At 42.3% G+C, this 71,906-nt stretch overlaps 3 protein-coding genes across 4 annotated transcripts in view; 1 reads left to right on the plus strand and 2 right to left on the minus strand.

Annotated features, from left to right (window-relative positions):
• The window catches only part of ASMT (acetylserotonin O-methyltransferase), a 10,317-nt gene extending 1,141 nt beyond the window's left edge, over nucleotides 1–9,176 (minus strand). The window contains exons 1-8 of the mRNA XM_053387302.1: nucleotides 8,634–9,176; nucleotides 7,244–7,418; nucleotides 6,201–6,330; nucleotides 4,049–4,117; nucleotides 3,446–3,564; nucleotides 2,541–2,681; nucleotides 1,634–1,756; nucleotides 1–40 (exon numbers count right to left, since the gene is read on the minus strand). The exon at nucleotides 1–40 is cut by the window's left edge and continues 1,141 nt beyond it. Coding sequence (XP_053243277.1) covers nucleotides 1–40; nucleotides 1,634–1,756; nucleotides 2,541–2,681; nucleotides 3,446–3,564; nucleotides 4,049–4,117; nucleotides 6,201–6,330; nucleotides 7,244–7,418; nucleotides 8,634–8,705 — 869 coding nt within the window. The 5' untranslated portion in view covers nucleotides 8,706–9,176. The remainder of the gene's footprint in view (nucleotides 41–1,633; nucleotides 1,757–2,540; nucleotides 2,682–3,445; nucleotides 3,565–4,048; nucleotides 4,118–6,200; nucleotides 6,331–7,243; nucleotides 7,419–8,633) is intronic.
• Nucleotides 9,177–14,473: 5,297 nt separating this feature from the next.
• AKAP17A (A-kinase anchoring protein 17A) lies at nucleotides 14,474–25,897 on the minus strand. Of its 2 annotated transcripts, none has more exons than XM_053387299.1 (5): nucleotides 25,789–25,897; nucleotides 23,109–24,274; nucleotides 20,838–20,986; nucleotides 17,942–18,182; nucleotides 14,474–16,356 (listed from the first exon to the last, which is right to left on the minus strand). In XM_053387299.1, the coding sequence occupies exons 2-5, from the start codon at nucleotides 23,868–23,870 to the stop codon at nucleotides 15,460–15,462; spliced, it is 2,049 nt and encodes a 682-aa protein (XP_053243274.1). In that variant the 5' UTR covers nucleotides 23,871–24,274; nucleotides 25,789–25,897; the 3' UTR covers nucleotides 14,474–15,459. The 2 variants fall into 2 exon arrangements, with proteins under 2 accessions (XP_053243274.1, XP_053243276.1); XM_053387301.1 differs by having other exon boundaries at nucleotides 25,693–25,792.
• Nucleotides 25,898–33,606: 7,709 nt separating this feature from the next.
• Nucleotides 33,607–39,876, plus strand: LOC128412378 (P2Y purinoceptor 8-like). The gene is made up of 2 exons (XM_053385265.1): nucleotides 33,607–33,789; nucleotides 38,749–39,876. Exon 2 carries the CDS (start codon nucleotides 38,790–38,792, stop codon nucleotides 39,843–39,845), a length of 1,056 nt encoding a protein of 351 aa, XP_053241240.1. The 5' UTR covers nucleotides 33,607–33,789; nucleotides 38,749–38,789; the 3' UTR covers nucleotides 39,846–39,876.
• The last annotated feature ends 32,030 nt before the right edge of the window (nucleotides 39,877–71,906 follow it).

Here is a 71,906-nt window from a genome sequence, read left to right on the forward strand (position 1 = left end):
TCTTCATTCAGAAGTGTTTCGACTAGTAAAACGCCACCACCTGGTTGGGGAAAACAAGATTCATTTTGACACATTGCCTGGCCTCATCTTAATCCTATAAGGGGTCTATAACCTCAGCCTAAGATTTCAAGAAAAAGAGAGCACCCAGGAATGAAGATGGAGCTACGTGAAACAGAACAACAAGGATTTAAGCGAAGTATGGATCTCTATACTCTTCCTATAAACCAGAGCTAGCTAATGTGGTGCCCTCCAGATACTACTGGACTACAACTCCCATTATCCCTGACATTGACGCTGATGGGAGCTGGAGTCCAAAGCCTCTTGAGGGTGCCAGGCTGGCTATCCCTACTATAAACTGAGCATCTTCCATTAAAGTAACATGATGTATTGTTGCTGCCATTATAAAATAACCAAAGACTTTTCAAGACGTTATGGAAAGGCTAAATTGATTGATAAAAGGAATGACAATGCCAGGCTCATCATGTCATACATGTGACCATTGTGAATTCTATAATATGATTTGTAGTTGTGCTGTTTAGCTTTTTTTTAGTTGTTTTGCTAATAGTGCTTTATATAATTGTTTTACTGATATGTTAATTATTCTTTATGATTTACGTTGCATTTGTGACGTTCTGTTATTGTTATTTATTGTTTGCAAGCTGCTTTGTAATTCATTTGAATGAAAAGCAACACAGAAATATAATCAATCAATCAATGTGTAGAAAGAGAGATGCCAGGATATTCAGCCTGCTATCACAATGCCACTGCCCCCCATGCCCATTTAGTCCTTCCATAACTTCTGAAAGGGGAATACAACTACAACTGCCACTAACATTTCAGCTACTTTATTTCTAATGCCAAGGACAGCTACGTAGACAAACTTAGGAGTTTGTGCATGCTTGGTGGGATTTTTGAATATTTCCTCCCCCTTTTGAAACCCTTCTGAGCTTCAAAAATAGTCAGGTGGCAAGAGGAATGCCTGCTTTGAGAGTGGAAAAAAGCTTATCTGTGCACATGGGAGTAGCTGCTTGATGTTTTGAATCTCAGCTTTCTTTTAAAAAAATAGCACAAATAGAAAGGATCAGTAACAGTTGTAGAAAAACTCAAGAATGAAAGAGACAGCTGCACAAATAGATATCGTTCCCAATGTGTTTTCAAGAAACTTCTTATCGAGGGTTATCTTTAGAGCTTCTTAATAAAATCTGTTTGGGGAACATTTGCTGCTGCAGCTCACCCCTTGATAAAAAGTTTCCTTGAAGTATGTTGAGAACCAAAAACTTCCAACAACTTCCACCCACCTGCACAGAGATACTTCCTGTTTCTCTTCTCTCTCTCTCTCCCCTCCAGCCTCAAACAGCTTGTAGCCCTCCAGTACAGATTGAAGGGCTACAGGGAGAGGAGAGGAAGGAGAAGCCTTATTGCATGAGTGATATCTGCTTGCCTAGCCTGCCACCAATTCCACCAACCCTCCTTCTGTGGTTGCAAGAATGCTAAGTGACAAGCTGACGTCACAATTAATGGAAAGCACTGAGCACATTAAACAGTCCCAGAGAGATAAAGGCACTTGGTTTTTTGAAGTGACGAATGCAATGTATAGCCAGGCTCTTGTACATTATTATATACGTGTGCGTACCAGTTTTGCAAGCCTTCTGCACCTTTTTGAGAAGCTGCACACATTTCTCATCTGCCCAGTCATGGAGGATCCTTGCTAAAATATACAGGTCAGCTTCTGGAACTGGGTCTGCAAAAAAATCTCCTGTATCAGGCAGAAAACAAACATTAATTTCTGATTAACTGAGAATCCAGCATGTCAAGAAAACATGGAATGGGTCCAAAGTAGCTGAGATCAGAAGAAGATTCGCTGGTGTTTATTTTCATGCTTGAGCCAGCATTAAAGTTCTCTAGGGGGACGGGTTTTGTAACTGTTGATATGCACCATGTTAATAAAAGCATCTAAACTACATGTTTTCTATTTGTTGGACACAAGGCATGTGTGAAAGAAGGAACAGTAAGTTCAAGCAATACAGGCACTTTCTGTATTGGGTTCCAGGTGAAGATGGTCTATCCTGTAATTAATTCGGAGAATAGAGGTTCTAATATTATCATTTAACCTATTTCATTCTTAAACACCGTGGGTGGTATACAATCATCTTCATTAATTTCAATGGGTCTTCTCTGATTAAAAAGTAGCTGAATATCACCCAGAGTCTGGGATTTTAAGAAACATTCATGCAAGCAGCCAAAACATTTTTCTGGAAGAGCCAACTCTAAAAACCATCCAGTGACTTATCTGTTAGGCAGTGAGAGCCTTTGCAGTCACACACACACATATATAAGCTCTAGCTCCAGGTTGCACTTGTATGGCCCTTCTGAAATGTCCAACAAATAAAATATTTCAAATGTTGGGGGGGAATAGCCTTAGGAAAAAAGGCACAGTATTAAATTATGGGGCTACTTTCTACAGAGAGGGGAAAGGAATTTACAGTAAAGAGCAATGCTCTCCTCCTCTTCCCAGTTTTCTCAGAAACCACCATCTTTACCTTCATGAAAAGTGATCCGCCGTTCCTCAGAGGACACAAAATGCTTCTTTGCTGTTTGTACTACTTTAGGCAGGTCGAAAATTGTGACTGAACAATTTGGATATAGTGAAACACATTCCTGGGCTAAAGCACCAGCACCTCCTTTTTGAAGAAAAAGGTTAAAAAAAAACCAGTAATGAGTTCAGAGGAGGAGGCGGAGGCGGAGAAAAATAACTAATGAACTAACCAACCAACCAACCCATATTAGCACAGCACTATTTTTTTTCTCACATCCTTTTTTGAGTATGGATGGGCCTGCCTCTGGGTTTCTTACCATTTCTGGCAGGGAATGATGCCTGCTTCATCTGAAGTGGCATAAGTTTTGACTGTCTTGGCCTGGACAGGACCACACCCCAAGCTAAGGTCCCTTGGTATGCACCCGGCATGAAATGAGGTGACATTCCACAAACCTCTTTGATGGCACAAGGGGTGCTGGGACTTGAAATCAACTCTGCCACTACTAACAGGAGCCAAGATACCCAAGGAAATATTTGGTTCCTCTACAGAGAAGGCCCTCACGAGCCCCACTGAGTGCTGCAAACTGCATTTCCAAATCCTATAGGTATCACTGAGGCCAACATGGTTATGTACTAGAACATGCCAACCACTATAGTAAGGTCAGGTTTGGACAGCTGCCCAGTAAACACACTGGTACTGCTGAGTACTGGATTGCCTCAAGCTGCCATATGAGTAACTGCTTGCAACTCTTAAAATTCATGCCAGTCCATAAAATAGACCCAGTGTTTTTTTAATGCCTTCATTAAACCGGGCAGTTGTATTAAAGTGCAAGTTTTTCCATGCAAGATTTTAACATTTCTGTGTGTGTGTCAAAGGAAAACTACTGAAACTTATTAAATGGCACTTACCTCCAAGATCGTAAATGACAGGGAACAGAGAAAGATCAAATGCAGCTATCACATCTCTGCCACATATGCTCCAAATTGCATTCAATCCATACATGAATTTTATCATTTCTTCCTCTGATCTAGAGATTTGAAATTGCACCAGCAATAAGCTCATTGCAAATGTCCACAATGATTTACTGCTATGTAAAAGACATGGACAGCTTTTCTGCCATCCTAATTAAAAGAATTGCATATTCTTTAACACACCCATGAGATCTTTGTGCAGACGGCCCCATTCATTTCTGTGGAAGGGCAGCTCTGCAAACGGACACATAGATCTGCTGTTTCTATTGCACAAGCAAGGCATTCTTGCAGAAGAACTTGTGTATTATTGTGCCCAGAAAATCTCTTAAGAAATCAAGAATTGGACCATGACACGCTGGCCTCAGTTAACCATATACTATTAACCTCCAAAACAGATTACTGCTGTGTGCTCCCCCCCCCCCCAGTTTAATGACCTTCACACTAACCATCATTGCTATCAAAAACAGCGTGCACACAGAGGCATTTGATCAGGGGCAATCTATTGTGTTTTAGATTAAACCATTATAGTGGAAGCCTTACCTGTAAAGTGCTTCAAAGACATCTTTTGATGAAATGCCAAACGCTCTCTCATATTGGTTTTTCCCCTCCCTTAAATTAAGTAGGGGAAAATCTTGATAAATTCAACAGCTAACTTTAAAATGTCATTTATATTACGTAATACTGCCATACTCAAGAAGAGTCCTGAACAAATGCTTAAGAATGTTTGCATGATGTTGCTTATAGAGTTCACTTTTCCACAGGAGCAGTGATCCTGAAGTAAGCTAGCTTTAAAAAAAAAAAAAAATCATCAAAACATTCCGTAACCTCCCATCCTTCCTGGAAACCTAAGAGACAGAAGTATGCTTATATATGCCTACATTCCTAGCTGCATCAAGAACCATAAATGCAATTTAGCGATGCCAGAAATGACCTCTTCTGGAATACAAATTTGCCCAGCTTATCATTCTTAACAACACTGCAAATCAAGCTGCTCACCCCCTAGGTCTTCTGTGATTTGGAATGTAAAACAAGATTCTGCACACACACACCCCACACACACCCCAACTATTCAGTGGCCTTGACAACCAAAGCCAGATAAGCTTTGTAGGCACATGCATGAAGAAGAAGAAGAAGAAGAAGAAGAAGAAGAAGAAGAGGAGGAGGAGGAGGAGGAGGAGGGGGAGGAAGAGGAGGAGGAGGAGGAGGAGTTTGGATTTGATATCCCGCTTTATCAGTACCCAAAGGAGTCTCAAAGTGCCTAACATTCTCCTTTCCCTCCCTCCCCCACAACAAACACTCTGAGGTGAGTGAGGCTGAGAGACTTCAGAGAAGTGTGACTAGCCCAAGGTCACCCAGCAGCTGCATGTGGAGGAACAGAGACACGAACCCAGTTCCCCAGATTACGAGTCTACCGCTCTTAACCACTACACCACACTGTGCCCAATGAAACTCTCACAGCTGTCTCTGAACTGTGTGAGCCAGACAACCTAACCAAGCAGCCTTTTGCTTGGCACGTATAATCTGCTTTGGGTCAATTACTTTGATTTGTTCCTTGCGAAGGTTTCATGTAACTGATGTTTCTCACCCAGCTCTAAAACCCTTTCTTTCCCCACTGAATGTATTTACACGGTTGTTGCTGTTGTTTTGGCTGGGAAAGGTGGAGGTAAATTTCAAGGCAGCTTTCCTCTCAAGCAGACATAAGATAAGGTGCCTATCTGCAGAGCACCACCAGTGAACATGTGCCAAGAGAGATCTCTTAGAAAACAGATGTGTGTGTTTTTCCAAACACATGCCGAGGAAGCTTGTAATTGCCAAGTGCATTCTTAATTGAGCCAAAGGGAATTGTTCCATCACTGGTGCACATGGGTGATACAGGATGCTTCTCTGCCAGAGCTACGCTTGATAGTTGTTTTGAATTGAAGGGAAATATGGATTTAGTTCCGCCTTCTACTCCTTCTGAAACAACTGACAGGTGTTAAGAGGGTCTCCAAAATGTCTTGAGCTAAAGTGCCTTCCCATTTTTAATATTTATTGCTTTCTCTGGATTATGGCAAATGACCAGAACTTGAAGATAATGGAAATTTGTTGGGAAGCTTCTACTTGGAAACTGGCTAAATGGGCCATTTTAAATTTGCATTAATTTCAGCTGAACTTGGAAAATCCTCTTCCACAGCTCCCAACCATCTGTGATAAAGAACTTAGTATTACTAACAACAGCTACTTCAAAGAAGTCAGTAGAACCATATGGTGGTCCTCATTCGCTGAAAAATCCACCCCAATTTCCTTTGTTTTCTTCTGGCACAGACAATAGAATCAACTGGTATCTCAACACCTTCGTGCCAGTTCCTCATTGCTAAGTATCCTCCTGAGAATTCTCTCAGTAAATAGCACTGTTATGACAAAGCATTCCCTAGCTGGTTTCCACACACCTGCAAAAAATGAATCTTCTTAAGCGTTAACAATAACACAATGCTACCACTTGGTGTGTGGTATAAAAAATAAAGTAATAGTGTAACAATAGTAACTCTATATCAGTCCTGTTTGAACTATTAGCACTTCAGCATTCAACAGTAAACAGTAGTTTTCCTGAAAAAGATCAATGCAAAGGGAATAATGCAGTGGTTCACTGCAAGTTTTTACAAAGGTTTCATTTTTCAATTATCAACATAAACTTCCTCATCGTTCACCTTACCTCACAGCATCTGTCAAGTAGTGCCAGCACAAATAGATGGTTTTGGAATAGTACATCAAGTTATGATACTGAGACTTCAGACTTGATTTTGTGAGGTAGAGATTTGATATTTCCGTGTTTCCATAAAATGCTGAAGAGGAAAGAAGGCAAAGTCAGTATTTAGCACAGTGGTGATGATATCTGTGGCACCATCATCTTAAGAACAAGAATCATGCATCTGCACAATTTATCTGTCCAGCTTAAAGCAGTTTTTGATGCAATCCTCTTAGAAATCTACACTGACTCTGCTTGCCATTTGCCAAAAAAATAAGTCAAATTTGGGGATTTAACAGCATCCTTGTGCAGCTCAAGGTGAAACTGCCTGGAAGCAGAGAGAGATTAGATGCCCTCTTGTGTATGCGCAACACATACATTCACCCCTGAATGTTTCACAAAAGTCTTTCTGTTTTGCAGGTGGGAAACAGACAATCATTTAAGAGAGAGCTGGAAGTGGTTTGAGAGTCACCTTCCATGGTGCATTCATGCATATATATATATATATATATATACTCTCTCGCATGTAGCAAACACAGCTTGCAGATTATCAAAACAATATAGAAATAGGCAAAACCTATTTACCAAAGCTGAAAGACAGCTGAGCAGGTGAACCAGAACCAGCAATCTCTATTTCAGATTACCTTCAACGTTATTAAGAAATGTTTGTTGCCCACTGGCAAGCAGAAGGCTCCAGGCTCAATCTCTGGCGTCTCCAGACAGAGAAAGACTCTGCCTGAAACCCTCAAAAGCCAACACCAGTCAGGATAGGCCATCCCTTCCCAAACTGGGGCTCAGTAGGTGATTTGGACAACCTTGACCATTGGCCATTCTGACTCAGGTTGATGGGTGTTAAGGTCCTAAACATTTGGGATACCCAGGTTGGGGGCATCTGGTGTAGGCAGCTGGTTCCTTCCTATATTCTTAAAAAATGTTATGGTCCGTTTCTAGGCACATAATGTGCAGCTACAGGGGTAGCTGGTCGTGTTAGATTCCTCTGACACGGTTACCTCCTTCCTTTCTCACTTCTGCTCTCAGCAGCTTTAAACCCACACAGGCATCTAGCAACCTCTCCATTCCCTGGAAGCTGCTGCCCAGCTGCTCTGCAATGGCCTTCGAGGTCAAGAAATCTTCTGACTCTTTCAGCAGATCAAATACTCCCAGCTCACAGGCAGCAAACATCACCTAAAACCAAAGGAACGGGCAGGGATGAAAGAAGCAAAGAGAGAAAGCACAGCAGCAGCTAACAGTGCGGTGACTTCTCAGAAGTAAGTCTTATGGAATTCAATGAGGCTTGCTCCCAGGTAAGCAGGGTTGGTTGGGATGGCAGCCTACAGTCGAATGGCAGAAATAATTTTAAACTGACCTCTGCTATGCATTGTTGAGTTTCATCATTTATTAAACTAAGCATACATAGTCTGAATACATATTTTTGTTGTGGGACTTTTATTGTTGCCATACACAATAATAAAAACGGTATGTTGAAGCCACAGCTACAAGAAGATGTCCTGATTGTTTTTATCCTGGCAACAGACTCCTTTTATGCTTGCTTCAATATCTTGCTTTACCACAAATTTTGAAGGGATAATTTCCCCCTTGGGGCTAATTTAAAGTTATTTATTGATGATTTTCTAGCATCTTTGAAAACTTTACTTGTTCCCAGCTTCCTTGTGGGTTTACAAAACCTTTGCATTTTTCTATTGATTGGAATTGCATATCGCCTACAGAAGAGAATCTCTTTTCCCCCTCTCTTTTAAAAAAGGTTCATATTAAGAGTTTTCCTATTTCACACCTGTGAAGAATCTCAGTTGTATATCAAAATGGAACTATGTTGACACCTCTTGCTCTCTTTCCACAGCGAAATACTGTTGTTAAGAAACAAGGCTAGCTTCTTCCTGGAGGGCACAAGCTGTAAGCACTAAAGCAATTGAGCTCTTTCTACAAACGGGCACTGAAAAGCTGGGAAAACTCTATGTGAGATTTACTTTAAGTGACATCTTTGCTTAGTACTGGATTTTTCCAAATTTGATATGCAGAGAAAAGTCAAAACATGCTTTGCTTTTAACCTAAACATGTATGGACTTTAGATTACCAAGAAATGATTGCAGGTTTGGAAATTTTAGTTTATAAGGAGCCCTGGTTCAACGGAGATGATTCAAATGGTGGGGTTTAAGATTACGTATTTACTTTGATACTGGTTTAAATTTCATTCATTGCATTCATCCCAGCACATTTAGTTAACACCTGTTGTTGCAAGCTGTTGAACACAAAATTAAAACAGATAAATTAAAAGATTCACCTCTATAGATGCTCTAGGTTCTGCACACATCCACAATAAGAAGAAAAAAGTATCACTTTCTGGTTTAAATTTTCTTGAGGCATATCATTTGTGAGCCTTACCTTTGATATTAAAAATCCATTCTGGTACTGAATTAAGAGACGAGGATATTCGAGGTCCTCTGCGGAGCTCATTTTTGTTCACTGCACTGTGAGAAATCCTCTTTCCTTCTTCATTTAAATAAGCCTCTTTAGCCTGTAGGCACAGATGATTCTGGGTAGTCCACTTTAACTGTACTAATACCACTCCAGACATATTTAGTCTTATTACCACAAATGTGCTGACGCAAGCTCTCCCTTCCAGGGGATGCTGTAGTCAGTGTTGTGGGTTCATTTGCTCGAATTAAAAACTCCACTAGCCAAAAGAAGGGTCTGAACTATTGTTAAATATATTAAAATGTGACCACCGAATAGCTTCAAGTGTGCAAGACCAGTTGACTGTGCGAAAGAGGCATTTTGCATTCTTTTTATTTATAGCTTTTATATATACCAGGCATGTCCAACTCCCAAGAGACTGTGATCTACTCCCAGTATAAAAAAGCTGGCAGTGATCTACCCATTATCATTGGAGGGAGGAGGAGCGTGTGTGGGGTGGGTGGATTGTCCAGAGTTCTTCAGCTTTTATTTGTTAACTTTTGGTAAACTTTATTTAATCCCATGATCAATACCAGGATCCCAGGATCTACCAGGATCAGCAGGGGATCTATCGGAAGACCATGATCTACTGGTTGGACATGCCTGATATATACCAACGACTCAGTGTGGTGTACAGTAATTTGGTAACAAAGGGTTACAGCGAAACAAGTCATTCTGTTAGCACATGGACTTCCATGTTTGGAAGAGAACTTCTCAGATCTGTTCTGGAGGGTTGGGGGGAAACCCAGAACAGATTTTGGGGACACACAAGGAGAGAGAAAGGTGATGGGAACTTCCACTGTGCAAGTGTAAGCCTTTGCACTAAGATCAGAGGTGTACCTAGACCATAGCTGTCAACTTTTTCCTTTTTTAAGGGAAATTCCCTTATTCCAAATAGGATTCCTTGCAAGAAAAGGGAAAAGTTGACAGCTATGACCTAGACTCCCTTGCACCCTTGGCAAGAAGCTGTATTGGTGTCTCTGAAGTTGCATGAGACCATGGACAAGAAACTCAAAACATTTGCTTTTGTCTCCTTTCGCACTCTGCCAGTGACTTCCTCCATGGCTATTGGGTTCTCCTCTATGTCCCAAATCTGTCTGCCTCCCTGCCTCCTCTTGCTGCTTTGCCTTCTACCTCCATCCTTCCTTTTTCCTCTTCCTGAAACTCTGGCCTGTTCTGCCTTCCTTCCCAAGCCCCACTGGAGACTTGACTCACACTGCTAACAGGAGTGGTGGCTGACTGGGGAGGGGGCCCCCATGCCAGCAATCAGATTCCTCCGCTGAGGCAGTCTGTGCACCTCACCCAGTAACCCTGAGCAGCAGAGGAGCGGCCCAGGGAATACACAGACAGATGGGTGGGTTCCTAGCCTCTCCAAGCCAGAGTAGAGAGATCTGATTTTTGCATCCTCCTGGGCTTGGGCCCTTGGCAGGGGCCAATCGAATCAGCTCCTAGGTATGACGCTCCAAGCTAAAATGGAACAAGACCTTGTCAGCAGTGGCCCCAGTAAAGGATTTTTATTCCAATTAAAGTCAAGATGGAGACGCGGGTGGTGCTGTGGTCTAAACCACAGAGCCTAGGGCTTGCCGATCAGAAGGTCGGCGGTTTGAATCCCCGCGACGGGGTGAGCTCCCGTTGCTCGGTCCCTGCTCCTGCCAACCTAGTAGTTCGAAAGCACGTGAAAGTGCAAGTAGACAAATAGGTACCGCTCCAGGAGGAAAGTAAACGGTGTTTCCATGCGCTGCCCTGGTTCGCCAGGAGCAGCTTAGTCATGCTGGCCACATGACCCAGAAGCTGTCTGCGGACAAACGCCGGCTCCCTCGGCCTATAGAGCGAGATGAGTGCGCAACCCCAGAGTCGTCCGCGACTGGACCTAATGGTCAAGGGTACCTTTACCTTTTTTAAGTCAAGATGATAGGACAAATACTAAAATAGATACCTGTGGGGTTGTCTGAAGTGAGTAGAAAGGGCTGAGGAAAAGGAATAGTGAATATTTTGCTTCTCCAGTTTCTGGAAAGTCATCAGTAGAGGCCTCAGACTAACCAGCCTGATCCCTCAAAATAATCTGATTAGCCTACTGAGATATGGCTAAGAGAATAAGCCTTGAATCTGCACCTCTGGTGTGAATTCATTAGATTACCTTAGACAAGCCAATCTCTTTCAGCCTCAGCATCCTCCCCTTGAATCTGAAGTACCATCTTATGCCAGGGATAGCCAGTGTGGTGGCCTCCAGATGAACTCCACTTCCCAACATCATCCAGACCTTCACCGTTCCTCAGCATTGTTTTCTATGCATGTGAAGCACTTTGAACATCAAAAGTGCTGTACAAACATTATTGTTGCATGATTATTCCACACAGAAGATGTGTGCTGTAGAGGGAAGTAAGAGGCACATGGGGCTTGTCAACCTGGGAAGGTAGCCCATCTAGAAGAAGGAAAACCTCTTTAAGAAATTTTAAACGTCTGCTGCCTTGCAGGATATCTTTGGGGGAATAAAAGGCTCAGGACCCTACACAAATCCAAAGTGGAGTCCCTAAGACAGTTGGATGACAACTTGTGCACCTCCTTCCAGCAACTCCTGCAGCCAAGCTGGTGCTAAATGTATCACTGTGTTTTCTTTGGACCACACCAGCAAGTCTGAGAAGAGCATCTTCTTGTCTGGGCAGCTCAGGACCTCTATACCATGCTGCCCAGGCTTGTGCCCTGAGGTGGTCACTTTGGTATTGCTAATGCAGCGTTTTACTTCACCCCTGAAGGCACACTCCATTGTCTCTTGAGACAGATGGGTGCCAACAAGAGAGTGAGGTTGCTATGCATATAATTAAATCCAGATGCAAACAACACTTTCCTGCTATGGCTCAAATGGCATCTGTCTCTTTAGGAGGCCCAAGATAATCAGCTGAAAAGATTTACTAGAGTAGTGCATCTGAAAGAGGATTGAAGGTTCCAGTAACTAAACTGATTGAACACATTGCAAAGGTTGCACAAGCTGCTTTTTGTCCTTGATTATTACCATCTAAGCTCTCATTAGAATATGAAGAAGATAAAACTAGAGTTTGGTTTCATTTGCCAAGAATATTTTAAGGTGCTCAAACCTAATGCCCGAAGTGCTTGTTATAAAAATATTTTCCCTTTTTGTGGATACCTCTGGTTTTCCCATCTCAAAATGGATATGGTTGAGTGAGAAAATACTCAAGGATTGGAGCATCTTCCCAATTAGGAAGATGGAAGCAGCCAGTAAGCAAAATTTGTGCTTCACTTGTGACAAAGGGTAATCCAGTCCTCACATATTTATAGCCAGATTAATGACAAAAAACACAGGCTTCTGAGGAATGCGGCACATGTTCTCTTTTAATGCTAATTAATTAAAATGTGGTTTTTTAAAATTAAAAGATAGGAAAGCATCTCTTCTCGGGAAACTGAACTGTGCAATAATAATGTGTGCTGCTGCATAGTACAATCACAAAATGTGCACAGAGCTAGAAACAGGCCAACATTTTCTGCAATGTCGCATTTAGACTACTTACCACATTTGCATACTACCTTGATTCTAAGTTCTATGTATTAATGTGAACTCTGTCCCATTTCTTTCTCACAACTATTGTGTAAGGTACAGTGAGCCTGCAACTTATGCACATTCAACTTATGTGAATTCAGCTTTACACTTGGCCAAAAAAATTAAAAGGGTGAGGGAAGGAATCTGGTGTCTGTGGGGGAAAAGAGACTTTGGCAATCCCACCCGCCCTTCCACCCAATGCATGATTTTGGCTTCAGGAATGATCCCTGGAACTTAACCACATGCAAGTTGCAGGCTTACTGTACATCAAGTTCAGAGAGAAAGTGTGCTGAGCTTCAAAGCTGCATGTGGATTTGAACCCTAGTTTCTTTGATGCAAGTCCAACTATCCCATGTTCTTCTGATGCATGTGTCAAACTACAAACATTAAAATTAGTGGGCTGAGGGACTAAAGCATATTTTATTAGCGAGCTACTGTTTTGGATGTTCTAATTCACTCTGATTTTCTTAAAAACGGCCTTGTTCTCTAGCTCCATTTCATCAATCTACAGTACATCTGTATGCCAGACATGGCTCTAATCTGCATCTGGTTATGCAACATTGTGCACATTACTGTGTGAAGTGGATGGAGTGGGTTTTAGCTTGTAAACATGCTCATTTCGTTCTAAGAGAAAATTCTCGCCTGAATTAGGTAACACTCAACATTAGAACTGCTGAAAAAACCACCAGTGTCACAAAAAAAAAGCAAAAAAAAATGCAATGTGCGAAAGCAACTATGTTCATGGTGATACCTTTTAAGAACCTGGCCCAATTAGACTGAGGGCAAGAAGTTCACGGCTAAATTTGTGTTAACAGGAGTATCTCTTTTAAAGCCATCAGAGATGGCAAAGGGGAAAAAAGGCTAAGTGAGGGTGAATTCATTCAAGACTACTTAGGTCAAAAGAAAGCCACAGCAGTTATGTGGTGGCTACTCTCAAAAAACATTTTTTAAAAAAACCCTGTAATTTGAGATGTTGCTTTTAAGTTCATAGCACAGAAGCCAGAAAGTATGTAGAGCACTGTCAGCAGTGCTTGATCTTATTTTGGATATGCAGGTGCACAGATGTTCTCAAATGCAAGCATGGCTAGAAAATTTGACTGAAGCATTAGGATACCTATTATCCACCATCAAGGGGCACACATGGAACTGTGGAGTATTTCCTGTGCAAGTGCAAACTTGACCAGACTCCAGAAGACTCTGAGGTGGCTTCTGGGCAGATAGGAAGACTTGCCTAGCCTGCTCTTACCACTGCAGCCCATGTGCCCCTAAACAACTACTCACGAGGGTCAGGGGATCTTGCTGTACAACAGCTAACATGGTTGCAAAAAGGAAACTATGGCAAAGTGCTATGTATAGGATGAACAGCTTCACACAGAAACAGGTCATTTGAGGTCCTGTCCCCCAAGCTTTCAAATTTGTGAAATTCTGGATGCAAAAAAAGAAAACGTGAGCAAATAATATCTGAAATCCTTTGACCCCACAGTTTAGGTCAGATCATGCTTCAATGTAGATAAAGGGTAAAGGGAACCCTGACCATTAGGTCCAGTCGTGACCGACTCTGAGGTTGCGCGCTCATCTCGCTCTATAGGCCGAGGGAGCCGGCGTTTGTCCGCAGACAGCTTCTGGGTCATGTGGCCAGCATGACTAAGCTGCTTCAGTGAACCAGAGCAGCACACGGAAACGCCGTTTACCTTCCCGCCAGAGTGGTACCTATTTATCTACTTGCACATGACGTGCTTTCGAACTGCTAGCTTGGCAGGAGCAGGGACCGAGCAACGGGAGCTCACCCCGTCGTGGGGATTCAAACCGCCGACCTTCTGATCGGCAAGTCCTGGGCTCTGTGGTTTAACCCACAGCGCCACCCATTTCCCTTAATGTAGATACAGCTACATTAAACTGAAATGCCACGAAAAGTATTAAATATTATATACAATAAGATCAAGGCATCGTTGGAAATACAGAAACAAAAAGGAGATTTCTAGTATTATGCCAAAGGTCAAATGTGACCTCAGGGAAAAAGTTTTTGTGCAGGAAATAAAACAAAAATCTTCATCAATGTGAAAGAACAGTGGGAACGTTCCTGCTTCTGGGAAGAGCAAAACAGCAGATAAAAATGAAATTATCTTGTAAAAGAGAAGAAGCTTTAAAATAGAACCACTTTATGTTAAGGATTCTGCATAATCAGTTATTAAAACAAAAGACAAACCAATTCATATTTAACGGTGTATATATCTTTTAATGTACCGAAATAAGAAACAGTAATTTGGGTTCACTGGCAATGGCTTCTGTGGTTTTACCATTAGATGGTAAAAAAGCTGGTTTTGCACTGCAACGTTAATATTTTGGGGAAATTCCCAAGCTTCATTTTCAGAAGCAAAGATATTATTTAAAAAGTTACTTAAGAGAAAGTACAACTCTGAACCTGAACGTAGCACATAAAAATAATTTAGCAGGAAGGCCCCTCTTTCAAAATAGACACCTGTGAAATTGCATGTAGAAGAATATTTCAACCAATGGTTTGAACAAAGAAAAGGTCAAATGTGAATACTAAAACTACAGCAGCCTGTGTATCTGCTTTCCAAAGGCTCCAAAACCCTGGCATATTTCCTTCAAAATGGAACAAAATCTGTAAAGTAGCAAACGCAATGTCTATTTGGGCCCTGTAACAATCTATCAAGTTTGCAATTGTCATAATAGCAAAGAAGGCATCACAGCAGTGTATAAAAAATATGGTTGCATCTAGCACCAATTAAGATAGCAAAAAATCCTGGATGTAATTACTTATTTCCTGTGAATCAAGTAGGTCAACGTGTCAAGTTTACATTTCCTTTCAGAAACATACACATGCCAGTCTCTAAACAAAAGATTGCTGCGGCTGCAATCATTAGAAATGAAAAAGGACCCAATAATTTTGAAAATGAAGTGAAATGCTGAATGCCTGATTAGGCTGGTTATCACAGAAAAAGCGTGAGCAAGAATGATCAGAATTTATAGCACTGTAGAAAGCCAACACATTGCTGACAGATAAAAGAAGCCCCAAAATATTTATGAAAAGCGCACCTATATGTCTTGGACTCCATAAACTAAATTCAAGTAAAAAAAAGAAGTCCCAATCAGTTTTCTTTTCCTCCCTGGACCGAATAACGAGAGCTCCACTACAGTCCTTTCTGAGATAGCCCTTACAAAAGGCCAAGTCCTTCATTACCTACTCCAAGTGCTTCTTTGGTTGCTCAAAGATCTCTTCCGGTGCTTTTGTTTCTTGCTTGCGCTCTTGTGGCCATGACTGCGCCCTCTTTTATCTTCCTTCCTGTCTCTGCTTAAGGATCGCCTGTGCCGTGCATATTCCCGACTTAAGCTCCTCAGGCCAGGACTGCTCCCTTTCGCAGAGTATTTCTTATGGAGGCGCCTTTCTTTCCTACATTTTTCATCATCACTACTCAAGTCTCTTCTGTGCCTGCTTTTTTCAGTCTTATCCTTGCTATGATGGTTGCCCATGTCTCTGCACGAGCGAGTCTTCCCCTTGCTCGGCTCCCTATTGCATTTGCCTTGCTCAGACAGCAAGTCTTTCTTGCAGGTGTTCTGCTCACGGTCTGGGGTGGTCTTGTGTTGCTGATTTGTAGGAATGCATGAAAGGACACCTGAACTACTTTCATTGGAAACGGTGTCCCTGTTACTGACATTAATCTTAGCGTCTTTGATGAGAACATCCTCATGCAGGCTTCCATTTAAGTACTTTGGCTGATTGCTCACACTTTCATTAGCCTTTATGCTGCTAGGACAGAGCTGCATCGGTTTGGCTAAAGGGGACTGCATGGAAGTAGATGCAACACAATGGGGAACACCCACCAGCGCTTTCAAAGGCATAGGCTGCAGTGCATTAGCTTCACTCTTCTTCAGATGGGTTTCTTCTACCTTCTTATTCATGAGGTTGCTCAACAGTTTCTCCCTCAACTCTCTTTCTTTTCTCTGCAGTCCAAGAGCTCTCTCTTTTTCTTCCTCTACCCGTCGGAGTTCAGCTTCTTGCAGCCTCCTCCTTTCTTCCAAGTGCTGAAGGTGGATTTTTTCCTTGTTGTGCTCCTGTTCCATAAGCTTTATTGCCTAAAAGGATAGAGAGAAGAGATTTCCCTTAGTTCTATATCAAATACACTCATTCCATGGCAGGGTCAATGTTGCACAACTTCAGAGAACTGTTAGAAGGGAAACTATTCCCCAAAAAGGGAACTACACAGACCACAAGTAGGCAGGCTGCATCCCACAGAGACCTTCCCTACAGCCCAACTCAATACGCCCCATCAGCCCAACAAACAGATATATGCAGGGAACACAATTTACATAGGTAGAAAGGGCTCCCTCCACCAATAGGCTTTACCGCCTATTGCAATAGTGCTTTCCTCAGCCTGCCTGTCTGATGGGCTGGGGGAGCATGCTGCCCAAGCCAATGAACTGGAGAAGGGGGAGGCATGTGATAGGACCTCTGCCTATCATGTCCCTCCCCTCTCCTGCTGCTCAGCTGACTGGCACTGGGAGGAGCTGAGAATTCATAGACAATTGGTGTGTGTACCCATTGGGCTTGCTGAAAGAAAGGTTTATGAGCTTGCATGTGAGTGTGTGTGCTCTCCACCCACCAAATGCAACTCTCAGGGCCAAAAAGAATTGCCCATCTCAACACTCACCAACACACTAAAGGACAGAACCGTAGCAGATTTCCTGCTTCTCATTCTTAAATTGCTAATGCAATCCAGCAGCCTTTCTGAAATAGGTTCAAAGCAGATCAGTTCCTAGGAAAGAAGTCTGAACAACCCAACAAAGAAGCTCAAAAGGACCAAAAAATAAACTCTACTTTATACTGATCAACTTTTGCAACAAATAATTTTGCACTGTTGTCAACTTGATGACATGAAGACTTTAAGATTTAAGAAAGGCTTGAGATTAAGGAAAGTCGGAACTTTATTTTAGTTTTTTTTTTTATTCTCCTTGAATGGATTGCTAGATTTTCCTAGGTTTTCAAGTCTCTGTAAATTACTATTCAGGTCCTAAATAAATTTATAAGCAGAGTGATCTCATGAAACTGACAAATTGTTATTTGTGCCACAGCAGCAAAATCAGTGTCCTAAACCTGGCAAATGAGCACAAGCTATACATGAAAAGGTCCTTGATACAAACACATAACAACCTTAACTCCTCAAATGCAACAACTGCATTCTTGTGAACTCAGAAAGGCCTTTGATGTGGCAAGCTTCATGACTATCCCAATGCTGGTCATGATCCCTTACTGGAGAAACTCAGGTAACGGCACGGGATAAAGGGAGACCCTTGATGCCCAACTCCCAGGTCCTATGCATGCTTCCTGGATACAGGTTTTTGTCCCTTTTGCACAGATTGCATGACACACTGGTTCAGCTTTATGATGTCGGAAAACACAGTAGCCTATTTGTCCTTCAAACAGGAAGACAGAGTTGGTTTGTTAGCCTAGCCAAAACACAATGCTAACAGCAAAGTGCTATGAACATGATTTAAAATGGAGTAACTGAAGAGGCATCATTATAAAACAGAGAGAAGAAATCCATTTGTGTTTGTGTGTGTGTAATTTATCAAATCCTCATTTATAAGCCGCTGGGGGGGGGGGGTTATAATGCTTTCCCATGCACACATGTCCAAACCTTAAAAACAAACAACCAGTTACCTTCGCTCTGCTCAGCAGTTCAGCAATTAATCGAATAGACTGAAGGTTTCTCTGAGCTAAGAGAAGCTTCCTCTCCTCAAGCTTTATTTTCTCTTGTAGTTTCTTTTGCTCCTCAGCTTGTATTTTTTCAAGCCGCTTTTTGTTTCTACGAATTTCACGATCCTTTTGTTTCTGCTCTCTTTTGCGCAATTTCTCTTCTCTCTTTCTCTCTCTCTCCAATTCCTCAAGTTCTTTCTGTTTCCTAAGGATAAAGATTGCAGTTAGTCGCAATAGGTTCAATTTTAAAGGATTTTAAAGAATTCTTCAAACAAACAAACAAAACTATTACCAACAGCTTCAAATTCATTTGGAGGTTAAACCTCACCAATTTCAAAGAAACGAAGCCATATTGAGCACAAAGCAACATTTCTGAATATTTTCCCAAGCCACAACAAGAAGGTAAAACAGAACTGATACTATTTTAATCATTTTATGGATAAGAACGTGGTATCAAGAACACCATAAATCACATCCTTATTTGTTAAGTCTAATACACATTAACAGAATTGGCCATTACAACACCTGTTTTCATCAGGAAGGTGGTAATGCAAGGTGTGAGAAGAACTGCTCACATTCTGAGGATAGATGCCATGCCTTCTATCTGGCATAAAGCTAGCTCTGCATCATTAAGTTTGGGTGTAATTTATGCAGCTAAAGCCATCAAACTGCAAGAGCTGTGCTATTAACATCTGTAGTGATGAAATGCTTTGAGAGATTGGTTCTTCAACATCTTAGGACACGTTTTCCACCAGATTTTGATGAACACCAGTTCGCTTATAGGAGAAATAGGTCAACAGATGATGCCATAGCCACAGCTTTTCACCTTGCAGCGAGTCATCTTAAGAGACTGGAGAATTATGTCAGAATGCTGTTTATTGATTACAGCTCGGCTTTTAATACCATGCTTCCAGACATTCTTATTAAAAAGCTGGGGGACCTGGACCTTTCTTCTACCATCTGTGATTGGACAAAAGACTTTCTGAGGGATCGCACACAAATAGAGGATTGGGCCTGTTACATCTACCTCTCTGAAGCTCAGCACTGGCACCCCACAGGGATGCGTGCTGAGTCCTTACCTGTACTTGTTGTATACATGACTGTATCTCATCCAATCCATCTACTGTAATTATTAAGTTTGCAGATGATACCACCATAATGGGTCTAATTACAGGTGGAGATGAATCAGCATATAGGGAGGTTCAAAAAGTCTCGACATGGTGCCTAGAGAACAACTTGCACCTAAATATCAGTAAGACAAAGGAGATGGTGTTGGACTTTCAGAGGAAGAGAGGGGAACTAGCCCAATTGTATATCGGGGTGGGGGGGCTGTGTGGAGATAGTCTCTTCCTTTAAATTCCTGGGAGTCTACCTTAGTGAAGACCTCACTTGGAAAATCAATACAACCCAGGTGGTTAGGAAGGGCCAGCAGAGACTCTATTTCCTCAGGGTCTTGCGAAAGAAAAAAGTCAAACAAAAACTGATGATCTCCTTCTACCGGGCCACAGTAGAAAGTGTCCTTTCATACTGTATTACAGTGTGGTACGCTGGTTTGACAGCCATGGACAGGAAGTCCCTACAGCGGGTGGCGAATACAGCACATGACATTATGGGCTGTCCCCTGAGTTTGCTAGATGACATCGCAGGAGATTGCTGCCTCAGGAGAGTGAGGAAAATTCTTAGGGATGACTCAGACCCTGGCCAGCACCTCTTTAATCTCCTACCTTCAGGCAGGAGACACAGAAGTATAGTCAGCCGCACAAACAGGTTAAAAACAGTTTTTATCCGTGGGCTGTTGGGCTGCTGAATGGAAAAAAATAGTGGTGCAATTGACTTCCAATAAGCACACAGAGTGCGAACAAGACTGAGTGTATGTGGGGGGGGGGGACTCGTTTAATTTCAATGAACACAGGTGGTGTAGTGACAATAAAGGTTTATTATTATTATTATTTATTTATTCTTACTGCAATAGAACACTGCTAAGAGTATCAAAGAGCTACTGAAAGCTATTTGATGCTATCCATGTTCAAAACAGAACCAATGAAATCAGTAGACTTTATTTCAATGGGCGTCCTCTGAGTATGACTAAATGGTATCACCCATGGTCTAGAATTATGGAATTAAACATGTTTGGTGGCATATTAATTATCTCCACCCACAACGCAACAAAATATACCAGCCTTATTCGTAAATATGCTCAGTAACACTTTGATAAATAAGATGCTCAAGAGAAATGTACAGAGTAACCATTCACAAGAGTGCAGTGTCAATGGAACTGCTCTGAAGTAATTTCATCAAAGACTGCAGCTTGGTGTTCTATCAGAAGCTTTAAACAGATTGTACTAGGCCAGGTGTAGCCAACATGGTCACTCCAGATTTTGTGAAGCTATAAACCCTTGTCATCCCAAACTACTAGCCATGCTGGCTGGAGCCGAAGGGAGTTCTAGCCCAACAACATCTTCAGATTAACACGTTGGCTACTCCAGATTAGACCTACAGGAGCTTAACTAAAGACACATATTAACAGGATCAAGTGTGTTGAGCTTAATTAGCTGAAAGTGGAAAATGCCTTGTTCAGAAACTGTTATTTTCTTAGATTGATTTTACTGTCAGAAGCAACAGTCTATTGTTGCGCTTTCTAGATGAATAGTAGCATTTTCCAAAAGTTTGTATCAAACACCCCAATTTATGGCTTCTTAATGTAAACATTTACATAAAGCAAAATATAAATGGTTTACAATATTCAAAACATCTCTTGAGTAATAAACAGCCCAAAATATAAGACCAAAAATGACTATGTTACATTTTACAAGTACAAAAACGTTAACAGAGTTTGTTATTTCTTAGGAAGGAAGCGTACCTTTCCTCCTCTTTTTGTCTTTCCTCTGCTTCTTTTTCTTTACGTTTTTGTTCTTCTCTCTGTTTTTCAAGCTCTTGGAGCTTCTGCCTTTCAAGCTGACGTTTCTTAATTGAAGCATCACTCAGGTGTTTTGTTGAATCAAATGAAACCTTTTACAGACACAGAACAAAAAGTATTCACATTAAAGTACACAGACAGATTTTTAAGTGTTCCATTTGATTTCATTCTGCATTTTAGAATGGAACACTTGTGGTTACCAGTTACAGAAGCTTGAAAACTAAGCATCAGGTCTGTCCACACTTGTAGACACTCTAACTTAATGTACGGTTAAGGATATTCATTCTTAACCTTTAACAGTCCTGAACGACAGTGGTTCTCATATTTTGCCGCAGTGTGCCTCCTTAAGTAATTATCAAAAAAGCCTTGCAAGATTTTTGAACTGTAAATGACAAGCTTCCTAGTGTTTACTTGTCCTTTACTCAGTAGAAAGAACAAGCAAAAGGGACGCCCAGAGGACATTAATGACTAGGTGGTATGTAAATACAATTCCAATTAATCCACCCATAAAATGGGAACACTGAAAGATTCCAATGTTGAATGCATCATTATCAAAATGCTCACATAGGACTTTTTATTACAGTTGCAATGGACTGCATTCAAAAGGAACACAAACGTTACATGCCTGAAACCATATTGCAATGCAGATAAAAGCGAATTCCCAGTAATTGAGGGGCTGATCCAACTATTTTCCTAGATGCCCACTCATACCGTTAAGACCACTAACTTACCCACATGCCTTTCTAGTTAAACTGAGTATCTGCTGACTAGATAAATATTGTTACTTCTAAATGCAAACTCTAATTTCACATAGAGCTCACTCTATTCTTTAACAGAACATATTAAACAGGAAATTATATACTATTAAAAAAAATCAACTGGAAAGATAAACATGAATAATGCCAGAACAATTGCTCTTCTTTTCAGGGTTATGATTACATGAATGGCAAAAAATTCATGATTACATGAATTGGCAAAATAACTTTCATTTTAAATTGGGAATTGCATGATATAGTGTATGAACCAACCATCAGTCTCTCACAAGACAACTTTAGCATATTTTCTTATGTCACTCCTACTCTCTATTCCCATATGCAGCAGAGCCCTATTTGGGTGTTCAATTCCCCAAAGCAATAAGGGAGACTGGAGACACAGCAGTTGGTCCAGCCCCCATCATGTCCCCATACCAGGCTCCATGCCCTGCTAATTCCCTGGATGGTGATATGTGCAGTGGGGAGCTTGCTTTACTCATGAGATCCACGTGCAATTTAGAATCATGTAGAGTTTCAATCCCATAGGGAACCTCTATGAATGCAGCAAGCTCCCTGCTATAGATATATCCATCCCTATGTTGAGACGGGGAACAAGGGTACCCACAGGTGAGCACTAGAAGGTGAACACTAGAATATAATGGAGAAGCAGCTAGGCAACTTGTCCACTCTCTCTAGTGTGTGAAACAGCATGCTTCGATAGGGCCTAGGAAAAGGGCACAAACTTCAAAAAAGCACAGAATGAAGCACAGGAAGCAACGCAAAAGGCAATTCAGAAGGCTGCCACAAAGTACTCAGGTTTAGAAAAAGACTGGATATTCTTTTAATGTACCGCTATTTTTTGAGATCATATGACTTAAAATAGACTATGAGTGAGATCAAATGTAGGGTAAGCGGGCATCCACACAGGAAACAGGGCTTTCCTTGCTATCCTCCCACTACTGGAGCAGATATTTTTTAGGGGGGCAGGAATGCTGCTGAAGGAGAAATAAGAAATCCAGAAGCACTTTTGTGCAAGTGGATTTCTGCTGCACAAAGAAAAGATGCACTGGCAGCTGCTCTATATATTTAGTCTTTCAGACGTCTGCTACATCATTACAATTCATAAACTGTATGCCTGTATCTTGTTAAGAACTAGTGATAGCACATTCCCCCAATTAATACTTCACAGTTACTATAATTTGTGACATTTTCTTTGCGAGTTGCTTCTTCTGTCATATTCAAAGTTACATTCCCCACACCATTTAGTTGGGCAATGCTTTGGGTACCATTTGTGGAAAGGTGGCATACAAATGTTTAAAATAAATGCCTCTAAAGGTTCACTATGGGGTGCATGCACCTAAAACTGGTAACTTAAGCAGCAGCTCATCAAAATATAAACGAAAAGAACATGCAATGTTTCTTTGAAGAATTTTCTACTAGGAACAGCTCAAAAGTATCTCACCTTTAAGTTACAAGCCACTGCTTTGCCATCTTCACCTTTGTACATCAGCTTCATCCCTCGTAAAGCATTCATAGCCTTGATGAAGCCTGCATATTCCTCATACTGAACATAAGCTTCAAAATTCAAATGGCCTCCAAAACTGAACGTATGAAAGTTTCTGCCAGTCATTTCTTCCCTATACGGGTCCAACATGGGTATGTCCACATTCCGTATTTCCCCAAATTTACTAAACACTTTAATAAGAACTTCTTCACTTGGTTTTTCTGAGCCAGAGTCTTTCAGCGCAAACCATTTACAGGGCAAGCCCTCCAGATGAATAGTGTCTGGCCTTTCCCCTGGCAGAGTTTCATTCATATCTTTTGCATCACGAAAAAAGGAGTCCCAGTCATGTCGAGTAGGAAAGTCAATTTTGTATTCTGCAGCACGGACTTTTAAAATGTCTGAAAAGCCACTAAGTTTTATAGTTTTGCCATCCAGGCATGCAAGGAAGGATTTAACCAGACTCTTATTTTCTACCTCTCCTTCAAAGCGAATGAAATCCATGGTGCTTTTAGATATCCGCAAGGTTGAGAACTGATGTGTTTGCACCATTCCTTTCAGCCTTTCCATCACTTCCCAGTTTGAAATAGACTTCCCAGGCTGCTTTAACTGAGGAAGTGCCACACTGATAGTCATTTTTGTAATGGGCTTAAGGTATAGCCCATAAGGAGCACAAAGCTCCACTGCTTCTGATGTGTCATGAACTATTGTAGCAGCTGCCATAGCTACAAAAAAGACAATAAGCAAACAAGGGATAGTAGGCTTATCTGTGATTTAGACACTGTCAGAAAGTGGTTCCTTTCTTAGAATAAATGATCATTTTAACAGTTTCCTGAAAGCAGCATTCAAAGGCTTAAGAACTAGTCCTCTGTTAAAATTTATCAAAACAATATATATATAGAGTCCACAACAAAATATTATGCTCTTTCTTAATCACACTGCACTTCTGTGCTCCAACTACAAGCAGAGAAACTGCAAAGCTGTGTGATGGGTACTAAGAAGGAGTGTTTAAGAAGGAGAAACTGAACATGCGGAGAAATAGCTGTAGTCTTTTGCTTCAAATTCATTGCATGTTGTTTGATGCATCACAACTGAGATGAATTCGAGTGGATACAGAAACCAGAAATCTGTGTGAAATTGAAACAAATGAATTAAGAGTCTTACTTTCCATCCTATTAAACCAAACACGGTATTATTTTTAGATAATGAAGAACTGAAGAGGAGCAAAAACCTCAAAGCCAAAATTACTATAAAATGATTTCTGGAAAGATATTAAGTATAGCACGTACATTGTATATTTGCTATACAGAGCAAAATTTACAAACTATTGTTACACAGTGAGAATACATCCAGCAGACAAGCACTGCAATCCTAACCCTGTCTATTCAGAGGTAAATCCTACTGAATTAAATGGGGCTTACTCTCAGGTAAATGGGGTTAGGACTACAGCCTAAGTTGATAATATTTTCATTTTCATTAGCATTACATGCATGAAACATAAAAAGTTTCAGCAAGCCTAACTCAGAAATTAACTACAACAGTTAAGATAAAAAGAGAATTTACTAAATTGTCATCCAAGTTAATAATATTTTACTATTTGTAAAATTCATTCTGTGAATGAATATATTCTACTTTCAATCACTATAGCAATTAATTTAACACCATAAAATTAAATTATGCAACTAAATAATATGATTGCATGCTGGTCAATGGGGAAAGCAGGAGAACGTAAGGAGTCCTGCTGGCTCAGGCCAAAAAGCCTATCTAACTCAGCATTTTGTTTCTGACAAAAGCCAGCCAGATTGTCTCTGGGGAGCATGAAGGTGACAGCCACCTCCAGTTTGCTTCCAGTATTCAGTGCACACTCCCTAAAACACAAGGAAGAAGAAATTGGGCAATGAATCGGTTAGGCCCCACTTTTCAGGCTGGTGCTAAAGAAGGGTTCCAGGTCCAAAAAAAAAAAAAAAAAGACTGACCGCACAATATGCAACACAGGGAGTGTGTGTTGTACTAAGGCCAACGAGAGAGACCTGGGTTCACATCCACCCCCACCTGGCCCTGGACTAGAAAATGGCTCTAGCCTGCCTCAGTGCTGCTGTGAGAATGAAACCAGAGGAAGGCTTATTGATGCAAACCTCCAAAATGTATTTTCTATGGTTAAGTTTTTACCTCTATCTTCAGTACATTTTATTTTATTGCTATGGCTAGTGGCTGATGCAAATAAAGATTCTTCCGATTCTGACTCCAGAGGACGGGCAGGGGAAGCCTAGTGCCCTGAGCCCCTGGAAAGGAGGGCGCAGGTGAAAGGAGCCACCAGGAGCCTGGTGAAAGAAAGAAAGAAAGAAAGAAAGAAAGAAAGAAAGAAAGAAAGAAAGACGACGTCGTGCTGGGGCTGCAGGCTTAGAAAAAGGAACTGTTGGAGAGAAAAAGGGGGGCGATGAGCACAGAATAGAGAACTTGAGCAGAGGACATTCGCTTTTTTCGCAGGTGGGCTAAGGGCCACAACGGGCCCGAAGGCAGGCTGGCGTCTCCCGCAGACACGCACCCAGGAAACGTGTCGGTCCTGACACACGCATAACAGCACACGCGCACTGTGGGCGACTGGCTATAGGCGGAGCTGTGGGCAAGAGGAGGTACCTACCGCGCGCCCGGTCCTTGGCACATCTGGCCTCCGCCAAACTGAGGAGGAAGGACCAGCCCAGCGCCGCCGACGCCCGTCTTCTTCCTCCTCCTCTCCAGGGTAACCCGCGGTCGCCTCTCTCGCCCTCTCGTCCAGCCTACCGCGCACGCGCGCACCGCACCGGCCTTCCCACAGTGCCCAGCGCCACCAAAACAAAAGCACTTCCGCTTCCTCCGAGATAAACGAGGGCGGGCCGGACGCCCGCTATAGAGTGAAGGGAATGCCCTTATAAGGGCTTGGTGCACACAGAGAGACGGCGAGCGCGGAATGTAGAGGGACACGCGTGATGCGCACTTCAGGTTTCAAGACGCCGAGGGAAAAGTTTTATGAGTTGCTCGCGGATCGGCGGGACGCGCGGCTCCTCCTGCATGCATGCGGCGGCGGCCGCGGAATAAATTTGGGTAGCTAGAGCTTCAACTGTAATGTGATGCGTGTTTTGTCTTGGGATTAATAAAAAAAAATGATCAGTCTCAGGTCTCATTTTACAGAGTCATAGAATTGGAAGAGGGTCGGAGGGTCATCTAGTCCAACCCCCTGCAATGCAAGAATCTCAGCATCCAATTTGAAAGCAGCCCGGAGCCTGCTTGGCTTTCTTAGCATTCATACCGTTCTCTAAATTTGAAGTATCGTGGCAATGGATTTCGTTTGCTTTAGAATTTGCACCGTTGGGACTATTACTATTTTTAAGCCGTTCATACAAAGCAAGACCGCAATTAATAGGAATACGGGTGCCTCTTTTTGCTGCTAGTAGCCTGCGACTTGTTGATTCTGAGAGCGGGCTCACGCTGGTGTCTAAGCACGGCTGCGATATATAAAGAAATGTAAGTTAAAAAAACAACAACACGACTCCTTAGATTCAAATATCGTATTCTAGTCTGTGGGAATTTGTCACTTCCAAGGAAAGGTGCAAGAATGACTTTTCCAAAGTTAGACCAATTATTCCTCCTGATGAGACAAAGATACGTTACAAAGATTCTTAAAATACTGTATATAAATCTATGGAACTAAGATCATAGAGTTTAAAAAGAATTGGGCTTCCCAACCGTAGAAAAATCACTGTCTTCCTGGAGTTACATCGTTAAAGGTGGGCTGCCATCTAGTGGTTCAGTGCGAATTTTCAACGTATGTCAAGCGAAGGAAAAGACGTTGAGACTATTTTGTTCTTGTTTTAAAATCTCCAATTAACAGTATAGTGGGTTTTTAAAAGAAAACTAGACAATTTTGTACTCCCTGGAAAAGACCCTGATGTTGGGAAAGAGAAGGGGATGACAGAGGACAAGATGGTTGGACAGTGTTCTTGAAGCTACCAGCATGAGTTTGACCAAACTGCGGGAGGCAGTGGAAGACAGGAGTGCCTGGTGTGCTCTGGTCCATGGGGTCACGAAGAGTCGGACACGACTAAACAACAACAACAAAAGACAATTTTGTGTGTCAGAAAGCTGAGTTGTAATAAATTCAGCAGCCAACTCAACATAAAATCTGACCCACGTTGACCGTGACATACAGCAGGGTCAACGTACATCACACTGAATAAGGGTGTACTTACTTAATTTTATTTCTAATTATATCTCACTTTTCTTCTAAGGAGATCAAGGTGACATACATGATTATCTTCTACAACAGCCCTGTGAGGTGGGCTAGGCCAGAGCTTTCCAAACTTTTCATGTTGGTGACACACCTTTTTAGACCTGTATCATTTAATGACACACTAGTTAAGTTTTACTAGCAAACCAGAGGTTATACTAACTCCTTTCCATCCTCTGGAGGAATACAGGGAGCATTTGCGCGACACACCTACACACTGCGGCCAACACACAAAGGTGCCGCAACACGCAGTGTGGAAAGCTCTGGGCTAGGCTGACAGATGGTGGCTGGCTTAACGTCACCCAGTGAGCTTCATGGCCGAGTGGGGATTTGACCCCTGGTCTTATTCCATGTGGTCTGGGACGTGGGTGGCACTGTGGGTTAAACCACAGAGCCTAGGACTTGCCGATCAGAAGGTCGGTGGTTCGGATCCCTGTGACGGTGTAAGCTCCCGTTGCTCGGTCTCTGCTCCTGCCAACCTAGCAGTTCGAAAGCACGTCAAAGTGCAAGTAGATAAATAGGTACCGCTCTGGCGGGAAGGTAAACGGCGTTTCTGTATTCTGCTCTGGTTTGCCAGAAGCGGCTTAGTCATGCTGGCCACATGACCTGGAAGCTGTACGCCAGCTCCCTCGGCCAATAAAGCGAGATGAGCGCCACAACCCCAGAGTCGGTCACGAGTGGACCTAATGGACAGGGGTCCCTTTACCTTTTACCTTATTCCATGTGTGTGCTTTCATGTGCTTTAATAGCTGCTGTGTTTGGACCATTAATTCATGATGCTTTTCATTATATGACAGCTCATAAGTAAACTTGCAAACTGTTTTCATTGAACAGTATTAGTTTCGCGAAATTAACTGGAAAGGCTCAGAAATCAAGATGGTAAGAAATTTTAAAAAGAATGGGAAATGTTTATTATGTATTTACAAAAGTATTGCAAACAGGTTAATACATTGGCAGGATTTTAAGAAATAGTACAGGAAAGTTGAGGTAGAAAAATAATTTCAAGTAGAAATGATATGCAGTTGAAAAGGAAATTTAAGGAATCCAGGCGTGGAGGGGAGGGAAGTCAAGAGATTCCCTTTGGATTTGATATTGTTTTTGTGTATAATTTTCTTTGGTTGTGGTGGTGGTGGTTTGTTTTTTATTTTTGTTATTTCTGTTGAAAATTTAATTAAAATATTATTTTAAAAACAAACCAGTATTAGTTTGGATGATGTAGGATTGGATGATGTATTTTGAATATAATAAATGCCTCATTGAGGGAAAACAAAAAAAATTTTTCCTTCTAGTAGCACCTTAAAGACCAACTAAGTTAGTTCTTGGTATGAGCTTTCGTGTGCATGCACACTTCTTCAGATACCATTTTTTGTTTTGACTATGGCAGACCAACACGGCTACCTTTCTGTCATTGAGGGAAGTTGTGCTCCATTTGGCTTGGAAAGTGAAAGCACTACTGAAGTCTCTTCCTTAGATCCTTATGATCAGGGTGACTGGAGGCCAGAGTCTAGCCTTCCTTTCCTAGACCAAATGGTTTAGCAGACTGTGGCCTGCCCATGGTATCTATTTCTTTCCCATATGCAGGTCATCAAGCAAGTATGTAGATAACAAAAAGCTTAAATCAGTTCAGACTCATTTCCCAAGAAGAATAGACTATTTTAGTTTCCCACATTGACATCTTACAATTATTCCTTTGCAAATAAAATTCTTGCCAGACCATGCTTTTCGAATCTGTCTCTGATTGTGTGTGCTTTTTAAAAACCAAATTGTACAAAAATTGCTCTGTCCACAAGCTCTGACTTCACCCCCCACCCTATTTAAAAATACTGTCCAGATAGTTGAGAATGGCTTGCCACTTGCTTCACTCTTTAACATAGTTTTTCAGTTACCTGGGAGTAAGTTCCATTTGACATAATAGAACTTACATCTTAGTAAGCCCCATTGAACAAGCAAATTGCATGTTGTTAAATACACCATTCAGTAAAACTAATTTATTACATTAGAACTCCGCTAGAGGAAGCTGTTTCCATGAGATTAAGCTTTGAGGGAATCTTAACTTCTTGAACCTATTTCATAGTCTTAGACTCAATTTACAGTTGGCAAAGGAAACATTCAACAAAGAAAAATAGGTCTATCAATGGTTATTAGCTGTGACAGCTAAATGTCATATAGTCAATAGGAGCATATCTCTCAGTACCTTCTATAGAATAAAAAGAAAAATTCTTGAATTGAACCTCCTTCCTTTGTTTCCTCTGTGTTACATTTTAGATTGTAATCTACTCAGGGCAGCAACCTGTTTTGCTGTGCAGCACTATACTGGTGTTATGTACTGAGTTGAATAAGATCCAAAATGCAGCAGTCTGATTGGTCCTAGAACAATAGGATCCAAAATGCAGCAGTCTGATTGGTCCTAGAACAATGCAGCAGCATGATTGATCTGCAGGAGCCACCCAATCCGGCTCCAGATGGAAGTGAATCCACAACTTGATTGGCCTACAGGAGAATTCCGGAATTAGCCAATCACGTGCAGCCCATTGTGTAAATAATGTATATAAAGCAGATACTTTGAGGGGACTTTCTTTCCTCCTCACCACTATGAGCTGAATAAAGAGCATGAAATCCACTCTCGACTCTGAGTATATTTCAACTTGTCTACTCAGAAGTAGGGTCATGAAAAAGTCTGCAGAATAGGAGAGGAGGGTAGCTTCAGATTTGGGTGGAAGGTGGAAAAGGTGCAGAGAAGTTGCAATATGTGGGACGAAGATGCTGCGTTGTACAAAAGGAGGAGGAAGCACGGGCACCGGGGTAAAAACAGAAGCAAAATGGGGCTGGAGAACAAAAAAAAGAGAAGCAGTGTCAGAATAAGGGGCTGGGAAGGTGAAAAGTGAGCTGAGTAATTGCATGGAGTGGGAAGAGGAAGTTTTAGGAAGTTAATGTGGGGGAAAGGTAGGCTGGCTGGCAAGCAGAGCAAGCAGGGGTGCAGCCCCTAGTTATAAATGCAATTCAAGTGCATTGCTAGAATTGCCACTTTTCAGGGTTTATCCAGCTCCCACTGGTTCTTTAGAAGTTAAATCTAGTTTGTCAAGTTCAGTATGTTGAAAGATGTTAGAACATCCCTATTTCCCTCACAAAAGCACGATATAGATCTCTGTCAGCAACTATTAGGGAACGTTCACAAAAAATTGTGGCAAAATTTTTGAGTGACGCCATGAAATTACATCACCATTAAGAGCCATTTTCATACCTCATAATGTCTGGAAAGTTTTATCCTAAAGTATCTCCTACTACCGAAACAAAAAAAAATTCCTTCAAGTAGCACCTTAGAGACCAACTAAGTTTGTTATTTGGTATGAGCTTTCGTATGCATGCACGCAGAAGCTCATACCAGTAACATACCACACGAAAGTTCATACCAGTAACAAACTTAGTTGGTCTCTAGGGTGCTGCTTGAAGGATTTTAGAAATTTTGTTTTGACTATGGTAGACCAACACAGCTACCTACCTGTATCTCCTACTATGTTTCATTAACTGTGCTGTGTATATACATTATATCCACGTATATAATGTACTTTTTCTATGCCAATAAAGGAGATGATTGATTGATTGATTGGGGAAAATGTACATTAATGGTATTTAACACTGAGGTATCTATCTTATATATAAAGCCCAATAGCTCTCTGTTATGTTGGCAAGGGGGCCAAATTATAGGTACATACCAACATATGTGGTGGGAACGTTGACAAATTTTTGAAGGAAGCTTCTACAGAGATCAGATTACAGCTCAGACAATCCCAATAACCCCAGTTTTAGACTTACTTAATGTATATACTTCAGATATGGACCAATTAAAAAGTAAGGGATTAATAACACATTTAGTAATAGCAGTTAGGACAGTAATAGCCAGCACTTAGAAAACCTTGCAATTAATGAATATTGATCACCGGTATAAAATAGTCTGGCAAAAAGCCATAATGGAAAACGATACTGAGAGAGAAAAATGATACTGTTTTTTACACTGTGTGGTATGGTTTTATTAAATATACAAATGAAACAATACATAGATGAGAAATTCCTACAGCATATTGCAATATGGCATAGATAAGCAGGCGCTGCTCATTAGCTCACTTCTACAGTTCTATTTTCTGAGTTGATTTATTGAAGAATTCATTGAACTGGTTTACTGTAATAACTTCATTATTATGTACTGTAAAACAATATGTTTAGTATTTACCCTCCCCCCATGAACCATTTTTTTTGTCAGCCGTGTCATGTTTTATGATTTATGTGTGTACAATTTTGTAAAAGAAGAATATATACGCACAGAGAGAGAGGTGGTTTTTTGTTTTTTTAAAAAAGTGGTATATAAAATTTATGAAATAAAGAACACATGACTGTGCTGTATTACGACTCCTCTGTCCTACCACTTCACAGCCATACTCTGCTCACACCTAATGCATGCAAAGTCTGGGCCACTGCAGTCACCACTATTCCATGTGTGATGTTGCATCCCTGCAATATCCTGGGTGCTTTTCTGCCACCTTTATTGATGCAATGGCCTTTCACTTAATCCTATATGTTTCATTTTTGCCTTGCACACTAGTGGACTGTGCCTCTCATTTTAGCTGTTGGGAAGTGAAGGGGTGGGGAAAGAGACCACAACCAGTTGGGAATGCCCCGGCCACTGAGTGCGTTATTATTCAGAGTGCCGTCAGACCACAATGGAAATATAGACAACAATTTGTAACATTGCTCAAGTTCTGCTTTTGGGGTAATGTTTGAAGAAATGCAGTATCCTTACAACTTTCTTCAGAGTTCATTTCTGAGCATTTTGGCACACTGTATTGAATGAAGGTATTAATTGCAGATCTGAATAATTTGCAACTTCCAAGCCAAACACAGCCTAGCAGACTTAATATTATGGCCTGCTCGATGGCTGGCAATTCCTCTCTTTTTTTCAGTTCTCAACAGGCAACACCAGTAGGCTGTTTAGGCCCTTGGTAGCTTGTAGTCCAGTGGTGTACAGGGTTGATTTAGTTGGCTTGTGAGCAGCCCAATTCCCAAAGGTAGGAGGCAAACATCCATCTAATGTTACCCTCATTAAACCCCTTTCCTTGTGTTTTTAAATTGCTTTAACCAGGGCTCTTTTTCAGCTGAAACTCATACTCAGTTCCAGTACCTCTCAGGTGGGTGCCATTGCTATTAAAAGAGAACAAGGGAGATGTTCATAGTGACTTCTGGTACCTCTTTTTCTGGAAAAAAAATAGCACCGTAACCTGCCCTGGGATGTTACGGTGAGGGTAAGAAATCTAATGCAATAAATATCCCGACATTGCAAGGAAGCCGGTGGCTCAAACAACAGTACACCACAGAATCACAGATTTGTAGAGTTGGAAGGAAGAATGGGGTCATCTAGTCCAACCCCTTGCAGTGCAGGAATCTTTCACCCGGCATGGGACTTGAACCCATGACTTTGAGATTAAGAGTCTCATGCTGCACCAACTAACGAAATGTGGTCTGTACTAGCAATGGAAAAACTTAACACACCATCTACAGATATTAAGAGGAACACCTGGAGTGGGGTCTATGCAGTCTTGTGAAGACTGTGGTGTCCTTCTGATATATAGTTTATTTACACATGCATACAACCTGAGCTTACGATGGCGGGGCTCACAGCATTAACACCCCACAAGTTTCTCCCATTGCCAAAGCAGCTTTACATTCACAAAGAAATTCACCATGGCTCTCTTACAGATTCTTACAGATTCTCTTACAGATGGCCACTTATTCTCTCAGTGCTCACATTCCAGCCAACTGCAATCCTAAGGAACAACTCTCCTTCCAACCCTGGTCTTTGTCCTGCTAACTAACTCAGAGCTGGAGGAGGGGCTCCTCCCATTTTTCCATCAGGCACAGAGCCCCTCTCCATAGCTTTCGTAATGGACCATTGCTTTTTCTTTGACCTTGGACAATGGCTGGTCTCCCAGGTGATTTCCTGAACACAGGAAACTGGTTTGACCTGTATTTTAACACGTTGCTAATTCCAATATCCGGCATCCAAGAATTAGAAGGGGGTTCCAGGCACCCCACAAACTCATAGCAATACTAAGGGACAAAGCAAAAAATGACATGGGTAATTGGGCGTAGTTATTTCCACTTTTTTTTTTTTTTGCTTTTGTGTGTGTGTTCTTTTTAAAAACAAACTTGAACCATGAGGATAGAAGATCCTGTTCTCCATGCAAGATGTGTTATTTTTGTGCGCAAAAGCATGAACATGAAAAGGAAGTAGGTGTTGCAATATACTTTCTGGAGTCAGCGTTCAGACACTTGCGACAAAATTTGAACCTCAAACCTTCACAGCGGCAGATGTGAATGAATAAACAGGTAAACTAATTGGGGTTTTTTTCTTTTTTAAAAAAGGTAACGGAAGAAGCAATCATTTTTACTAACAGGCTTAATTTATTATACAGTATTAGTTTTGACTGCTATTTCTTTTTTAAAAAACTATTTACGTGTAGCGTATTTATGATTAAGTGTATTGCAAAGTCTAGCTCTGTTACTCAGGAAGCTGCTTTGGGTGGAATTCAGTTGCAAAGTTATTTAACTAGAAGGAGAGCATGTACAATGAACATTGAAGGAATATAAAAGATGAGTACTTATATCTTCCGAACGTATTTAGTGTATGTGCTTCTGGGTAAGGGGGTTCTGTATGTAGTAGTAGTAATATCTATTTATATGTATGCAGGCATCTGGATGCTTGTGAATTTTTACCAGACACAAATTTACCATTCACTTGGGTCAATTTCATTCCCAGAGTAAATAGCTCTTCCATTCATTAGCAAGCATTTTGCATTAACTGTAATAATTTCACTCATTAACATGACAAATTCTCTTTGAGAAAACACGCCTTTTTGAGAACAGAATTTCTCAACACTATACAGTGGTACCTCGGGTTACAAACACTTCAGGTTGCAAACACTTCGGGTTACAAACTCCGCTAACCCAGAAGTAGTACCTTGGGTTGAGAACTTTGCTTAAGGATGAGAATGGAAATTGTGCGCCGGCAGCGCAGCAGCAGCGGGAGGCCCCATTAGCGAAAGCGCGCCTCAGGTTAAGAATGGTTTCGGGTTAAGAAAGGACCTCCGGAACGAATTAAGTTCGTAACCCGAGGTACCACTGTACTGCAAGTTTAAGGACCTTAGATAATTTCTGTCAGTCTAAGGAAACATAATAATTTCCCTAAACCCCACCACCTAGTAAGAACTCTGAATATTTATATGCATTGGATAATAGTTATTGTGCCCCTCCCACAGTTTTAAAAGCATCCCAAAAGTATGCTAGATTATTTCTTTTTTAAAGAGCTTATTTGAAATTCAGGGGCGTGTTTGGGGAAGAACAGTTAGTAATACAAATGAGGTCAATGGACATTCATTACCTCTAGTTTACATGTCCCAGAGAAAGATAGGGAAAAATTCTGATTGGCAGGAAAGGATCTCCCATGAGCCTTTGCAGTAATCCTGAGGTGCACAAGCTTACTAATTGTTATGTGGGCATCTGAGCCCTCCAATGCAACTCACCTTTACATACAGCATGGGGTTTGGTAGTTGTTCTCTCCACACACCCAGTTCATCAGGAACTTGGAATTGGATTTGATGGGCTTCCTCTGTCTACCTGACCAAAGAAGATGTCTTGCCAGGCATATCAGTGGATTGGTTTTATTTCACACTGTTTAATTTATACCAGGAGTCCATAAGAATAATCTTCCCAGTCAGAATGGCATGCAATCCTGGGGAGGGAAGAAGAGGAACACTGGCAGCCATCTCTTGCAGTATATCTGTTGGCTCACTAACTGGCTTTACTAAACGTAGTCTGTAAGAAGGCAAAAGCCTCTCACCACCATGTTTGCTCCGAGCCTCCTTTTGTGGCACACTGGGATTGGGAAGGCACTGGTTGGTTGGTGGTTTTACAGGGGAAAGATATCTGGAAAATTGTGACTAGTGGTGTGGCTGTCACTTCTGTAGGGCTGCCCCATATCCATAGTCAGGGCTTACCCTACCACTAGGCAAGGTGATGCGAGTACCTCAGGCAGCAGATGCTGGGGGGAGGGCAACGTAGTATCTGTTCCTCCTGACCCATAACCATTCTCCTTTATTGGAGGATAAATCTGTGTGTGTACCATGCGGCTTGTCCTGTACTACCTAAGCTAGCCTGCTGCCCTCAGGCGCAAAGGTGGATGCTGTCCTGTCCCCAGTGCTGAAATGAGATTCAGTGGCCAGCCCGCTCATCTTCTATATATGGAATGGTGTAAAGGGGGTGCTATTTTGTTTTGGCCTGAGCCTATCAATGCTTGATGTAGGGACACCATGTGGAAGGTTTGAATGACATGAGGGAGGTACACACATCCCTCCCATACATTCATGAGCATTGGCATGCATGTATCTTATTTTTATTTGTTTTATTAAAATATTGACATCTCACTTTACAGCGTCCTCACCATGGTGTCACCCTGGCACTGAACATGTAGGTGGAATTACTTCTCAAGGGTGCATGTTGGCACGCAAGGCTGGCATGTACAATCCTACTCTCACCATGTATTTATGAATACAATATGTGAGATGGGCATGTGCTACTCATGGCAGTGCCATCAACTCCCAAAGAGCTACAGTGGTACCTCGGGTTACATATGCTTCAGGTTACATATGCTTCAGGTTACAGACTCCGCTAACCCAGAAATAGTGCTTCAGGATAAGAACTTTGCTTCAGGATAAGAACAGAAATCGGGCTCCGGCGGCGCGGCAGCAGGAGGCCCCATTAGCTTCAGGTTAAGAACAGTTTCAGGTTAAGTACAGACCTCCGGAACGAATTAAGTACTTAACCTGAGGTACCACTGTACTGGAATTGAAGCAAAGCTCTGGTATTGTTCCATTCTTCATGGATTACTAATTTCTTTCCAGGTGTAATTCAGAAGAAAATGGTCTTGAGCTTTTCAAGCCCCAAATGGTCTAGGACTGGGATATCTCATGGACTATCTTGAGCTATCCTCCTGCAGAAACCCACGCAAGTAACTCAGATCAACTGTTCCACTGCCATTTGATGCACACCAAGTGAGCACAAGAGGCAGCTTTTTCAGCCATGGAATCTGGGCTATGGAATGCCTTCTCCAAGAAGGCCCACTTGGTTCCATCACTGCAGGCCCTTGAATTTTAAAGGTGCTGCTTATATATGGGTACAGCTTATATTCGGGCCAACATGGACTCTCTGAAATGGACTGCTTCACCCTTCTTAAAGGTTGTTGTGGCTCTACCAATGGCCTTAGCTGTTAGTCACTTGAACACGGGTCATGGGGATATATTTTTTGTGCACACTCAACACTTGTAGCATTTGCAGACTCACACAAGAAGCAACTCTCAGCATAAAACATATAAGGAAACACTTCGCAACAGGAAGTGCGTGAGTGGGCCAAGAATTTCTTCAACCTCCTCTCAGGGAGCTTTTAGAGTCTCTGGAAGCAGGGCTCCCTCTTCTTTTCTTGGTTACAAAACAGCAGTGAGGAAAGACGGTCATGAAAGGAAACGTATTTCACAAGTGAGTTCCTGCAAGTGAAACATACAACAGGAAAGCAAAAGCAAAGAAAATTGGGTTTATTTCCTGACTTCATCATGTCTGCAGCTACTCACCCAAACTGCTCTCATCAGTAAATACATGGTGAAAAGACAGCAAGCTGCAAAAAGTGTTTGCCCCCATTTCCCCCTCTCTCTTCTGTACTCCTTGACCTCTGTATTAGCTAAAATGGCCAGCATACATTCCTGTGTATTAATCCAAAATAATACAATTCTCTTGTTTTTAGAAGCATACCTGGATCTCCAGTGTAAAATGACAGTGAGGCTGAACTTTAGGAAACAAAAAAGAAATGGTCTTCCCTACACAGCTTTCTAGCTCAGTGAACCTATGAAATATGCACATCAGGACAGAGGAAATAATATGCTTCTACTTCTTAGGATGATTTGAGACCAGGGTTTAATTAATATTATAAATGAGTCACTGAGAGATTTCACGTGGCCTGTTAGCAACAGGTTTTTTAAAAGTGTAACAGATTTTCTCTGGAAAGCGACAATCCGAATTAAAGGCACAGGGTGGGGGAATACAAGCTGTGAATGCATAAGAATGGAGTGTCATGTGAACAATGGAGAAAAGCAACAACTTGCAAGCATGAGGTGTGCCGATCCCCTTATGAAACCCATCTAGAAGCACCCTGCTCTTAAAATGGTTTCTGGTGATAATTAGCAATAAAATTTCTGAGCGTCTATTTATTTTTTAAAAATAAAATAAAATGCTGGAACTATTTATGGAAAGGAAAATCCTACACAATATAGGAAAGGGCACCTCTTGTGTATGGAAGAGTTGTGGGGTTTTTTGGCAAATGTAGCTCTTCATGGCATAGCACTGGGTGAATGAGAAAAATTGTGCCCACTACCAAAAGAATAGGATTCTGGTCCTCTGTCAGCTCAGCTTAGATGCAGCCTCATGTTGCTGAACCTTATTAACTTCTGTAGGTGACGATACACTTAACTGATTCATGTATGATAATAATAAAGTGTTCCTTTGGTGACAGTCCCTATATCTGCACAGACACTAAGCAGCTTCGTGCAGCATTTTCCATAGTCCCTGGCTCATATATATCAATACGTAGTCTGAAGTATCATCCACGTTTCAGGTTTACCTTCTCCTGAGCAAGTCACGATAATCCTACTGAGAGATTGTGGTGTTAATTAGGATTAGAGAACTGACCAGTTGGCTATCATGGTTGAATAACACAAACTATTCCACCTGGTCCCAACAGCACGGCATATTGGCAGAAAGTACCCATGTAAATCTAGAGAAAGGTAGGTAGAGTGGACTTGTATATGATCCCTGTAATATAATGCTTTGCTCCATCTAACTTCAGGCATTTCCTGCTGAATTTGTCGGTTCCACAGCAACAGATGTTGCCTCTCCTCTCTTGTGGAGCTGCATGTTTTTGTGCCACCTCCTGTCCATCTTCTGCAACTGCATCAGGCATCCAATTTCTCCCTATGTCATTTGCATGTTGGGGTAAACCAGATGTGATGCCATGAAGTGTGAAAATACCCAGTGTTTATTAGTAAAATGGTCCACTGCACTAATCCACTATCCCTAATGGTTATGAGCTTTTGTGGTATTTACTTTTTACATGCTTTTAGGTATCCATTTTTTAAAAAACAAAACACCACATTTGTGTAATAGACAGAGGCTAAAGTACATATATTACCATACTGCTTGCTTACAATGAAGGATGTTCCATATATGTTTCCTTTTTCAATCTAGAACTAAGACTCCACCAGCTTTCAGTTCTTTTCAGAAGAAGGATGCCTCAAGATATGCCACTCATCCCAACATCGAAAGACTTGTTCCCTCCTGTAAGGCGTGTGTCAGATGACACATGTGAGATGCTTCAAAGCTATGCACTCCAGGTCACTTTGTCTACCATCTTCTCAGTTATTGCCTGCATCAGCATCCCACTCAACTTCATCTGCTTGTGGTTCCTGTGTCGGTATTCGAGGCCTTGGACTTCCACCATTGTGTTGTGCATCAATCTGGCCCTTGCTGATTTTGTGTACAGCATGATCCTCCCCTTTCAAATAGTTTACCATATACGGGGAAACAACTGGCCCTTTGAGGATGCTCTGTGCCGTATTGTCACCGTTCTGTCCTATGGTAATGTGCACTGTTCCCTTTTGACCATGATGTGCATCAGCATTGAGCGCTACCTGGGAATCGTCCACCCTTTGCGCTACAAAGCCATGAGATCCATGCGAACCTCTGTCCTGACATGCGCCCTCATTTGGGTGTTTGTCTTACTGCCCCTCGTCCCACTCATGAAGGCCAACCTAACGATTCGTGTACAAAACCTGGATATAATCACCTGCTTTGATGTTTTGCCTAAAGAGATGTTTGACAACAAGACAGAACGCTTCGTCGCTTACTTTGCCTCTCTGGTATTTTTCTTCTTTTTCCTACCTCTGCTCATCATGGGGTTTTGCTATTTCTCAATCATCATAACACTTCTCCACTCCCCTTCTACCCAACTCAGAGAAACTAAGAAGCAGACTGTCTGTTTGATAATAGTGTTGCTACTGGTGATCACGGTTTGTTACTTGCCTCACATTATCATGTCAATTATCCATTACGTCTTCACTATTCAGAAAAAATCATTTTATTTTGAATATAAAATTTCATTTGCAGTAGCCACCATCAATTGCTGCCTTGACCCACTGGTTTATTACTTTGGCTCCAAAGAGTTTCGGCGAAAGATACAGAAGAAGCTCTGCAGATGCGTAAATGTTGGGGTCAGTGAAAATACTCCAATCTTTTCAGAGCATGATATGCAAATAGCACCAATGCAAAAAGTATTGAATAGATAGTCTGTATTGCTCTGGAATGTAATAAACTTTGCCAGTGTATCCCCGAGGACTGGGGTCTAGCCATCATCATTCCAATATTCAAGAAAGGAAACAGAACTGAGCCAGCTAACTACAGACCAATCAGTCTATTAAGTATTATTAGCAAACTGTACGCTGCTCATTTATGTGATAAATTAGTGGAGTGGATGGAAAGAGAGCATATTCTACCAGAAGCTCAAGCTGGTTTTAGAGCAAAGCGTTCAACTATAGACCAGGCCCTTATCCTTCAACATCTGGCATACAAATACTCTAGAAAAGGGGGGTCTTTATATGCAGCTTTTGTGGATTTTAAATCGGCTTTTGATCTAATACCAAGGGACAGACTCTGGGAAAAGCTTGGCGCTACAAACATAGATAAACGCTTATTACGCCTTATCCGTGGTCTATACGAAAACACCAGGGTGAGGGTAAGATGCGATCGGTCAGGCCATCTGACTAAAGAAATTCAAACGCACTATGGGGTTAAACAAGGATGTGTCCTCGCGCCAACGCTATTTAATTTTTATATCAACTCTCTAGCAGTAAATATGGCGAAAGAAAATGCCCACCCTCCCAATCTGGCAAGTATGCCCCTCCCGGTGCTTCTGTATGCGGACGACGCAGTCCTACTCTCCTTTTCCTGCGTTGGCTTGAGGAAGCTTTTGAGATCACTTGCTGACTATTGTCAAGCAGAACAACTATCAATAAATTACAGCAAATCTAAAATTATGGTGTTTTCAAAAAAAAGAAGGAAACACAAATGGAGAATTAATGGTCAACCTATTGACCAGGTAGCATCTTTCAAATATCTGGGAATAACTTTTCAGGAAAGGGTCTCGTGGCACCAACAGATGAAAAACGCCATTGCCAACGCAGGAAGGGCCAATAAAGCCCTTACAATATTTTTTCACAGGAAAGGGGGTAAATACGTTCCGGCGGCCTCCCAGGTTTTTGCTGCAAAAATACTCCCACAACTCACTTATGGATCCCAGGTTTGCAGTTTTAAAAATTTTGCGCCTATAGAGGCATTTCAAACAAAATTCTATCGGTGTTTATTGGGGATCCCCCCCTGTGTATCTAATATAGCTGTCCGCTTAGAAGTTGGACAACCACCCGTCAACGCGCGGTTGTGGATTCTAAAGATACACTACTGATTAAAACTTATTTTTCCCCCGGCCAGTTTGGCTCCTTTAACACTCTTAGACACCTTTCATTCTACCTGGAAAGCTTCCCTGTTTGAAAAGATAAGAAGCTTGGGCTTCTCCCCGCAGATCTTGATAGCGGCAGGATATGAGAGAGCCAGAAGTCAAGTGCTTCAACGCATTAGGGACATAGAGCTGCAATGTCATATGGGCAAAATGGATAAATATGCCACAATTAGAGACTTTGGGAGAGGGTTCTCACCCGCAAATTATCTGGCTGATTTACAAATACCTAAGTACAGACACTCCTTTACCCTGGCCAGATTTAACGTTTTGCCCTCTGCCCTGCTGCTAGGCAGATATGAGGGCAAACCATATGAGTCACGTGTTTGCCCATGTGGCTCATCGGAAGTGGAAACAAGTCTGCATGTATTGCTGCACTGTAGTTACTACGAAGATCTACGCCTGACCCTTATTGCCCCAGTTCTACAAAAGCTTAAAAATGAACCAGAACTCCAACGTATGAGAGCCTTGGTAGAAGATAAGGTTCCTGAAATTATTATCAATGTTGCCAAATTCTGTGTAGCCGCTATTAGGCGCAGGAAACAAGAGCTTTCCAATGCCAATATGCAGGCGAAGGCAAATACTTAATTTTATTTATGCTGTCTAATTTTAAATTGCTGTTATGGCCTAATCTGTATTGAAATTGTCCTTTGTTTTTTCCGGTGTTATGCTTTGCTGACTAGCTGTACGAGTTAATCTGGTCTGTGACCGTTTAATAAAATTTTATTTGACTTTGCCAGTGCACTGTATTGACCTCAAGAAAAATCAGGAGCTAATTCATTGCAGAACCTCAACTGCCAAGCTACACAGAACTATTTTGCCAAACGTTTCTGGAAGATCAAATGGACTACAATTATCACACATGATTCTATTTCTTTTGAGTAAAGGCAACTGATGTCAAAGTCAGTTAGACTGGTGCAGCTGAAAGACACCTGTCTTATTAAGAGACACCTGCAAATGTAGCATGAGGAGGAAAGCATGTATTTAACCACTTTTGACTGTGCAGAATTTATGGAACAAATATTAATAGAAATATTTGGTTGAATGGAAACAGACATTTGTTAAGACTGCCTTCCTTGAATGTCACAAATTACCTGTGCCACTAAGTCACAAAAGAATGCAACTACCTGGAGTACAGATTCTCAGTCATTAGAATGATCTTGTAATTTGTTCTTTGTTATTGATGTTGGTCTGACAAAGCTTTGTATGGACAAATCTTTGTATAAGCACCTGGTGCTTGCCATCTCAGGTAACAATATTGCAAGTGCCATTCTTAAATACTACATTCATATAGTTTTAATAAAATAATGTTTATTGTGTCTGCATTCCAATCTTAAGTTAATGTTCTTCTTTGCTGTCTTTGGAATATTCAAATCTGGGATAACCATGAGAGATCAGGGTCAATTTACACAACTGGCAGAATCAAGTGACAAAACTGTTCCTGAACCATATTATTGCTATGGAATGAGATAGGGTGGAATCTCAATATTGTAGAGAAAGGCAACTATTTCTTGGAGGAGTTCTGTGCTGAACTCACTTAAATGTTAATTGTTTGCTAAAAGGTTTGAGCCCAGCACACAGGCTTCAATTTGTGAACAGTTACTAATTGTGCTTGGATAACTTCAGGCTTTTTCTCACCTGTCTCTTATTTTGTTACCTATGCTCCATTTGCTTGGTAGTCCTGTCATGTAGATGGTCTTCATCATTATGGGCCAGGGGCTGATGAATAGCAGTCTGGCCTTCAGCATTGCCTAGACACAAGACTTCCTGGGAACCACACGTAAGCTGCACTGAGTTCCCTGGAAGGAAAAACAGGTTATAGATATAATACACAACAACCAGACATACCTCCAAATGTATATGAGGCATTAAAGCCATTTCGGTAGAGGACAGTCATGTATGTTATATCAACCAAGCCTCATGTTTCATTGTGATTCTTTTCATATATTTATAGCATTTTTACCCACTCTTCAACCATAAAGGCTCTGAGATTGTGGTCCTCAGGCTTATAATCCAGAAGACATGACTAGAACCTGGGGCAGAAATTCAATTCAGTTTGCATTTAAAGGTGAACGTACCTAATTCACACTTTATGAAACCTACATAAACTGAGACAATACATGAAACACAACCATCTATCAAAATTTGTGCTTCTCTGAATGTTGCAATACAGTTCTCCAACCAAGTAATGTACATATACTAGGGTAACATGTTCCATAAAAATGCATATATTGATGAAAATAACATACAAAAATGCATTATATTACAAGGACTTGTGCAAAAATGTGCATATTTGGGGGAATTACATTTGAAAATGTGCACATTAGGAGGAATTTGCACTAAAAAGCTGTTGAATTTTCATGAGGTTGAGAGATAGGTGGGGGGCATCTGTCTCAACTTCTCCTAAGATAGGATGCTCTACATCAGCGGTGGGGAGCTGGACCCACTCAATGATTCTGGTCACTTGTCAATTACATGACAGCATCAGGTGACAAATTCAAAGAGGCTTACAGTCAAACTATACCTGCAAATGGAGAGGGAAAATGTGTGCTTGCAGGTACAGTTTGAATGCAAATAAGCTTCAAGAGTGTGCATTTTCAGGCAAGACCTTTGCAAGTGCTGAGGCTTGCAAAGCCCTTGCGTGACAGCATGCCTTTGAAGGAGGTCAAAGTGGGTCATGGGCCAAAGAAAAGAACTGCTTGGCCTAAATAGGCCTGTGGGCTGGTGTTTCCCCACCTTTTGCTCTGTATGTAGATGCCCTTCCCTGGAAATCTCCAGTGTTGAAGACTGCAAAATGTTCCCCTAATAAGCTTGTTCTCATTTCTCAACTGTTCTTCCAGTTACTGCATTTCCCCTAATTTTAAAAATACTTCAACCTTATAGTAGTTTAATGCTGCAATCTTTTCCGTGAGTTATGCTGGCTAGATGAGAAAAGGACAGTTGCTCAACTCCTTACACTGATGCAACACCAAATTAGGCTGATTTACTGAAATGATGAGCAAAGATGGGCAAACATACTTGTCTACTCATCCCAAAACGAAGCGCACCTCCCCCCCCAAAAAAGGTAGAGAAGAGAGAGGACCATCAAACAGCTGAATTCCCCTTTCTCTTCCCTGTAAGTTCCACAATTTCCTCAAGGTGTGTGTATAGTGGGACATCCTTACTGTAGGGAAAAGATAGGTGGCAAATAACACTCATCAGGGCATAAGAGTCCGATGGAATCAGGCCAGTTACTTATCTAGTCTAGCAGGTGATTTTCACAGCGGCTAGCCAGACACCTATGGGAAGCCATGAAGAAGACCCTGAGCACAAGGGCTCTCTCCCCCTTTGCAATTTCTTGCAACTCGTGATTGACTTTTCACACACAATTTCCTGTTGAAAATCATGCAGCTTATAGTCAAGCCATGGTCCCTATCCTAGCTTCCACTGTGTGGTACCCTTCACTGAAGGGGGTGACCAGCAGAAAGGAAGAACAGTAGGAGACAAGCGTGCAAGTCCCATTTCAAATTTACTCCATTGTGGCAGCAGTAGCTAGAAATTGTGCTGCTCAATCTGAATAGGTGGCCCATGGCTGGCTGTATATTTTGGATGCTTGCCCCTAATTATGACTATGTGATTATGCTCTTAGTCTGTCAATAACTTCTATCAGGGGGAAGTGGGCTGCTGCTGTTAACGCCTACAGAATAAAGGGAGGGAAATTTTGACATTGGGACATGGTGGGGGAATACTAGAGGCTCAGGTGGGCTTATTTGTAGCCTCCCCACAATTATAAAATAACAACAATAAATGAGCTGTCATAAGTAAATGAAGTCAGTGAAGAAACTGATTACCCGATAATTTCTACCCCTCTGTTTTAGTGTCATCAGAAGATAAGATCCTCACTAACCCATGAACTAATAAAGAACGGCATTCCCTTTTATAAGGCATCCACTCAACACAGACAGCCAATTATTGTCACCAAGTATTTTCCCTGTGGTCTATTCCACGTGTTATAAGACAACAAAAAAAGTCCAACTTTTTTTCAGAAGAATGGAAGAGTAACACAATCTTCCTCATTGCATTTTGTTTGATTACAACTCCCATCACCCAAGACCACCACCTGAGATGGGTGGCGATGATTGGAGCAGTAGTCCAAGAACATCTGGAAACCTAAGGTTGAAAAGCACTGTGCTCAAGTGAGAGAGAAGGTGCCTGAAGGTCAATATTTGGCCCCTTAATATTGTTACTGCTTAACATATGATGAAACCAGTATTGTGGCTGCCATAAGGTGGAGAAGTGGTCACAGATAACCTGTTGTGCTGGACTAAAAACAAAAAACAACAGTATATGAATTGTGGGAAGGTAGGACTAGATGTGATAAAAGAGGGTGAACAAAATGTATGAATAAGTCAGGCAGTAACCTGACTGCAGCCATTGGTCCACATATAAGTCTGATTGATTAGCTATCAGAATCAGTGGTATAGTGGTAAATTTTGAAGAGGACAAAGTTCATCATAGCCACACCCTCAATGAGAGTCCAAAATTGCAGAAAGAGGTATATTTCTATATACACACTAAAGATAAACAGCACACAGCAGAATAGCCAATTTATTAGGATCACCTTGGACTGCAATTCTATATGCAAAGTTTCCTGTGAGTATGCTGTAGTAAACTCAGTGATGCTTATTTCTGTTTCATATGTTAGTCGCTTTATCTTACCCAAAATGACTTACAACCAACCAGACAGACAATCACCATCTGCTCACACAGATATATTAAAACCAAGGAAAAAAGAAAAACATTAAAAACATTCCTCCCACTTTTAAAAGGACACAGATAGTTAAGGGCTAAATGCCTGGTTGTAGGGGAATGTAGACTAAATATATATAATGATGGTGTCAGGCAAATCTTCCTGGGAAGAGCGTTCCACAAATGGGGAGCCACTGCAGAAAAGGATTGTTCCAATGTTACCACTCTCCAGACCTCCCTGATAGCCCTCAATAGCCTTAACTTTGATGAATTTGGCTTATTTGGCTAATCCCCTTATATTCTCGACTGTCATGGACGGGCCGGGTGCAGAAGAGTGGTGAAAGGCACCAGCTGGGGAACACCCATGAGAAAAAGGCTCAGAGCCAGGGGAGTGGTGGTGAGACAATGATGAGTGGTCAGAGGGAGAAAAGAGAGCAGACTGGAGACTCAGCTAGACTGGTAAAGAAAAAAACACTTTATATGTGTTGTGTATGCAATATAAAACTGTGACACTAGATGGCGCTGTGGAGTCCCGTCTTTCCCTACCGGATTTCCCTGTTTACAACGCATTTAACTGAATCGCTTCTTTGACATGTCTAGATCCAGCCTGGGAGGAGGAGGTGTCGGAAGCTGAAGAGGTAAGCAGGGTTCAGTGAGCAGGAAGGAGCTGTGGCAGAGAGCAGTCCAGAACCAGAGGCAGAAGCGGAGGCTGGAGAGGAGTGGGGCTAAGAGGCAGCGATGAGTCAGGCTGGTGAGGAAGCCAGGCTGTCTCCCCCTCCTGCAGCAACCGCCCTTCCCCATGGGTCTCCTAGAGCCCAAAGAGGCATGAAGAGGGCAGAGCAAAGAAAGGCAAGACAAAGGAACCTCAGATTGCTTAGGAAGGAACCAGAGGAGGAAGATACTTAAGGAGCGATGGGAAGATGGGGACCTGCAGTCCTCACAACTCCATCATTGGGGTGAGAGGGTTGCTGTGATCACTAGGCCTGCGCTATTTGGGTTTCTTTGAATAATGAGTTTTTATTGCTGACCTACTCCTGCTAGCAGCTAAGTGGGAACTGGAAAACCTTGGGGCTTGAGAGCCTATTTGGTTAACTTTTAAAAAATCTTATAGAATCTCTACAGAAGCAGAACTCTATTGACAAGTTTTTAAACTGTTTTGATGTCTATGTGAACACACCCCTCTCATGACCTACTTGATTCCTAACAGGCAAGAGGAAGGAAGTGCAACACCCTGCAACCTAGTCTGTTTTTCACTATCACAGTTGTATTTGTAACCACAACATCACAGTTTACTAATGAAAAATATAGAGACGCTAGCCCTCAAGAGTGCTTATCTGTTAGCTTCTCTGTCATTAATGGTTAATCTGTGAACTTCCAAATATGGGTTTCTACTAAGCAAAGAAATGTTTGCTGTAACCACCAGAAGAAACCCATGAATCCTACTTTTACCATGGGACACTTGTCGTGTTCTCTCTGCGTGTAGGTGTGCATGTTCATTCCTGTTTCAGCTGGCAGGGACATTTCCATTTTGTAGGATGGTTTCAACTAACTGGAGAAATCCTCAGTAAATATGATAAGGGTTTGGAGAAGAAGGCACAGCTTGTAAGGACAGGAATATGTTCAAATATAAAACAATCAAAAAGAGCCATGACATTTTTGGCTGTGTCTGTCTTTCCTGATGGATAGCAAACATTGCACCCATTCCCCTAATTACCTCAGATGTCTTCACAGTGGGAAGGGAGCATACCCTCCAACATAGGGGTGTCCAGAAGAAGAAGAAGAAGAAGAAGAAGAAGAAGAAGAAGAAGAAGAAGAAGAAAGAAGTTATTGTTTGTATGCCACCCATCTGACTGGGTGCCCCAGCCACTCTGGGCAACTTCCAACATATATAAAAACATAATAAAACATTCAACATTTAAAAACTGCAGATGTCTTCTAAATGTTGTATATTTACTTATCTCCTTGGCTTGGCGGGTTTCATAACTCCATACCCTCCAATATTTCTACGATAAAAATAGGGATGTCCTAAGGAAAAGTGGGATATTCCGGGATCAAATCAGAAACTGGGACGGCTTCCGGCACCTGGAGGGTTTGAGGGAGTTCTCCATCCCTGAATCCTGTCTTTATGGCCTTGCTAATGGAGGATCAACTAGGGTAGGGCTGCCATACGCCTGGATTTTCCTGGACATTACTAGGATTCCAAAGGCATAATTGACGTCCCAACCATTTTGGGCTTTTCCTTTTTGAAACATGGCAACCCTAAACTAGGGTAAATTCTATCACTGGATTATGAAATAGAATCCCACTTTGTGTAGGCCTAGCAAAGTCATAGAGGTTGAGAGTGAAGTGTTAAAATGTTTTGAGTAATGCAAAATAGAATTGCAGCGATAAACAATTGGACATGAGAAAAAGGACTTAAAGGAAGTGTTATAAGTAATCAAAATTAGGGGTTGCTGGAAAGATTTAAAACAGGGATGCAGAAAAAGGAGGTATGGGGAAGTCGCTGAAAGAAGGCTTAAGGAAAAGAAGGTTAAGAAATTATACGTGTTTATATGTTTGTTTGTTTATGTATTGTTTTGTACTGTCTTTTAATATGTGTTGGAAAATTAATAAAAATTTATTAAAAAAAAAGAGAGAGAGTGAAGATGACTTTTGGTTTGTGAATTCTTTCTTGTACCTGGGCCCTGGCAACTGCCTGGTTGTTCCTTTGCAGCTGCAGCTTTACCTGCCCCACACCTGACATCACATGGCACCAAGTGTAGGTAGGGATGGGTGGATCTGTCAATCTTGGTTTTGCTCCGTTTCTCTTCTTTTTCTCTTTCTTCAATCTTAAATTTAGTTTTCTACATCATTTTGCAGTTTCTTGTTTTTAAAAAAGGTCCTCGTGAAAATTCATCAGCATTTTCGTGCAAATTTATCCTAATCTACACCTTCTTTTGCAAAACAATTTCCCAAAATATAATATGTATTTGTATGTTCTCACCAATATATGCAGTTTTATGGACACTTGGCTGCTGTATGCGTATTTTTGTACACATTACTTGGCTGTAAAATTTGAAAAAAGTGTGAATTTAAAAAGATGGCTATGTTTCAGTTCTCACACTGTTTTAGAAATTGCAAATTAGACAAATCTGAGTTTAAATGAGAACTGAACTGAATTTCTTCCCCATCCTATAGTGTGGTTGGGACTGGTGGGTACAGTTGGGGGGAAATGTCCTTATGAGCCAAATTAGGACCCCTAGTATGCCTTTTGTGGCCTTCAGAACAGACGTACCCCACCCCCGGGCTATGAACTAATGGAACTAATTGGCCTATGAACTAACGGGACAGATGGAGCTCTTCAGCAATGACCTCAACGTGATCTCAGCACCTGAACAATATGCAACCATGATTGTGGAGATCAGTACTAGGAAGCTGCAGCTTAAGTTTGGATGATCCATTGGCTATGTTCCTGCATGCAAATGTTTCCCTGGGAATAGTTGTATGTGTGGGGAAAACTTTTGAATGTCTAAACCAGAAAGAATTAAGGCACAAACAAGGGTGACAGGAAGAAAAACCTTACCTCAGTGTGGTTTTCCAGCTGGAGGAAGAGATAGACCCAGGACACATTTTTTTTCAGGATATAGGAGCTTCAAGGCAGGTTGCAAAGTAAATACAATGGAAGCACCTTCAGATGCTGCTCTTCACAAAAGTTTTATGGGCTGCATTTGCTTACACCAGCATTCTTTGGCCATGTATGTGAGGCTCTGGGGATTTCCAGATGACTTGTTTTTCGTACAATAACTATATAGCTGTTGCTCGTATGTTGCTAAGGTATTCCAACAGTGAAGAGCCAGAAACCTATATGCAAATCATGAAGACAATAGCCACATGTTATTGCTTGTCCCTCAACACCTGGTGTTTTGAAGGCACACTGCTTCTGAACATGGACAGTCCATGTTCACCTTCCATTGACTGTGTGAAGTCTTCATTAAAAATCCATTTAGGCTAGTGGTCCGTCATCACATCTTGTGGTAGAAAACTCCATAAATCAATTGTATGTTATGTACCTTCCTTTTGCCACTGCCCATTTTGGGTGAACTTGAGTTCTAGTGTTCTGAGCAAATATTTCTATGTGCTTTCTTCATGCTATTCAACATTTTATAAGCCCTTTCCTTTACTTACAGTTCCCTTAACTGAAAACACCAGCCATTCAGCCTTACCTTGAGGGAAATGACTCCAGTCCCCTGGCCACCTGAGTTTCTATTTTCTGCATAGCTGTCAATGTTTCCCTTTTTTAAAGGGAAATTCCCTTATTCCGAATAGGATTCCTCACAAGGAAAGGGAAAAGTTGACAGCTATGATTTTCTTGTTACTGCATTTATATGAAGGCATTGTTATATTTTCCATTTTGTTTTTAATCCCACCCCTAAAAAAATTCTAATATGCAATTTGACTTTTCTAGGATAATGCCTTCTGTGGGTATATCAAATTTGCTTAGTACATAAAAAAACATGTCACTGTGAAAATGTAAACCCCACCCCATGCCCCAATATACAGATCATTCGTTGTGATAGTGAATACCATGTGGAATATGCTTGTGCCAGTGCGATGGGCATGTGGTGAATTGTGTCTGTGACATAGCGATTACACAACTTGTATCCATTCCTGGACAATATTGTAATGTTTGAGACATTTATTTTAATTATTGCAAGGTTGTTTTTTCTTTAGAGGAAGCACAGCCTCACTATATTTCTCAAACAGTGAAATGTACATGCAGTCCTTTTTAAAACGGAAAAAGAAGAATGACATTAAGGCAGTCTATCCTGTGATGCAATGAGCAGCCATCTTGCAGCATTTATTGCTCAGAAGTCTGGGAATATGAATGCAACCATCACTTCCCACACTATTTCTGTGAAGGAAGTATGTAAAAGACCCATGATTAGCAACTAGAAAGGGTATTGGACATGGTCTGGCAAGAGCTTTGCTCAGGCATGTCCAGGCACGTTCCTGCTCAGCTATTACTTTTGCAAAGGGGTGGTAGAGGTGGTGAGATGACTCATCCTTTCCCCTCCCCTGCCAGGCCAGCGAGAGGGCGGCAAACTAATCCTGCAACATGCAGGATGCTTAAATTCTGCTCAGTTCAGGCACACCAGCCAATTCCCACTGAAGAATTTTGGCCCCTCCATATATATGGACTTTTGCAAGCTCTTGGTGCCTCCAAGCATCACTTCAGTGTCATATGTGGCTGTTTGTGTGCTGGCTCACAGTTGGAACGTTTAAATGTGTTATTAGGAAGTCAAACGAGCATCCCAACATTGGTCTACAGCAGGGGTCTGCAACCTTTAAGACAAAAAGAGCCACTTGGACCCCTTTCCGAAGGAAAAAAAACTGGGAGCCGCAAAACTCGTCATTATAAAAATAACTTTTTTGTCACTTTTTTATTATTTCTTTGTTTGACCCCTCAGAATTACTCCTCCTCATAGAAATAAACGTTAAATTAACAACTTACCTTTGTGTGTGTGTGTGTGTGTGTGTGTACCTTACGAGAGATGGCGCCCCCGGGTTTCTCCGTCCTCCACCAGTCACGGACTGTGGGCCGGGGGGGAGGGGTGGCATTATTAATCCGGGAAGATTGTTCTTTCAGGGCTCTACCATCACCATCGATCCCCGGCATTGAATGTGTTGGCCTAGTGTGGGGCTCCGAGGAGAGCTTGGCTGTCTGGCTGGTGTACCGGCCACCTAGCGCACCAGCAGCCACCCTGTCAGGCCTATTGGAGGTGGTGGCCGGCTGGGCCTTGGAGTTCCCTAACCTATTGGTATTGGGGGACTTCAACATCCATGCTGATGCCACTCCCTCCTCACAGGCTCTGGACCTGGTGTCTTCCATGGCGACACTAGGGCTCTCCCAGTTTGTTTCGGGCCCCACACATCAAGCAGGCCACACGCTGGATTTGATCTTTGGTGTAGGTATAGATGTGATCATGTCTCCTTCGATGAAGGTGCCATGGTCTGATCACTACGCTCTGAAAGCCAGGATTGACTTTCCACCCCCACCCTGCTTAGGTGCCGAGCCGATTTGGGCTCGCCCGCAGAGGCTGATGGACCCTGATAGATTCCGCCAAGCCTTGCGGGACCTTGCTCTCCCTGGCGACTCATTGACTGAGCTTGTTGAGGGCTGGAATATCCAGCTCCTGGCAGCCATCGATGAGATCGCACCGAAGCGCCCTCTGCGACCCCGCAGAAACCGGGCTCCCTGGTTTACCGAGGAGCTCCGGAAAATGAAGCGGGACCTCAGACGGCTAGAGCGAGTATGGCGGGGTGCCCATGACGGAGCCTCAAGAACATCTTATAGGGCTTTTATGAAAACCTACGAGATGGCGGTGAAGGCTGCTAAGAAGTCTTACTTCTCGGCCTCCATTGCATCCGCTAGCTCTCGCCCGGCGCAATTATTTAGTATAATCAGGTCTTTAACGTCCCTTGAAGGACAGCCAAATTTAAATAACAATTTGACACACGGCTGTGAGGCATTTGCGAGCTTTTTTGCGGAGAAGGTCTTGTTGCTCCGCCATGACCTCCCTGCCAATTTGGATACAATAAAGGAACTGGAGGCCCCTCGACTGTCCTCGGGTCCAGTATTGGACCACTTTGACCGGATATCCCCAGCCGATGTGGACAGACTCCTCCGAGCTGGAAAGCCCACCACCTGTCCTCTTGACCCGTGCCCGTCTTGGCTGATTAGAGCGTGTCCAGACGAGGTGCGGGCCCTCCTGGGGGATATCATCAATTTGTCCCTTGGCACGGGGACATTCCCAGGGGAACTGAAGGAGGCAGTGGTGCGCCCGCTCTTAAAGAAAACATCATTAGATCCTTTAGATCTATCCAATTACCGCCCGGTTTCGAATCTTCCGTTCCTGGGTAAGGTGATTGAGAGAGCGGTTGCTGAACAGCTTGGTGGGTTTCTGGATGAAACATCGGCTCTGGATCCATTCCAGTCTGGCTTCCGCGCTGGTCATGGGACCGAGACAGCTCTGGTTGCCCTAACAGATGATCTTCGTAGACAGCTGGATCGAGGCGGGTCGGGGCTGCTGATTCTTCTAGATCTGTCAGCAGCTTTCGACATGGTCGATCATGAACTTCTGGACCACCGCCTTGCCGACGTGGGGATCCAGGGCACAGTCCTTCAATGGCTGCGCTCATTTCTCTCTGGTCGGGGACAGAGGGTGGCGCTTGGGGGGGAATTGTCATCGCGCCACTCCTTGGTGTGTGGAGTACCTCAGGGTGCGATACTCTCCCCAATGCTTTTCAACATCTTTATGCGCCCCCTCGCCCAGCTTGTCCGGAGCTTTGGGCTGGGTTGCCATCAGTATGCCGATGACACCCAACTCTATCTGTTGATGGATGGCCATCCTGACTCGGCCCCAGACACACTGACCAGATGTCTGGAAGCTGTGGCTGGATGGTTACGTGGGAGCCGGTTGAAGCTAAATCCTTCGAAGACAGAGGTCCTGTGGCTGGGACGGGACGATATGGGATTGGGGGGGCAACTCCCATCTCTTGCGGGGGCGCAGTTAGTGCCAGCACCGTCCGTTAAGAGTCTGGGTGTAATCTTCGACACCTCCCTTTCCATGGAGGCGCAGATTGCAGCTATAACAAAGGCGGCATTTTTCCATCTCCGCCAAGCTAAGCAGTTGGCTCCTTACCTCTCTCGCCCTGACCTAGCCACTGTGATCCACGCGACGGTCACCTCCAGACTGGATTATTGTAACTCGCTCTACGTGGGGCTGCCCTTAAGACTGACCCAGAAACTCCAGCGGGTGCAGAATGCTGCAGCGAGACTCCTTACGGGGTCTTTGCTGCGAGATCACATTCATCCGGTGCTATATCAACTGCACTGGCTCCCGGTGGAGTACAGGATCAGGTTTAAGGTGCTGGTTTTAACCTTTAAAGCCCTATACGGCCTAGGACCCTCGTACCTACGGGACCGCCTCTCCTGGTATGCCCCACAGAGAAACTTACGGTCTTCAAATAAAAATATCTTGAAGGTCCCAGGCCACAGAGAAGTTAGGCTGGCCTCAACTAGAGCCAGGGCTTTTTCGGCTGTGGCTCCGACCTGGTGGAACACTCTGTCACAAGAGACTAGGGCCCTGCGGGACTTGACATCTTTCCGCAGGGCCTGCAAGACAGAGCTGTTCCGCCAGGCCTTTGGCCAGGGCACAGCCTGACTCCCTCCCTCGGCAATCTTCGCGGAGCTCTGGCCCAATGGTGGCCAGTGGCTTGAATTTAATTAATTTTATAATGAACGATTTTAGAGTGTTGTTTGTGTTGTACTTTTGTATTGTTTTATTGTTGTTAGCCGCCCTGAGCCCAGCTTCGGCTGGGGAGGGCGGGATATAAATAAAATTTATTATTATTATTATTATTATTATTATTATTATTATTATTATTATTATTATCATGTTCTTCACTCCCCTTCAAAACAGTGACCAGCATACATGCCCCTTACATGTAGCGGGCGGGCAGGCGGGCAGGAAGGTGACGTCGGGACGGTGTGTGACTAACGCACGCACCGTCCCCATGCGACGTCACAGCCAGTACAGCGCCCGCCACAGTGGAGAGTGTCAGGGCGCACAATGCGCCTCCTCCCCTCGCTAGTATCCACCCCGGAGCCACGGCAAAGGTGTAAAAGAGCCACATGCGGCTCCAGAGCCGCGGGTTGCAGACCCCTGGTCTATAAGTTACAAGGCACAACAGAGATTTGTGATACATGGCTAGGCATAAACTAGGACATTGCTCCAACAATTGGTATGCTTACCCACCCCGTGCTCTGCCCTGTGAGTCAGGCACAGCTATTCACATGGTTGACATCCCAAGTCCCAGGACTGGGCAAGCAAGCTGCTAGTCCTCCCTAGAGGCTGGGCATGCAAGGTTTGTTCATGCCAGTGCTGTCAACTCCATGTCTTTGGAGGCAAAGGTGGAGTCAGCAGGGTCCACTTGCCTTTGGACTCATACACAGAAGGGAATGCCTAGGTAGAGCCACTGGAGACACCTCAATAGGTGGTGATGTCACTCTTGGGATACCTAATGGCATGTTCTCCTAATAGCCCTTTCCCAAGATCTAGGTCAATACCTCCCCACCTGGCACTCCCTAAGCAGACCCTGCAAGTGTCCCTATTTTCCAGGGAGAGTCCTGGATTTACAGAAGCCGTCCTGGTTTCTGATTTGATCCCATAATGTCCCATTTTTCCTTAGGACATCCCTATTTTCATCAGAGACATGTTGGAGGGTATGGTAGGATGTCCCTATTTTCACTGGAGAAATGTTGGAGGGTGTGGAGTTATGTGGCCTGCAAGCCAAGGAGACAAATAACTATACAGTGGTACCTCGGAAGTCGAATGGAATCTGTTCCAGAAGTCTGTTCGACTTCCAAAACATTTGGAAACCAAGGCGCGGCTTCCGATTGGCTGCAGGAAGTTCCTGCAGCCAATCGGAAGCCGTGGAAGCCGCGTCGGACATTCGGGTTCCAAAGAACGTTCTCAAACAGGAACACTCACTTCCGGGTTTGCAGTGTTCGGGAGCCAAAACGTTGGACTCACAAGGTGTTTGGAATCCAAGGTACAGCTATATAACCTTTAGAAGACATCTGAAGGCAGCTTTTTAATGTTTAATGTTTTATTATGCTTTTTTATATGTTGGAAGATGCCCAGAGTGGATGGGGCAACCCAGTCAATTGGGTGGGGTATAAATAAATAAAAATTATTATTATTATTAAATAGGACGTCCCTATTTTCCTTGGAGAAATTTCAGAGGGTATGTCTAGGCCAGACTCCCCCTGATGTCTCAGGCTGTCCTCTTCCAGCCTGCTAATACCTTCCCCTGGGTTGTCCTGCCCCAACTCTCTAATCTCCTCCCACTCCTCTTCCTAATCCAACCACCCTCTCCATGACTCTGCATGGGACTCATGACAATTTCCTCCCTAACGATTGGCACTCACCCCAAACACAGCTTACAGAGCGAATGATAAATAACGCATAAAACACCAACAAAGAATATAGCAAGATCATCATTTTCCTAGCTTGCATGTTCCTCTCTACACTAAGAATGGGAAAGGGAGCTGAGTGAAAATGAGACTCCCAGCCTCAGATATGTACTAAAAATAGTCAAGGAAAGCGCCACTACAATCTGCAAGCAGGTGCTGGGTTTATCAAACTAAAATCTGCTTGGCATGGCTAGCAATTGCTCAGGAAGGAGCATGCAGCTCAGTTAGGAGTTTACACTGGTGAATCTGAAAAAAGGCACACAAGAGGGGGATGATTAACTCGTTCACTTTATCTTCTACGTTACCTTAATGTGCTCTTTTGAAAAACATTTTGAAAGTATTATTAATAAACAGATATAAATATGGGTCTTCTGCACTTTCAAAGACTTAGAATTTGCTTCTGATCCTGTTTCCTGGTGCTATGGCCAGTAGTAGAGAGAGGGGCAAAGCACAGCTCAACAAGGCACTGAGGGCACATTTCTTAGTGCCCAGATTTCCTATGGAAAATCAGTACAACAGCAGCTCACCTCCCAGGGCTGTCGTGACAAACCAAACAAAGCTTATAAAAATGGACTTTGGAATTTCTAAATATAAAAATACATATCAGGTGTCAAGGAAATAAATAAATATACAGCTTTTAGAAGACATCTGAAGGCAGTCCTGTATCAGGAAGTTTTTAATGTTTTATGTATTATTATGTTTTTATATGCGTTAGAAGCCACCTAGAGTACCTGGGGTAACCCAGCCAGATGGGTGGGGTATAAATAATAAAATTGCTGTTGTTGTTGTTGTTGTCGTCATCTAGGTGTTTTTGTTTTTATTTTTGTTTGTTTATATTCATTTATTTGTTTATTAAATTTGTATTCTGCCCTTCGTCCAACAATCATAGGGTGATTCATATTTGTAAGCCATCCTGGGAAAATATATATATATATATATATATATATATATATATATATAATTTTTATTAAGCACAGTAGGTATGGATGAGGCCTTGGCATGCCATATTCCAAACTCTTTTTGGAATGGATCTTGAAGAAAGTGTGCTGCTGCCAATGCTCAAAGTTGGTAGGCTGAGATCTTGGACTCCCTTAGATGACCTTCTTATTGAGCTTTCATCCTGATTTGTTTGCAGAAAGCTTACATGGAGGTTAGAGTGTATATAGTCTTTACTGAGCATTTGTTCTGTCTTGTTCACAGGGAGGTTATACAACAATGAGTATTCATCCTGTAGTCATCCAGATTTGCTTGTGAGGTGTTTATACATTTTCCCATTCATCATTTGCTCATCCCACACTTCTCTCTCTCTCTCTCTCTCTCTCTCTCTCTCTCTCTCTCTCCCCACACACACACACACACACACACTTTTCATTACATTGAAAATAACAATTATTACCACACATAATTATTGCAGTCACAAGCTTGTATAAAGCAAAGCAGAGTACAGAAGGACGAAAAGTATCCACCCGTGGAATATTATGAGCACTTTGCTCTCATGCATTTGGAGATTCATCTCAATGCAATAATCCTATGCCTGATGCATAACCACACTTTAAATGAGCTCCTACCTGGCCTTTCCACCTAGGAACTTGAGAGACTGGGGGATATAAAGTATGCTGTCCCTTATCTATAAAAGAGAAGAACTGAAAAACCTTCTCAAACCTATCTCTTTTTGACACACCCCATATGGTCCTCCTTCTCTGCAGAATAAGTTCTAAGAGGGCAGTGTCCCAGACACAATTAATCCAGGTCTCAATTAATTCCATTTTCTAGTGATGAACTGCAGTCAGCCACACAGCATCCCACACTTTTCAGTGCATTTCGCTGTCACATTCCTAACCAAAAGGTCTATTTGCTTGATTTGTTGTGCTAGGGTGGTGGAACGCTTTAATCCACTTGGCTGCACAAGCCAAAATTTCCCTGTACACGCTCAAACCCTCCCTCAAATCACTGAGAGTAAAGAAGCAACAACTTTTTTCAAACCAGCTTGACAACCACCTCACTCTTTCTCAATGAATGCCATGAAATCTGACCTAATTCGAAGAAAAAAAGATCTCACTTCCTCCCCCCACCTGTCTCGCCTTGAGCACTGTTCACTATGGAAATAAATAAACATGAACCTCACAATGTGCAAGATTCTTCTGATTCAGTTATAGGAAGTGCAATCCAAGTTGTCCATTTTGGAATTTGTAGCACGTGCATCATCTTAAGATGGAACCTCCATGGCCGTTTTTAAAAGGTTTGAGAAACTGATAAAAAAATACCTTCTGGCATTCAATTATCTGTGTGCATCTTCTGATGTTCAGATGGCTGCATTTCATGGGTATTCACACAAACTTTGGAGCTCTATCTTCTCTCCAGCCTCATTAACCCCCTTTCCCTTTAATCATGGCCCCTTAAAACAGCTACAGAACAGCTCAGGGAGGCAGGGATCAAATATAAATGGGGATTTCCATTTGTTCCCATCTCAGAGATTGATGGCATGCCACACAAAGGCACCAGAAAAGGAGAAGTGGAACCTGTCTTAACACTACTGAAATTGAAGGTCCCCTGGGAGGAAGATGAATTGAACATGGGAGACCTGCAGGAGCCTAAAGCAAGAAGGGACAAATGGAAACTGCCCCCTTACCTAACAGAACAAGACAACACCATCAATTATAATTCTCCAGGAAACACATCACATGGATAGTAACGCTAGGCTTCCTAAACATCCATGCTTCAATAAGCTTTTCACGGAAACTGGAAAATTCAATTTTAGAGCCGTCATCATTTATTTGGACAAAACAAGAAGGGAGGATATATTTTTGTGAATTGAATGATGGACACTTATATGGTCAAAGCAAAGCAATTCTCTTTTATTTTTAACACATTAGAAATGCGATTCCATCTTTTGTTACTGCACTATCGCCTGGTGGATTCCTGTTGGTGGGTGCACCCAGGGGGTCAGGGACTACAACTATTTATCTCCAGGTCCTATTCATTCTTACAATTGAATTACCATATTTTTCCGTGTATAACATGCCCTCATGTATAAGACACCGCCTATTTTGGGGGACTCCAAATTGAGAAAATGGGGGAAGATTGTATCCGCATATAAGATGACCCACAATTCTGAACACAATTTTTTAATTAAAAAAATCTAGTCTTATACACGGAAAAGTACGGTATGTGCTGGATTCTGGCCCCATAGAGGTGCAGCTATAGGATGCCAAATTCTTCCTAACACTATGTCAGACCATTCATCTCTATGGGCTACGTTGCAACTTAACTATGACTCATCTGTCCAATAGGTTTGGAGATGAGACTCAAATTTATTTAACAGGAAAAGCTCCATGGAACGTATTAAGAAATTGATAATGGAATATATTACATTTTATTTAGGCTCAAATCCAAATTTAGCTATTGTAGGGGATGCTATGAAGGCCACAAACCAAGGGTGTGCATAGCTGTAAAAAGAAAAATTAATAGGATAATCATTCTAATCAAATAACAGCTTTTACATTACATCTCAATTTTGGAAATTAAACAAAACACCACAGCTTCAAGTAAAGCATATAGGCAATTATTACTCAGTCTAATGAAAGAATGTGAAGCCTGAAAAACTCAGCTACAAAATCTTTAAACTTTTTTAATCAATGATTTTATCAGGCTGGGAAATGAAACTTAAACCCCTTAACTGATATGCTGAAGAAGAAAAAATACAGTGGTACCTCGGGTTACAAACACCTCAGGTTACAAACACTTCGGGTTATAGACTCCGCTAACCCGGAAGTAGTACCTCAGATTAAGAACAGAACTTTACCTCAGGATGAGAACAGAAATCGCGCGGCAGGGGCAGGGTGGCGGCGGGAGGCCCCATTAGCTAAAATGGTACCTCAGGTTAAGAATGGTTTCAGGTTAAGAATGGACCTGCAGAATGAATTAAGTTTGTAACCAGAGGTACCACTGTATGCACATTTCCCTCTCTCTATAAAAAAACAGAAAGGTGGAGTATTTACTGACAGTCAGTAATTAATGAAACCTTTACCAAATAGTATTCTAAATTAAATAGTTCCTTGAAACTTAATGAAGAAAACATACAAAACTAGCTATCCGTAAATTATAGCCTATCACTGATGATCAAGGAAGAATATTGAACAAACCTATTTCAGCAGAGGTCAAAACTTCCATAAATAAATAGAAAATCAACAGGGCTCCCAGCCCAGATAGCTTTTGGAGCTCATTCTACAACAAATTCAAAGGGAATTCAAATGCATGTCTGAAAGGTGTTTCTAGTGATACACTTAAATGCAACTTGTGGATATCTAATAAAGGTTAATGCTGGAAGATTCAGGACAGATAAAAGGAAGCATTTAATGCAGTACATAATTAAATTATGGAACCTGCTTTCTCGGAAAGCAGTGATGGCCACCAACTAGAATGAATTCAAAAGATGGTTAGATGAATTCACAGAGCATAAGTCTATCAATGGCTACTAGCCATGATATGCTCTGTCTCTATAGTTTAGAAGCCATATGCTTTTGAAAGCCAGTTGCTGGAAACCATAGGAAGGGAGAGAGCGCTTGTGCTCCCATCCTGCTTGCTGGTTTCCCACAGGCATCTGGTCTGCCGCAGTGAGAACAGGATGCTGAGCTAGATAGGGACGCAGGTGGCGCTGTGGTCTAAACCACTTAGCCTCTTGGGCTTGCCAGTCAGAAGGTCAATAGTTTGAATCCCCAAGATGGGGTGAGCTCCCATTGCTCTGTCCCAGCTCCTACCAACCTAGCAGTTCGAAAGTATACCAGTGCAAGTAGATAAATAGGTACCGCTGCAGTGGAAAGGTAAACGACGTTTCCATGTGCTCTGGTTTCCGTTTTGGTGCTCTGTTGCACCAGTAGCGGTTTAGTCCTGTTGGTCACATGACCCAGAAAGCTGTCCGTAGACAAATGCCGGCTCCCTCAGCCTGAAAGCAAGATGAGCGCCACAACCCCATAGTCGCCTTTGACTGGACTTAACCATCCAGGGATCCTTTACCTTTTACCTTTTATTTACTGATGTAATACACCACTAAATGGCAGCTGTTAGATCAGATAAACAGACACATGCAAAGGATACACCCATCTGAAGATTAGTTTGCCCAACATCTTCCTGCTTCATAATTTGAAATGGTACCAAACATTCCAATCCACTTTAATAATAGAAAGTTTGACATTTATGGATGAGAAGGAGAGGTCCTGTTTGATAACTAGCTAAACAGACTGGGGTCTCATGAGTTATCTGTGATCAGCACACAAGTGAGGAAACAGTTAACCGTTGCAAAATATATATGTATGTATGGTCATTTCCTGAGCTGCGGGGTGCTGCCAAAACAACATCTTCTCACTTACTTCCCATCCCATCACATGTGGCTCTTGCATGCTATGAACTACACACCAAAGCAGGTAAGTGCTACTTTGTCATCTAAAACCTACATTCTATGAGATACGTGTGATTTTTCATGTCCCTTGTTTGATCCTAAGTTTTCTTGCAGTGAATTATGTCATGTCTACTGATAAGACCATCACTGATGGCTTAACCAATTGCACATTGCTATCAAAGCAACTTGCATAACAGCTCGCAATCAACAACTAACTCTGGGATAGGAACTGTGTTATTAAACAGCCACAAGTATTATTAAGATTAAATTAGCAACTGCTGTTAAAATTAAATTAGTTGTGTATAAACTGACTATGTTAAAGAAAAGTTGTATTGCATTTAAAACACAAATGATTTAATAAACGTTTCTGTACTTGAGACAGGCAAACAAATGAAGTAATGATTTGTAGCAATTTTGAAACTGCTGTTCTAGCGGGGAAAGAGTGTGGGAGACAATCATTTTGCACAACCCCTTTAAGAATTATTAGTATGTATCTTTATCAGGAAAGCAACATTTTCAGTCTTTTAATCACCACGAAAGCAGAACTTGGCTGCTTGCAGAATTCAACCGCAATTTTTAAAATCACAGTGCATAAAAGCAAACTGTGCTTATTGTCTCTTACATAGGCTAAAACAGATTGTTGAAAGTGACTTTTACAGACAACTCCGGTCTATCCTCTTAATTGTAAAATAATTGCCAATTGCTGACCTATGGAAAATTTCAAGTACAGGAAAGTTTTTACGGTCTTTAGTGCTCCTCTAAGTCCACTTCACCATCTGTGTACCATTTTGGAATTAGCCAATCTGCTTATCTGCCTTTAATGTTATTTTTATTATTAGTTCTTTAATCCATTCTGTACATAGTGGTTGGAGTTAGGGAGACCTGGCACCCTACACTCAGGCATGAAGCTCACTGGTCGATTTGGGGCCAGTCGTTCAAGCTAACCTACCATATTGTGTTGTTATGCAGGTAAAATAGGCTTCTTTAAGTAATGATGAGATAGAAATCTGACAAGATTAAACCCATGTACTCTTCGGCTAGTTGGATACATGCAATAGTTTTTAATTGACTTCTCATGATATATGTATACCTTCTCTGCTATATCTGGTACATGTGCATACTGACTGGTGTTTAGGCACATCCTTGATGCACATCATATATACGTGCACATATATGTATATCTTATAGATCAGGCTTCCTCAACCTCGGCCCTCCAGATGTTTTTGGCCTACAACTCCCATCATCCCTAGCTAGCAGGACCAGTGGTCAGGGATGATGGGAATCATAGTCTCAAAACATCTGGAGGGCTGAGGTTGAGGAAGCCTGTTATAGGTTGTACAATGGTCTTCTTTCTTTCTTTCTTTCTTTCTTTCTTTCTTTCTTTCTTTCTCCAAGGCATTACAGATATAGACCATCTTAAAAGATCCATATACAAACATCTAAAAATATATACAAAGAAGCAGCCATATATAGTAACAGAAATTTTCATTGGAGTGTCCTCCCACTAAATCATGTCATTCACCACTGTGGTTTTCAACCAGTGTGCCGTGGCACCCTGGGGTGCCTTGAATGGTGGTCAGGGGTGCCGCAAGCAACACTAGACTCTGTCCCTCTTTCCTTTCCTCCCTCCTCTGATGCCCTCTCGCTTCTCTGTCTCCCAAAGGCTTGTGTGGCTGTTTGTTGCAGCAGCCCTGGCTACAAGCTGCCCCGGTGAATGGAGCCTCTGGAGCTGGCCAGGGGTGCTTCTCAGACCCCTGTGGGGCAGTTTGAGGAGGCACCTCTCTTTGGGGTGGGGTGGGACAGCTCAGAGACCACCAGCAGCTGTGATTGTCCAGAGGACTCCCAATGAGAGGAGAGGAGAGGAGAGAGAAGGCTGGGGAAACACTCCACTAGGAAGGGTGTTTGAAAAGGGGTGAGGGGCTGTCGGCTCTGCATAACATAACATAACTGGGCTCCTGGACTCCACAGCTGCAGAAAGAATGTTGGTCAAGGCAGCCATGGTCCCAAAAAGGATGAAAACCTCTGTATTAGTACATAGTTACCTTTGGGGTTTCGCTACGAAACAAATACTTGCAGTACTTGAGTATGGTGTAAATATCTTTGCCATCTTCTGCAGTTTATTTGTAGAGGACCTCAAATAGCATTTTAGTGTTGTCTCCACCCCCCACCCCCATTATAACCTTGGCTGGTATATTCTTGCAAAACACAGCAGCACCAGGTGCAATGCATTTTGTGGGAAGACTGTGATTTACCATATACATAGTTTCATGAATGAAAAAAAGGAAAGTTTGGGTTCGGATAAGCAAAGTACATCTGTAGGAAACCACATACCGGTAATCAGAATAAACTTCCAGGCAGCTGAAGTTGGAGTAGTCACCCAGGGGAAAGATCATAAGTATAGTCTGAGACCATGTTTGCACCATCAGTTCACACAAGTGGATTCAAAAAGAGAATACTTCTTTCACCAGGAATCGTGTGACTTGACCTTCCTGTAGTGAGGATGTCCCCACCAATAAATCTCCTGCAATATTCACTGGTGTATAGGTGTGAATATTGCACATTCCTTCTGTGCATGCAAGCCTACTATGGTACACAGGAGCAATGCAGATGTGAAGAACAATGCATGTAATATATTTGTGCTACACCATACACAGTCTGATTGCCTTATACTGCAACTAGTATCATTTTTGTTCTCTTGGTTTCTCATTTTTCCAATATGAAATTCAGTTCTCCATAGTTCTGTAGCATTTTTTTTTAAAAAAAGTTCAGCATTTTAGTGTCTATTTCTCCCAATAAACACAATTTTGTATGCAGTTTTGATGAATGTATAGATTTCTGCAAGCCATTTCTCCTGATATAATGCACCGTTCTATGTAATTTTCACTAATTTCTTCATTTTTATGCACATTTCCCCTGAATATATAGATTTTGGTGGATTTTGAAGGATGGCTGTGGTTCAGTCAGGGCAAATTTGATACATTTGACTTTAAATATGAGAGAAAAGGCAGCAGCAACCACTTTTCCAGAAGTATTAATTCATTTATGGGTGCAGGACAAGTGACCCAAAGCCTTTGTTCTCTCTTGTCCAAGTTTCCCTTGTTACAAAGTGCATGTGGCAAAAAAGGTGTTTTCAGACTTAACTGCCCCTTGTTGTGTTGGAAACCATCAGAAAGAAAAGCTTTGGCATTTTGAATTGTTATCAGCTTGAAAGAAAGAAGAAAAATCAGTATACGGAAATAAACATCAAATATCAAACATTTTTAACATAAGAATTAAAATAAAATAGATAAAAAAGAGAAGGAAAAAGATGGAGAATCAGCAGGGTTTTTTCCTATCAGCTTTAAAAACCTGTATAAAATTCTTACTTCACAGCTAGCACAGCCTTCAGCATTCAAGGGTGTTAGAGATCACCAAAGATAAAAGAGGTAACATTTAGAAATACACAGGCAAGGATGCTTTGCATGCAATCTACAAACTGCCTGACACTCCATATTGCCAAATTGTAAGGTTTAAATGGAAATCACCTTTCCCCAAGTTTACTCTTTATGGAAACACTAATGAATTTGAAAAGCTTATTTGGTTCAAGTTAGAGCAGGCTTCCTCAACCTCAGCCCTCCAGATGTTTTGAGACTACAATTACCATCATCCCTGACCACAGGTCCTGCTAGCTAGGGATCATGGGAGTTGTAGGCCAGAAACATCTGGAGGCCCGAGGTTGAGGAAGCCTGAGTTAAAGGCTTGGTCTTGCATGGGTGGGGAACCCTTTTCAGCCCTTACAGACAACCTTCTAGGGACTGCCTACCGGTAAAAGGTGGGACTAGAGGCAGAAGCAGTGGAGGCCACAGCTATAGATGTGGTTCTTATCTTTGTACAGTAGGCTGCATTCCGCCCATGCCAAAATCAGAGGTATCCCACCCACGCCATGCACCTCTCCATCTTCCAACCAGGCAAGCAAGAGGCATTATGACAGTTCAATGACACAAGCAAAGGCACCTGAGGAAAGTGGGGAGCATAGACAGTGAGAAGAGTAGTCTACAGAGTTCTGAGGGGACAGAGTTCTGAGGGGACAGAGTTCTGAGGGTCACTTTTGAACCCTTGGAGTTTACTGCCCCAATCCAAGACCAGCCTCAGAATTTCCACAGATGAAAAGGCTAAATAGATATCCACCCATTCTGTACTTAATTACAGCCTTGATTTATCCTTCTGAGGCAGCTGATTTATCGCTCTGGGGCAGTTATCCAGAGTTTTGGAGCACGTTGCCAGCTGTGTATGCTGATGATACACAGCTCTACTTCTCCTTTACATCTGCAGGTGTGGCAGTGGATGTTCAGTATTGCCTCGGTCATGGACTGGGTGAGAGCCAATGAACCAAAGCTCAATCCAGATAAGCCCCATTCAACAAAATTGCATATGCCCAGAGCCGGATTTTGATTTGATGAGGCCCTAAGCTACTGAAAGTAATGGGGCCCTTTATATGTCCAGCTGTCCTTTGTCAACAACAAATTGTCGCTGTTTTTTGTGTTGAATATATGCTATATGGTAATTTATGGAGCTAATAGGTCCATAATAGGTATCTAAAGCCATTTGCACATGTTTCCATTCAACCAGTCCATGCAGAATGTAGGCACCCTATATAGAGAAATGAGCAAATATTTCAAGGAGCAGGCTAGCAGGCGGGGCCCATTACTTACATCATAGGAGCCGACACAACACAAAACAAAACACTGTTGCTGTATGCAGTTTTTATTTTATTTGTTTTTTATCTTATATTTTGGAAATGTACATCCAGGTTTTTTTCCTCTTAAATTTTTTGGGGGCCCCCAAGAGAGTGGGGCGCTAAGCTGTAGCTTGTTTAGCTTACATGCAAATCCGGCACTGCATATGCCTCTGAGTTTACGTGCATCAGGTAACAGCCAACTAATTAATACTCAGAGCAGACCCACTGAAATACGTGTACTTAAGTCCACTAATTTCAATGGGTCTACTCTGAGTAGAAGGGACTCTCTCTTTTTAGTTTACAGCCATATTTATTTAGCATATCCGTTTATTAGCAAAACAGGGTTTAAAGGTTACTTTCAAGTTTCCACTCCAGTTTGTATACAGGTTTTAGCCATGCACCCTCCAGTTTGTGCTGCACTTTGATACAAATCATTGCAACCACTTCCTCATTGCCCATGGCTTCTGCTTCACAGCTTTACAACACACCCCAGCATTCAAGAGCGAGCAGCGCTCGCGCAGCTGCCACACTGTTTTCAAACCACTCTGCGAGGTGACGGCTCCCACGTGGCAAGTTGTTTGTGTGCAGAGCTGCCATCAGCAGATCAGGCGATCCTCTGCATGATGGCTCTGGGCCTCAAAGGTGAGGTCTTAAAGTGCCGCGGAGGAAATCAGCCATTTTCCACTGCACAAAGGCAAATGCCACAGGCTGCAAAGATGGCCGTTCTGTGGCAGCTGCTATATATGCATCAGAATTGAAGGTTTTTATTTTTAGAACACTTGACTCCAGATCATCGCTATTTTGGGGTGGGATCCAGAAACGTGCCGGTACATTCTGGTTCTGCAATGAAAGTTGATTTGGTGCTCTTGCTCCTCACACTGCGACCTTTTTGCAGTAAAGAAAGTGACAGGAAAATGCACTGGCTATGCTTGATGAAATATCGTATAGCCTCCTTGCAAATCAATCAGAATGACTGTCTGTGGTATTTAACCTCTCCCCACAAACGTTTGTCTAAAAAAATATATCAGGATAATTGCTCATAAACAGTAAGTCTGGAAGTGACCTTATCTTTCTTCTCTGATGACAATCAAAGGAGAGGCTTTTTGAGGTTCTGTACATACAACACATTTAAAGCACATGGCTTCTCCTGGAAACTGTAGTTTGTTAAGGGAGCTGGGAATTGTAGCTCTCTTAGGGGTTAACTACAGTCCACGATTTTTTTTTTGGGGGGGGAGGACTGCTTTCAATTAAGCATGATCTCTCTGTATGTTTGTCTATTGTATATTTTTCGGGCAATTAGGAAGTGGGGTGTGGAAATTTCTCAATAATAATGTTGCCAGAAAGATGGTTGTTGGCTCACTCATTCCCGCTAGCATTCTTTCTTTTGCAATATGGTTATATACGTAGTCATCTTGGCTAACCAGGAGTAATTGCTGCCCCTGGATGAAAACTTTCAGTAATGCAGGGGCTATTTACCTTCAAACACATTTTGTTCAGAGCCTTGATTCAAGGAAGGAAGGAAGGAAGGAAGGAAGGAAGGAAGGAAGGAAGGGTGGGTTGAGGTTGATTTTGAACAGAGAAATGGTTGAGGGAAGAAGCTATTTATCTGCTTCATTTTACTTACAGAGAGTGGCCCACAAAGAAGTATGTGAAGCCCCTACTCCACTATCCCTCAGCTGGGCACAGTGGAATGCTTCTCACCATTACCAGGAAAGGGAGGCCCTCCTGCACATCATAGAGTTGGGTAGAATCTACACACATATATAAAAACACTGTGAAAATGCTTTTAAAAAACCATTTTGAAAAATGCTTTGAATTTTGCATAGCTCATTGTCCCATCCAGTGTCGCATTTGTATATCCCACTTTACAACACATTTAAAATGTTTTATTTGCAGTTGTGTAGATGAGTCCATATTCTGTGGCCTGCCTCACTGCAAGGCTGTAGAGTGCAGGCTCTTTCACAAGGGGCACAAGCTCTTTGTATACATAGGGATTGGGCTGGAAAAGTCCTTAGTCTGTTCGATTTATTGCCACTGAAATTCCAGATCCATCAGGCTAGAATCTAATTTGGCCTGTTTTCCACACAGTCCTCCAAGCATCTTCCCTTCCTTTTGCCCAGCATTACATTCCTTCATCTGTTCATCTATTCTGGGCGGCTTCCAACATAGATAAAAACATAATAAACATTTTTAAAAAGCTTCCCTATACAGGGCTACCTTCAGTTGACACATTGGCTGGTTAACTCCATGCCCTCCAACATTTCTCTGATGAAAATAGACGTACTAAGGAAAAGCGGGACATTTAAGGATCAAAGCAGAAACCGGGACAGCTTCTGTAAATCTGGGACTGTCCCTGGAAAACAGGGGCACTTGGAGAGTCTGAACTATCCCCCCCCCCATTTTTTTGTATATGGATCAATGTATATACAAGAAGTGAAAGGGACATAGAAAACTAGATCACGGTATTACAGAGAGCAAATTCTAGGAAGAAGCACTGGAGCAAACACAGTTCTTATTTCTGTCTCCTCAGAGTATGTGCTTATGGACACGTTCTGAAGAAAACACAAGCGAAACGTGACTATGGTGATGGGTCACTGATCTAATCCTTTTCATTTCTCTAGAGTTAGCATAGTGAATCTGCTATACAGCTGTCCTGTCTCATTGCCTGTATAATATAATACTCCCTTAAATGGAGCTACTTAGGAGTCCAGCCTAAGTACCTTGAGCCTTTTCACCCGCAGGAAATCTCAAAGCCTGTAGGCTGGTGATGCCTATTCTGACAAAGGGTTAAAATGCAAAATGTACTCAAAAAGCATTTCCACGCCCTGCATTTGGCAGTATTTTACCTTCTATGTGGTAACACCAAGCCTGACCACAATGTCCCGTTTTCATCAAATGACTTTTGCTAAAGGAAAAGTCTGCCACTTTTCAGTAGACGGCGTAGGTTATATGGTTTTCCTGTCTGCTCCACCCTGCCAACCCCCTTTACAATGTAAATAGTTTGCTTGTAAATATATACCGTACTTTTCCATCTGTTAGACCCCCCCTGTGTATAAGACCCCCCCTATTTGGGGGGGTTCAGTTTTAAGAAAATGAGGGGAGATGGCCCCAAGTTGTTGAGCCTCTCCCCCCACGCAGCTGCAGACAGGAAACACTCCCTAGATCATTTCTTGCGCGCAGGAAGGGAGTGTTTACCTCACGCAGAGGCATCAGGGGAAGCTGCGCATCGCCAGCCAGTGCCCCCAGATCGCTCCCCGCTTGCTGCGGCATCGGGAGAAGCTGCGTGCCAGTAGCCAGTGCCCCCAGATCGCTCCCTGTGTGCAGCAGCAGCTCCCCCCATGCCACTATCTGTGTATTGGACGACCCCAGTTTTTTGACATGATTTTTGTGTCAAAAAACCTCGTCCAATACACGGAAAAATACGGTATAGCCAGATCAAATAAAGACACCAGAATGCAAGTGCATGCATTCAGTCGCCGAGTAAAAAACAATCCCAGGCCACATTCACACCAACATTTAAAGACCTGCAATGCCACTTTAAACAGCCACAGCTTCCCCCAAAGCATTCTAGGAACTGTGTAGATTCATAGAATTGTAGAGTTGGAAGGGACCACGAGGGTCATCTAGTCCAACCCCCTGCAATGCAGGAATCTTTTGCCCAATGCGGGGCTCGAACCAACGATCCTGAGATTAAGAGTTTCCTGCTCTACTGACTGAGCTATCTCATAGTTTGTTAAAGGTGCTGAAAGTTGTGAGCAGGCTTGTTTTCCCCCTCCCATAGCTATAATTCTCAGAGTGGTTTAGCAATCAATCTCTCTTCACAGGGAACTCTGAGAATTGTAGCTCTGGGATAGAAACAGGGCCCCCCAAGAATTCTCAGCAATAGTCAGGGGTTATGGAATTGAATCAACAACCTAGGGGAGCCACCACAGTGGCCAGCCCTATTTTATGGAGTTTTCAGCCTGAGCCCTTCGTGAAGCTGTCCAGGATGCCACTGAATTCTGAAAGCCTTGCCTCATCTCAATCTCAGTCTATAATTTTTGCATTGGGTCAGAACTAGGGATGGGCGAGAAACTTGGTTTAGTTTGAATTTCAATATGAACCTAACTAATAATGCACTTCCCAAAACGATATGTGAACCGAAACACAGCTATCTTTTGAAATTCACACTTCTCCAAACTTTGCGATGCAGTTCGCCAATCAAATAACGTGCACAAAAATACATATATCTGTGTGAACAATATATAAAGCACATTATATTAGAGAAGTTTCTTGCAAAACAATGTGCATAATGTGAGATGTTTGCACTAAAACGCCAACAAATTTTCACATTAACTAGTTAAAATAAATAAATAAATTGCAAGCCGGTGCAGGAATGCGCAAAACTGAAATTAAGATTGGCAGAGTGAGAAACTCAAATTGACATATTCATATATCCTTAGTCAGAATCCTAGAACAGAGCAACTTCATTCGCACCATTCTGAGTGCACCTTGTCCTCAGTAGCTTTTAGCGGCTGATTTGGTGTTCCCAGAAGTGTGTTGTTTGCCAGAAGCGTTATTTGCATAGTTATTTGTGGTTCTGCAGTGAAATGGCTTCTGAACTTTCTTGATGACAATTCGGTGCAACGACCAGGTTATTTTAGTCCTGAACAGCACGTGCATGCTGTCTCTATGGCCCCTGTTGCTTTTGCATCCTTTCGTGTACCACATTCAGAAACAGCCAGGCTCATGCAAATCTTCTTTTGCTGCTTGGAACACTTTGGGAGGATGGGCAGGAGAGAAATGCAATAAATCAATAACAATAACTAGGGGCTTCACCCCTGCTGGCTCCACTCACCAACCCCCCTGCCCCCCATTAATGTCCTACAGATTCCTCTTCCCGCTCTAAGCTTGCAACTACTAAGCTCGCTCTTCACCTCCCAAACCCCATTTCTGAAGCCTCTTCTCCCTCTTATTCTGCATGCCCATGCCTCCCCCTCTCCCAGCATCTATAGTAAGTTCTCCTTTGAGAACTTTGGTTGTTGACTTGACCTGACTCTCCCTTTCCATGGCAGCCATTTCTGTGCCCTCAATCTGTATGAGCAAATAATAATAATAACAATCAGCGTCTCGCATGCCTGGACAGATGTTTCTCGGTTTGTTTTTAAAACTATGTACCAGACAGTTTGCACATGATATAATCTATGAAAAAAGGAAGTAAAAAACATCAGCAGTCAAAAACACTCCCTTTATCTTGTGATGCACATGACCCTGTAGAAATATTTCCTGTCGCGCTAGCCTAAATGCTTCATTAAGTGTACTGCCATGTGCTAGTGAGATGCCCACCAAATGGTGGGAATGTGGATGGAAATGAGGCCATCATGATGGACTGCAGCTGAATACGTGGGTGAGTGCACAAACCCAGATTCCCCCCCCCCAATTGTTTTGCATCCTCTTTCTTTCCTTTGACCCATTTACTTCCCGTAAATCCCCTTGGGATTCTTGCCTCTGTCTGTGGCTTGATAAGCACCCTTATTTCAGCTGCCTTCTTCCCTTTCCCCTTTCAGTACTATTCAACTAAAGAGTGTTGTGTTGTGTTGTACTGTTGTACTGTTTTATTGTTATTAGCCGCCATGAGCCCGGCTTCGGCTGGGGAGGGCGGGATATAAATAAAATTTATTATTATTATTATTATTCTGCATTGTCATCCAATTATTTCTCAGATAATAGATGCTCGCATCTTTATGCCCACACTCATTCTTGGCCCTTTGTGGTGTAGCGGTTAAGAACGGTGGACTCATAATCTGGTGAACCAGGTTTGATTCCCCGTTCCTCCATATGCAGCTGCTGGGTGACCTTGGGCCAGTCACACTTCTCTGAAGTCTCTCAGTGTCACTCACCTCACAGAGTGTTTGTTGTGGGGGAGGAAGGGAAAGGAGAATGTTAGCCACTTTGAGACTCCTTCGGGTAGTGATAAAGCGGGATATCAAATCCAAACTCT

The sequence above is a fragment of the Podarcis raffonei genome, chromosome 4 (assembly GCF_027172205.1).
Source record: "Podarcis raffonei isolate rPodRaf1 chromosome 4, rPodRaf1.pri, whole genome shotgun sequence".
Lineage (NCBI taxonomy): Eukaryota > Metazoa > Chordata > Lepidosauria > Squamata > Lacertidae > Podarcis > Podarcis raffonei.

Coding starts and splice junctions, on each gene's coding strand:
- AKAP17A (XM_053387299.1), bottom strand. CDS start 23,870: ATGGCAGCTGCTACAATAGTTCATGACACATCAGAAGCAGTGGAGCTT. Junction 20,987..23,108: donor CAGTGGCTTGTAACTTAAAG/GTGAGATACTTT, acceptor TGTCTGTAAAAG/GTTTCATTTGATTCAACAAA. Junction 16,357..17,941: donor AACTGCTGAGCAGAGCGAAG/GTAACTGGTTGT, acceptor CTATCCTTTTAG/GCAATAAAGCTTATGGAACA.
- LOC128412378 (XM_053385265.1), top strand. CDS start 38,790: ATGCCTCAAGATATGCCACTCATCCCAACATCGAAAGACTTGTTCCCT.